Source organism: Musca autumnalis, unplaced genomic scaffold (genome assembly GCF_047663935.1).
Source record: "Musca autumnalis isolate F117 unplaced genomic scaffold, ASM4766393v1 scaffold_2, whole genome shotgun sequence".
Lineage (NCBI taxonomy): Eukaryota > Metazoa > Arthropoda > Insecta > Diptera > Muscidae > Musca > Musca autumnalis.
Genome location: NW_027411755.1, coordinates 46,898,495 through 46,970,583, shown reverse-complemented (window position 1 = coordinate 46,970,583; position 72,089 = coordinate 46,898,495). Strand labels below are relative to the sequence as shown.

General features: G+C 35.2%; 1 protein-coding gene across 1 annotated transcript; it reads left to right on the top strand.

The window, feature by feature from the left end:
• The first annotated feature begins 39,649 nt into the window (after positions 1-39,649).
• Positions 39,650-68,607, top strand: LOC141393971 (serine protease inhibitor 77Ba-like). The gene is made up of 6 exons (XM_073967648.1): positions 39,650-40,181; positions 58,178-58,562; positions 58,621-58,897; positions 58,962-59,157; positions 67,989-68,167; positions 68,245-68,607. The coding sequence occupies exons 1-6, from the start codon at positions 40,163-40,165 to the stop codon at positions 68,509-68,511; spliced, it is 1,323 nt and encodes a 440-aa protein (XP_073823749.1). The 5' UTR covers positions 39,650-40,162; the 3' UTR covers positions 68,512-68,607.
• The last annotated feature ends 3,482 nt before the right edge of the window (positions 68,608-72,089 follow it).

The following is a 72,089-nucleotide window of genomic DNA, read 5'->3' as shown; positions in this document are numbered from 1 at the left end:
TTCCCCGCTGATGATTTCAACTATGAGGACAATTTGTTTTATTTCACAACTAAGGAGAAGCGTTCAACTACGTTTCTATATATTTTTCCTTTTTAAAAGTGTGACTATTTACGAATTATTTCAATCAGTTTTTCTTTTATTAAAGTGTGTTATGTATTTCTTTGGAATTTTGTATGTACCTATGTGTTTGTTGTTCTTTTGCCTTTCAATAAAAACCCACAACATTTGTGTGTATACTATAGAGATAGCCAGTGAGTTCTTACTGAGAGCAAGTGAGCACACATTTTAAAGTGTTTTACATTGAATTTTACGCTCCCTTGCTTTCAGTAAGCGCCCACTGGTCCATGTGTTTGTTTTTTTTGTGCCTTTTGGGTTTGTATTTGTATATAAAATGTTTGCACCCAAACATAAAATTGTTTCCACCCAAACATAAAATTGTTTCCACCCAAGCATATCTTTGTTTGCACCCAAACATATATATCTTTGCACCCAAACATAAATATCTTTGCACCCAAACATATATATGTTTGCACCCAAACACTTGACCAAAATTTATGAAATTAAAAAATGTTGTGTAGCGTTACATAAAGCTATTTTAAAGGGCTTTTTGTTGATTTTATATGAAATATTGACACAAAGTATATAATTTCAATAGAGAGAGTTTACAATATTTTAGATATATGTAACTTTGAAATTTGGAACAGATTATAATAAATTAGCCTTTGGATGTTTAGAATTGAAATGAACCATATCAGAACACGTTCAGTATAGTCCCCATACAAAAATTTCGCCTGGTATTCTGAAGTTTTTAACCAAATTCTCCAACAGAATTGACGCAATAACTAAAAAATCTTTCAAATGAATATTACCCATGTAGGTTTACGTTTTAATGTATCCCAGAATTTTTAACCACAGTAGCTCTTATTTGGCATTTTCGATTCTATTTCAAAGATTTTCAGTATATCTTCTTCTTTAAAGTACATATCCATATATCACACATTAACTTGAGTCCCATTAAACAAGTTTTGTCTTATTTTTGCCTTATTAAGTTATCAATTGAACACATTTTTAACGCGAGGACTGATTCTGATAAGAAGATCTATCTAAAAACCCTAATAATGTTATTTGTATACCAATAACTAAATGAAATAAATAACTCCACAAAAAGAATAACCCGAATCCGCTAGTGCAGATTGGACTTGTACCGAACTATTGTAAGAAAATAATATTCTTTTTTGTCATAAAACACCAAAACTTTACTATTTTACCAGAAGTGATAGAGTCCATGCAAGACAAGTAAAAAATTCAGAAAATTACATTTATGGTCTGTTCCAGTACTGCAAGAATCTACACATTTTTATACCCTACACCACTATGTGGAAAGGGTATTATAAGTTTGTTTTGGTAAAAAGTCATGTAACACCGCGAAATATTCGTCGGAGACGTATACCAATCTTCATATCTCGGTGAAATAAAGCGATTTTGAGATGTGTGTCCGTCCGTCCGTGTGTCCGTCTGTCCATTATAAATTGTAATCAAACTCCAGGCCGCAATTATGGACCGATCTTCACTGAATTTGGTATGGAGGTCAGTTACACATCAGAATAGATCGCTATTTTAATTGGTGATGATCGTGAAATATTTAGCGGGTGAAATGGACCAAAAACATAATTTTTATCCGATTTTGTAGCTGCTCTGTAGGTCGCAGTAATAGTCCGATCGCCTCGAAATTTTAAATAAGGTAAGAGTATATGACAAAGAAGAAGCTTGCAATTTGAGATGGCGATCAGATAATATTTAGATGGTTAAATGGGCCAAAACTTTTGTGGGAAATTTTTGAATTTTTTTAATATACAGCTTATATCTTTATTCCTGGAAGAGATGTTCCGGGCAAGTAAGCTACACTTGGAAGATGATCTGTTGACCTTTCCATTGATGTCAATTATGTTGATTAACGTGCTCAGATAACAGAGATACAGCCTAATATATCCAGATATTTGCTTGTAATGTAATCAGAATCACGCTAGAGGTCACAATTATAGCTCAATAGACACGTAATTTTGCACGATGTAAGAGTTTAGGTCTAAGAACATACCTACAATTTTGAATGATGCTCTCATATTATCTAGTGGGTTAAATGGACCATTACTTTTTTATGAAAAATATAAAAATGTTATTTTTGGTCAATATTTTAATTCCTGGATGGCATATACCGGCAAGGTAGCCTACAAATGGAGAAATAACTACTGATATTTCCCCTGATGCAAACTGCAATAATGTGTCTGCTAGATAACGGGCCTCTTGCCTAATATATAATGGGTTTTGTGTAGAGAACCAGAATTTCCTCCCATACTACAAATTGTCTCTATCATGACAGAGAAATTTTCAGCTCAGTTGTCCAATTGGATTTTTATACAAATATTGCAGCATGGGGTCGCTTCGCCACCCTTTAGGATAAAGTGAATATATACAAAATGCGACCAAAAATGTACCTCTTCGAAATAATGGTTTTAGACCCCAAGTATGGTTGGACGAAATTAGTTTCAGACAATTTGGGGTCGTTTTAGCCCTGTCCGTTCATCTGTCTCTCTTACTGACAAATATCAGAGATATTGCAAATTGCATTGTATATATATGGGCAATATTATTGAAAATTTAACATCGTTGAAGCCAAGGTTTACCCGTTTATAACTCGCGAATAGTGGTTGTATATTGTACAATTTACATCCTTTTGGATAAAATGAAATGTTTTTAGACTTGGCAAAAAATATTGGCCTTCAAAGTTGATTGGCGTGGAATCTGTGGCTATATTTATGTTAAAAAATGGGTAAAAATGGGTTGAAGCCAACGTGTCTTTCTTTGTTTTCTCTCGATTTGTGATTAAACCACACTTTTCACGATTTTCCCGTTAAAGTAAAAGTAGAAGGCAACTAAATAAGGATCATCTCACTAATGTATAACTTCTCAAAATTTGATCTGCGTCTACCATTAAATGATGCTGACATTTTGAAGCCAGATTTTAAGTGTTTTTTGAAATTTTCTTATAATTTCGTTCCGCAAACAGGTTTTTCAAAAAATCATATATAGGAATGAAGAATTCACGATTCTGATTTATTTGATATATGTGTCGTGAATGTAGCCTACACAGCTTCAGAGAAATCTGTATCCAAATACGAAAATGTTGTGCGAACAAATTTCTAAAAATCATATTTTTCGGGCCTAATTTGTACAATTTGCATTCGATTTGCTCGAGCATGATTGCAAATTTTGGATTTTTACGTTGCGGATCTAATAAATCATTATTCGTTAAAATCCATCTACTAAAACGCGATATAGGAGAAATTCCAAGGTAGGAAAATCACCCAATATTGTTTTTGAAAATATCGCGCATTTTATCGCGTATTCTGTCGGCCGCTTGCACTGCTATGAAAAAACTAGTGCAGCATCTTCCTTTTTGCGGAAACAGAGATTTAAAAACTTCACTGATAAGGGAATTACATTCATTTTATCCCAAAAATAGTGTGTGATGCTACATCCACGGTTCTTGACTGATTGCCTTGAAATAGGTATATATCGATGCAGATTTTCATAGTGACACTAAAACCGGATGCGGAACGAAATTGTATGAACTTTGCGCAAATTAGCGATGTTTTATAGGTTTTTTAATGCTTAGATGCAGCCGATGCTACATCTAAACGTCCAAGTTATATTTCGAAAAATATATACAAATTAAAAGATATGGTCTTGCTGTACATGAAAATCACATGCGGACAAAACGATTTTGATAATTACGCGATTTACACATATTTTAATAATGCATATAAGTTAAGCGGTTTATTTGAACTCTATTTCCGTTTAAGAAATCTAATGATTTATTTCAACAACTCGATAACTTTCCTCAATTGGAAACCTTCTATGTGAATGTAGATAAAGCAAAATCCGCCCATTTTCTTGGGAGTTTCAAGAAAAATAAAAGAAGTACTCGTATAGAATTTTTCCAATATTTTCAACTATAGAATGCATGTGAAAACTATTATTCCAAACCAAAATTTGTTTTTTGTAACACAAATATGTGCTTATTTTGGCTATAATATCCTAACTACTATCCCGATGATTATAAGTTTGGTCTCATTTGATTCCCCGTGAAGTCTTTATTTAAAACTGTTAATTTTTTTGTAATTTTTTACATGTAAATGGACTTATATTTTCAAAAACTTCGGATTACATTTAAAAATTTGTAAATTTTTTGTAAATTCCGCGAATGCTGAGTAACATTTTACAAATATTGTGCAATCTACTAAATGACGTCACTTCGGGATAACTTTTTAGTGACAATTGTGCTCAATAAAATAATTATCGTTTTTATAATAATTTTTTCTTAAAAGCAGAAGTAAAACCGCGATAACATTTGTCCGCAACAACCAAAAATTTGCTCGCGAGCGGATTTGTACTGGGGAATTTTTTCTTAACCTATGTACCAAAAAATCGTTAATGTAGCGCGAAAAGAAAAAAATCAATTTTTTGGAAATGGAATATGAAATAATTGGCAGTTTTGCCCATATACATATATTAGGTGTATTTCAAAAAGGAACCTGATATTTAAAGACAATTTAAAGATGTAGCAGGTTCACAATTTTGGCATATTGTTTAGAAATGTATAATTTATATAATTGTTCCACAAATATCCCAGTAGTGACAAGTGAGGCTTATCTTATATCAATGGATTCATGTTATGTCATTGATATGTGACGTAGTTTTATCGCCGAATCCGAAAGGCGTGTTCTAAGTTGCCACTTGTAGAGACGTTTTTCCTGCCTGAAATACTATGCCACCGTTGAAATTTGATTTGGCCAAGCTTGGGAATCGAACGCGGACATTCAGCGTGAAAAGTGTTTGCACATAGCTAATTCCTAGAGGTTGTTGTGTAGGGTATCACATGGTCGGCCCCGTCCGACTATAGCCTTTGCTTACTTGTTAGTAGTAAAAATGTGTAGATTCTTGCAGGTTCTGGAAAAAACAGGAGTCGGGCGATACCAACTACGACTCATAGACTCCGAATTCTACTCGCAGCACTGTTTGAGACTACGAAATCCACATTAGGTCTCGGCAAAATTTTAGCTAAGTCCTTACAAAATAGGTTAAGCCGAAAAACTGCATCAACTGATATTCCAATGGTTGTTGTTCCGCCTTTTTTCAATCTTAATTGTACGATTAGATGTTTATGAACTCGATGACATTTAAAACTTTCCAAGGACTATGACTTCTGTCGGCACAGCGGAGGCAAACATATGAACATTCATATCTTTTGTTTTCTCGAAAACGAGTTAAAAAAGTATCAGTCGGGTTTGCCGACGTAGGTATACCCTCAGCCTGTGTGAGTTGAGACTTTAATCTATAGACAGATCGAATACGGGCTTCATAACCAAAATCTTTGTCCTAAAAATTGTGTAGTCTGGGAGTTTTAGAATTTCATGGCCTTTTTGGACGTATACACTTTCCGACAAAAATATCGAAACATTTGGGTATAAAACTTCACGATTGTGGGCGTTGCGAATAAATGCTTATGTTGAGCTCATAAAATTGACTTCAATACGCTCGTAAGAGCGCAAAAGTTTTGCACTTTTGTGGAAAAGATACCTGAAATAGTGGCCCATTTTGGAAGTGGACCTAATTTTGGGAGTAATTCCTTTTGATAATTATGGTGTCAAGCCGTCATTTTAGTTGGTCATGGTAAGATTTAGAGCTTTTGAACCGTTGTGTCAGGAAGCATGGACTTACCCACGAAAAATAGAATATCGCTGTAAACAAGACCGCAAGCAGTAGCGTTGGTCAAAATGTCCAATGGATTCTCGAACAGCCCTTATATTGTACTTATGTTGAATTTTTTTTTAGGAAGATATCCGAAGATGTTGTCGCATATATACCTTCTTGGTACTTGATATACATATGTACGTCCGGAAGTAATTTTAGGATGTTCTAAGTTTCGGTGAAATCGGATATTGACATTATGAGTGGGAGGTACCGGAAGAAGTGAACCGATATAATCCATATCCGTACCTAATCTATGTCTCGAAGAAATCGATTTGGACCTTTGAGAGTTATTGTGCGCACCATTTTAGCGAAACATTTAGTAGTCTTGTGGGATAACAGGAGTGGACCGATATGTCTTAAAGTTCGGTTGATCCGTTTGAGAGTTGTTATGCGCTCGAGCCAGACAGACGGCCGAACTGGGCTAAATCGACGCCAATTATTTAATGAGGTACATTTTTATCGTTAGCCTAAAGGCCGAAATTACAGCAAATTTTAATACAATTTAACCAATGTTTGAGCATTAATTTCGTTTCAACTACAACTTTGTTAATGATAGAAAAATATTCTGGTGGGTATGCTACTTATAGCAGATATTAGAACTTTATAAAGCACAATAATAAATTTTTCTCCATTAAATAAATAATAAATAAAAAATAATTTAAAAAAATTAAGTTTCAGTGTTTTATTTAGAAATGCACTTAAAACTAAAAAATAATTTGTCGCTTAGCCTCAATAAATATATTCTTTCTCATGATAGAATCTCTCAAATAAAACGCTTGCATTTAAATTATGAATGGTGGCAAAATTAAACGGCAAGCGTTTTATTTTAGAGACTCTATCATGAGAAAGAAAATATTTATTGAGGCTAAGCGACAAATTATTTTTTAGTTTTAAGTGCATTTCTAAATAAAACACTGAAACTTAATTTTTATACCCTATACCACAATGTGGAAAAGGGTATTATAAGTTTGTTTTGGTAAAAATTCATGTAACACCGCGAAATATTCGTCGGATACCCCCAATGTGGTATACCATTCTTCATATCTCGACGAGATAAAGCGATTTTGAGATGTGTGTCCGTCCGTCCGTCCGTCCGTCCGTCTGTCCATTATAAATTGTAAACACGCTCCAGGCCGCAATTATGGACCGATCGTCACGAAATTTTGTATGGAGGTCGGGTTCAGATCAGAATAGATCCCTATTCTTATTGGTGATGATCGTGAAATATTTAGCGGGTGAAATGGACCAAAAACATAATATTTATCCAATTTTGTAGCGGCTCTGTAGGTCTCAATAATAGTCCGATCAACGCGTAATTTTAAATAATGTTAGAGTATATCACAAAGGAGAAGCTTGCAATTTGAGATGGAGATCGGATAATATTTAGAGGGTTAAATGGACCAAAACTTTTGTGTGAAAATTGTGAAAAATTTTAATATACAGCTTATATCTTAATTCCTGGAAGTGACATTCCGGACAAGTGAGATATACTTGAAAGTGGAACGCTTGACCTTTCAATTGATGCCAATTATGTTGGTGTGCATGATCAGATAACAGAGTTTCAGCCTAATATATCCCGTTATTTGTTTGTAGTGTAATAATAAACTCGCTAGAAGTCGCAATTATACATCAATAGTCACGAAATTTTGCACCGGGTAAGAGCATAGGTCGAAAAAGATGCCTACAATTTTGAATGATGATCTGATATTCTTTAGCGGGTGAAATGGACCATTACTTTTGTATCAAAGATATAAAAATTTTATTTTTGGTCGATATTTTAATTCCTTGAGGACATATATATTTCGCAAAGTAGCCTACATATGGAAAAAAAAACTACTGACCTTTCCTCTGATGTAAATTGCAATAAAGTGTTTGCTAGATAACGGGCCTCCTGCCTAATATATAATGGGTTCTGTGTAGAGAACCACATTTTTATACCATGTTACATATTGTCTCTCCAATAGTTTATGTAACATCACGAAATATTCGTCCTAGACCCCTTATTTGGTATGCCAAAATTCATATCTCGACGAGATAAAGCGATTTAGCGATGTGAATCCGTCCATTAAAAATTGTAAACAAGCTTAAGGCCGTAATTGTGGAGCGATTGTAACAAATTTTTTAAGGAGATTGGGTTCGGGCCAGAATAGAAATGATTAGTTTTTGGAGATGATCGTGAAATGTTCAGGGGATGAAATGGACCAAAAACAAAATTTTAACCAATTTTGCAGCGGCTCTGTAGGTCAAAATAATAACCCGCAAAATTTTAAACAAAGTTTGAGTTTATGATGAAGAAGAAGCTTAGAAACCATCGTGAAAATCAGATAATACATAGCGGGTTAAATGGACTGAAACTTTTGTGTGAAATTGGTAAAAATTTCAATAACGTAGCGGTTAAACAACGGAAGTAGTAGTACTACATAAGTGGGTTTCATTACATTTTAGTTTGTGTGAACTAAATTTTCCTTTCCTGCTACAAAAATGTCTTTGTCATGCTAGATAACTTCTTGGTTTTGGTCATAAGTATTATACATTACATCTCTGATATTTGATAATTAAATTTTCACAATCATTGAAAAGAAGTTCCGTGGAGAGCGACTGTCCAGGGATAGTGGTATAGGGTATCCCATGGTCGGCTCCGTCCGACTATAGACTTTTCTTACTTGTTTTAAATTACACTGTGCAACAAAATGGAGCTCAAAGTCTGGGGGGTGGACAATTCCTATTGGTGATGAAAGCCCTTGGTGAGTATACACAGAACCCCGAAGGACAGATTCGCCGTGAGTCGAACTTTCGCGATATGGCGTGATGAATATTTTGCTGGAGACCCTAAAAGCCATCTGGAATCAGCGTAATATCTTTGTTCGCTGTTGTTTAAGCTTATAGTTAAGATGACATGTCGTCAGTCAAATCAAATGAAGATTTTTTTCGTAGAACATTTCGACCTTCTAACTCGCTTCCTTCAATGTCCTTTTCGTCCTTTATTTCAAGAACCGCAATAAAAGTGGCACAAGATGACATTTTTCAGCTTCGGAATATTCTACAAAAATGTCGCTAGGAAGATTTTAGGTACGGTTCCCAAAGACATAAAATCGATAAAATCACGTTTAAGCGGTCGTTTTTCACTTTTACCCGAATCTTGCTCAGACAGCCCTATATCTATTTATCTCAATATATTATTGTTAACCTATTGATGGCCTAGAATTCTCGGAGTCATTAAAACAGTTGTATCTTGTTTGGCTAAGCACGTTAATTTCATTATTTTTTGGAATAAATATCCGGATATCCGATTATGGAACCGGTTATTCTGATATTAAAACCTAATTTTTATCCGGTTTTTATGAACCGAATAACCGTATATGTATATCATTAGAAAGCTATTAAAATTGTCAAACAGATATGACTAATATGCATTAGACGTTTTAAGCGGTTATGGTGCTGGAACAAAAAAACCGTATTTTTGAACCGTTTCTTAACGTTTGTGAGGATACATTTCTGTGCGTGAAAAAAATTATGATCATGACCTGGGGGGTGGAAAATTCTTTTTGGAGGTGAAAGCCCTTGATGTGGGCATACAGAACCCTGAAGGGCAGATCCGCCGTGAGTCGAACCTTTGTGTTATGGCGGGTTGAATTCTGGGATGGTGACCCATTATTACAAGCGTAAAAAGTTACGTAACTGAATTCAAGTGGGTTTAGGTGCAGTATGTGCTAATCCAAATAGTTTTAAGACGATTTCTGTAGAACATTTAGTGTCTTACTCTTATCCTGCTTTGTTGTTTATGTCCTTTTTGTTGAAGAAGGTATAAAAATATACTTTAAAGAAAAGGAAAGATACAATCTCAGGGTTAAAATACTAAAAAAAACTTCAGCCGATTTGGCTAGGGCATGTCACGAAAATAATCTTACGCCGACATAGCACATACTGTCCCAGTAGCACCCTAAACCACTTGAATTCAGTTACGTAACGAATTCAAAAGATCGAAAATTGCAATGTTCAATACCCAAAGCATTTTCAACTGAACATTTTGAAAGTAGAGTAAGTTATGTTTTAATCAAGTTTAGCTTCACTTTATTCCTGACGTTAAATCGGGAGGTACCGTCATATCGAGTATATATCACACATAGATACATAGGATAAAAATAAAGATATTATACGCGTGGTTTTAATTCGAGGGCGTATATGTACGCGTATGTATAGCTGGCATAAAGCAAACAAAAGTCAAATGAAAAAATGTATAAGTAAATTACTTTTCATTTCCATGGAACAATCCATAGGCTCCCATTATTTTTTGGACATATCCGAATGATTATTTTTATTTGTTCCATGTGTCCATTTATACATTTCTTTTACCCACTGTATACTACAAATATATGCTTATAATCGGTTTCACTACATATTTTAATTTCTCCATCATCTTTAAACAAATAGGCTAAAAGCGTTGAAAACGAGCAAATATGTATTTAAGTACATTCTAAACATTTGCTGACGAATACTGGTACTAATTACATAAAACCACATTTTAGATTTTAACTGTAAGACCGCAAAAATGTTATATCAATTTTGTTGTACATCAATTAGTAAAAATATTTTCCCCCATTAGAAACTGTATGCATATACATATATGTATGTATGTTCATACATACATATATACATACATAAGAATAAAGGATTGATGATTGGTAAATTTTGGTCAGTATAATGAATAAAGCGCTGATGTTGCTGCATGCTGTCGATGGTGTAAATATATATACATATATCACTTGTGTTTGATCTAAATTATAAATGAAAATCAATAAATGTGTGTGTGGTCTGCTGGTTAGAAATGTGTCATAGAATAAAGTCAATAGACTATATTTTAAACAAAGCCAAAAATGGCCGTTTTTTAAGGTCGGAAACAATAAAGTTTAACAATAAATAACTATGAAATCTTCACATGACATTAAAATATCTCTACAAAAAATAAGGTCGAAATCATAATATTGGGGATTATAGTAATACTTCGGCCCCCTAAAGGACTTGCGGCGGGCGTAAAGCATGAAGTCAGTTGAATACACTATAAACTAACTAATACGAGCAATTCTTGTAAAAAAATGTGCATCAATTAATTATCCCTAAAGTTGATTTTACTTCTAATGTTCCTAATTACCTGACCAGGCTAATATTGGCCATTTTCAGAATTCGTTTTTTAAATTGGTATACCACGTTTTTATACCCTCCACCATAAAATGGAGGGTATAATTAAATTTGTAATTCCTTTGTAATACATAGAAATATTCGTCGGAGACCCTATAAAGTATATATATATATATATATATATATATATATATATATATATATATATATATATATATATATATATATATATATATATATATATTCTTGATCAGCATACAATTCTAAGTTGATATAGCCATCTCCGTCTGTCTGTCCGTCAGTCTGTTGAAATCAAGATATAGCTCGTAATTTTGAAGATTGAGCTTTGTAATTTGGTACAGAAGTTTCTATTACGCCTAGGATGTTCGGTATTGAACATGGCCTATGTCGGTCCACGTTTTGATATAGCCTCCATAAAACGGTACCTCCCGATTTACGGTATTTTGTAGGTTGTAGCCTCAATATCCCACCGAAATGGCTGAAATTTGGTACTTAGCCTCCATTGGGAGTTCAAAATTTCCACCTGAAATGTTTAGTTATAGGTCCACGCCTTCATATTGCCCCCAAAGAAGTGTACTTCCCGATTTTCGGTATTTTGAAGGTTGCGGCTTCAATATTCCATTGATATGGCTGAAATTTGGTATTTAGTCTTCATTGGGGGTATTCAACTTTCCCCCTAAATTTGTCGGTACAGTCCACGCCTTCATACTGCCCCACTGAACTGTACCTCCCGATTTTCGGTATTTTGAAGGTCCAATATTAACTTACTAACTTTACACCTGGGAAGTTTTTGCGGATTTTGAAACAACAATATTCATAGGTGAGAAAAATCCAAAAACAAAAAATATCGCTGGAGGGATTTTTAAATAAATAGCGATCAAAATTCACATTTTTAGGTTTATTTTAAGTTTTCGCAATTTTGCTTGGAAACCAAAATTGACTGTTATGATTTGTTCCTATGTTTTACCATTTTTGAGATATATAGATGTTCAGGTCACATGTTCAACTATTTTGTTAGGTTTTCACGATTTTCTTGAAAACGGTAACTCTTATCGAGATGGGACTAGAGAAAATCTTTTAGCTTGGGAAATTCTCTACAAGATTAGCTTTCGTAATTTTTTCCTAGGTTGTACCATTTCGAGATATATAAGTTTAAGTTGGGAAATTTCAGCCATGACGTTTTTTATACAGTCAATGCATTGTCCCAATTTGAACTTCTATATCTCAAAAACGGTAAAACTTGCGAAATTATAATAATGGTGAATCTTGTAGAAACTTTTCATAGCTACAATATTTTCTTTGATCCCATTTCGATAGGACTTGCAGTTTCCAAGCAAAATCGTTAAAACCAGGGTTTAAAAGCCAGCATCTAAAAACATTAGCATTAGCTGTACACTTCAACTGCTACACAATATTCACACACACGGCTAAATAAGCAAACGAACGCATATTTATTTTTGTACATAGGTCCATGTTTTGGTCAACATAGGTCCACGTTTGGTACATAGGTCCATGTTTTGGTACAGTATAAATAGAAGGGATCGCTTACTACTCAAACATAAATACATTAATTTAATAATATCATTGTAAAAAAATCTTTTAGATTATTAAAGGTATGGTACTACCCATGAGAAGCAATTGAGAACTGCACAAAATGTATTCAATGAATCGGAACTACTCACAATTTGCCGTCTTAATCTCTTCTTGAAGTCGTTGCCTGGCCAGACTTCGTTTTCCGCCTTTTAGCCCAGATTTATTCGCCTTTTCATGGGAATCATTGTTCGTTCTCATGAAATGACCTAGCCAACGCAATCGTTGTAAGTCAATACGTTTAACTAAATTGATGTCATTATATAGTAGGTGTAGCTCTTGGTTTCTTCGACGCCAATATTGATCTTCAACGCAGCAACATTTTTTCTCATATACACCAAATACTGCCTTATATGCTTGCATACATTTGGACGAGTATTATCAGTGTTTCGTATTTTTTAATCAGTATTTTCTAAACTGATTACTTAGTCCAAAGTACCTTTCATTCGCCAATATTATTATTTGTTTTATTTCAAAACCACGGTGCTCTTGAAACAATTTTAAATGGAAGGTGCTTACACCTTGGAAATTTTTGCGGATTCAGAAACTAAAATGTTCATACATGAGAACAATCAAAAAAAAAAAAAAAATCGCCGGAGCGCTTTTTAAATAAATCGCGAATTAAGTTGACATTTTTAGGGGTTGTTTAGGTTTTCGCGATTTTGCTTAGAAACCGCATTTCCTATCAAAATGGGACTAAAACAAATATTGTAGCTATGAAAATTCTCTACAAGATTGACCTTCATGATATTCTCGTCGGTTTTACCGTTTTTGAGATATAGATGTTCAAATTGGGACAATTCAAATTCAATTCAATTCTGTATCGCCCCCTTATAAAACAATATCATGACTGCAAATTCCCAACTTAAACTTATATATCTAAAAAAATGTTACAACTAAGGATAAGTTACTTAAGCCAGTCTTGTAGAGAATTTTCACAGCTTAAAGATTTTCTCAGGTCACATGTCGATACGACCTACCATATTCAAGCAAATTCGCGAAACCCTGACAAAAAAAACTAAAAATGTAAACTGAGCTTCCTTATCTCAAAAGTGGTACAAGCTGGGAACAAGTGATAAAATCAATCCTCTAGAGAATTTTGACAGCTACAACATTTTCTTCAGCTCCATTTCGATTGGACTTGCGGGTTTCAAGCAAAATCGTAAAAACCTAAAAAACACCTAAAAATGTGAATTTTGACCGCGATTTATTTAAAAATCCCTACAGCGATTTTTTCTTGTTTTTGGATTTTTCTCATCTATGAACACTGCTGATTCAGAATTCACAAAAACTTTCCCTGTGTAAGCGATTTTCATCAAAAGTTAGTTAAGGCGCACCCTACATGACATTGTTTTATAAGGGGGCGATACAGTCAGTGCATTGTCCCAAGTTGAACTTCTATATCTCAAAAATGGTTAAAACTACGAAAATAGCATAAAGGTCGATCTTGTAGAGAATTTTCATAGCTACAATATTTGTTTTAGTTCCATTTTGATAGGTAATGCGGTTTCTAAGCACAATCGCGAAAACCTAAACAACCCCTAAAAATGTCAACTTAAATCGCGATTTATTTAAAAAGCGCTCCGGCGATTTTTTGTTTTTTGATTGTTCTCATCTATGAACATTGTAGTTTCAGAATCCGCAAAAACTTCCGAGGTGTAAGCATCTTCCATTTAAAATTGTTTCAAGAGCACCGTGAAACTGATGTTGTTTGTTGTATTTTTGGTTAGTTGAGCCGAGGTCAAAAATTTTGTTACCAGTCCACTTTAGAAGAAATATATATTATTGTAATCAGGATAACGTTGTCTACCTACACTCTAAATTATTTGTTGAAAATTGCAATGAAAATCACTGTGACTTCCTGTTGATTTTTTAGTTATAGTGCAATTTATGGAAATGCGTAATTTCAAATACAAATTAGTGCAAAAACAGTAGTATCAACAGAATATGCTTGAAATTGAAATTGAACACACAAAGTGTTGCAAAAACTATAATTGCCACTGAAAGTGCTTGAAATTGAACACGAACGAAAAATTGTGAAAATATTTTTTTTTTTTAATAAATCACAATTAAAATAACTAGTAAATAAAATACATGTGCTTAAAAGCCGAAGATTTGTGCATTAGAGTGTAAACTATTTTTAGTGCAATAATTAATAATTTTAATTAAAGTTTAGAAGTCTGCAACCAGATTTTATATATGATTAAAAATATACAAGTAATATATATTTGCTTTTATTAGCATTTTAAATTACATAAATGAAATAAGTTCCTTTTTATATAAATAAAACTATTTGTTCTCTGTATTCAAAATGTAGTTTTGTTAAACACATTGATAAATTATTTGAGTACTTCTGCATATATTTTCAAAAAAGTGTGCAAAATTACAATAAATTGTGTTTAAAATCGCAACTCAAAATGTGTAAATTTTAAACACATTTTGCAACAACAACAAAGCTGTTGAAAATTACGAATTTTTGTGTCGCATATTGTTACCTATTACATTGTGCAGCCAAATGGAGCTCGAGGTCTGGGGGGTGAAAAATTCCTTTTGGGGGTGAAAGCCGTTGATGAGTATGTACAGAACCTCAAAGGGCAGATCCGCCGTGAGTCGAACTTTTGAGTTATGGGGTGATGAATTTTTCACGCCTATAAGGCATCAGAAATTAGCGTTATATCTTTGTTCGCTGTTGTTGTGGCTCCCTAGGGGGAGCCTGTAACCCCTATAGGGCGCGTCCCCAGGTGGCGGATAGGGGAATGCTTCCCAGATATGGGTGGTAGGACGGAAATCAAATACGTCCCGCGGACCAACAGGTAGCTGCGTCTGTCTTACAATAAGCGGCAGCAAACGGCGTTTGTACTCCATTGGAGCGGCTGAATATGTAGATGGAAAACTTTAAACCCTTCAGAAGGAAACGGGAAACCACTGAAGTAATTTTCCTTGAAAATCATACAAATGAATAACACATCGCAGAATGAATGGCCCTCAGTCTCCGGCGAAAGGAGGGTGCTAAGAATCCCCGGAGGTAAAACAAAACAAAAACTAAATATTGGAACATGGAATGTAAGAAGCCTATATGAAACTGGAAAACTCAACAATGCTGTATGTGAAATGAATAGATTAAACATGGACATACTTGGAGTCAGCGAAACTTGGTGGACAGACTCTGGTGATTTTAGATTTGAAAACACAAAAGTATACCACTCCGGAAACCTAAACGGTGTACATAGAAAAGGCGTGGGTATTATAATGAAGAATCATATAGCTAATTGCGAAGCTGGATATGTCCCAATGCCTGAAAGAACAATGTTGGTAAAAATAAATGGAAAACCAATAAACATGAATATAATTCAAGTCTATGCGCCCACATGTGATGGAAGTTCAGATGAAGTTGAACAATTTTACGACGAAATAGGAAAACTTTTGAAAATGACAAAACCCCACGAATTAACCATCATACAGGGTGATTTCAATGCCAAAGTTGGCAATGAACATGTAACTGGCGTCACAGGAAAGCATGGATTGGGGGAGAGAAACGAAAGGGGAAATAGACTTGTACAGTTCTGCCAAGAACACAACTTTGTAATATCAAATACACTATTTCAACTCCATCCAAGAAGATTATATACATGGAAATCCCCACGGGACCATATAAATAATGTGGTTCGTAATCAAATAGATTATATTCTGATTAACAGACGTTTTAGCTCCTGTATAACAAAATGCTCTACATATCCTGGAGCGGATATACCATCAGATCACAACCTTCTTATGGCAAATGTTCGGACAAAGCTGGCAACAATTAGACGTAAAAAGAATGTACCGAAACCCGATATCAATAAATTAAGCAATCCCATAATTAGACGAGCAGTTGCGGATACTATTAACTCCGACCTCAGAATAATCCAGCAAGATGGTATAGAAACGGTATGGAATGATGTTAAGGATATTATCAAAAATACTATGAGAAATACTTTAAAAAAGGATCCAGCCCCAAAATATGAAGAGTGGATGACTGATGAAATCAGAGAACTTCGATTAGAACGGAAAAAATTCAAAAACGTAAACTTTGAAAGATATTGGGAAGTCAATAAAGAAATAAGAATCGCAACGCGCATCGCTAAAAATGAACAAATCAAACGTAAATGTGAAGAAATTGAAGCCCTGCAAACACTCCACGACGACTTTAATTTGCACAAAAAGCTGAAAGAAACAGCCGGAATATACAGAAGAAAACCGCCAAATATACTATTTGACGATAACAACCAACCCGTTTTTGAAATCTCAAAACAAAAGCAAGTATGGAAGGAATACATATCAAAATTGTTTACAGATCAGAACAGATCAGACTATAATCGCAATGAAAATTCCCTTGAAAGCGAAAATCCTATTACCAAAGAAGAAGTCGTCTATGCAATAAAAACCCTGAAGGACAGAAAAGCTGTGGGACCAGACGAAATTCCCGCTGAATTGCTCAAATTAATAGATGAAAATAATATACAACTGTTTGTGAAACTCTTCAACGATATATACGACACAGGACAATATCCACGAGATTGGCTGAAATCTACATTTGTTCCCATACCAAAGAAAGCAAACGCCAGGAATTGCAACGATTATAGAATAATTAGTCTAATGAGTCACGCCTTAAAAATTTTTTTACGTATTATTCACAAAAGAATATACACTAAATGTGAAGCAGCAATGGGAGAAACCCAATTTGGATTTAAGGAGGGAATGGGAACCCGGGAAGCACTGCTTGGTGTTCAAGTGCTCATCCAGAAGTGTCGCGATGTCCAAAAAGACATATTTATTTGTTTCGTGGACTACGAAAAGGCATTTGACACAGTTCGACACGACAAACTGGTTGAAATTTTAACATCAATAGGTATTGAACCCAAAGAACTAAGATGCATAAAAAATCTTTACTGGAACCAGACAGCATCAGTAGTAGTATCCGGTGAAACATCCGATGAAATAACAATATCCAAAGGTGTTCGACAGGGGTGTATACTCTCACCATTATTATTTAATATATATGCGGAACAGATTTTTCGAGAGTGTGTAGAAGGAAAGAGGATTGGAATAAAAATACATGGGCAATTCATTAACAATATACGATACGCTGATGACACCATGATAGTAGCGAGCTCTTTAGGTGGCCTCCAAAATCTCCTTAATTCTCTCAACGAAACAAGTAATTCGTACGGATTACATATTAATCTCAATAAGACAAAATTTATGATCATTAGTAAAAGTAACAATGTTTACGACTCCTCACTAAAAATCAGTGAATCAGAAATAGAGAGAGTAAAATCGTATAAATACTTGGGAGTGCAATTAAATGAGCAATGGGAGTCTTCTAAAGAAATAAGATGTCGGATAGAAATGGCGAGAGAAGCGTTTCTTTAGGTGGCGAGAGAAGCGTTTCTCAAGTACAGAAAAGTACTAAACAGCCACGACATCAATATTGAACTTAAAAAACGGTTTATCAAATGCTATGTATGGTCAGTTCTATTATACGGTGCTGAAACATGGACTGTAAAATCAGCAGACGAGAAGAAACTGGAAGCTTTTGAAATGTGGACATACCGACGTGTGCTCAAAATTCCATGGACCGATCGAGTGTCAAATACCGAAGTCTTAAGAAGAATTAATGAACAACGACAGTTAATGAAAACCATCAAAACCCGAAAAATTTCTTATTTGGGACATTTGATGAGGAACAATAAATATAAGATACTGCAGATAATTCTCAAATCCCAAGTTGAAGGAAGACGTTGTAGTGGTCGAAGAGAACTGTCCTGGCTAAAAAATATTCAAGACTGGACCGGATACCGTGATGAACTCAGTCTTCTTACAGCAGCTAAAAACAGACAACTATCGCTTTCCACATAAAATAAATATTTCCAATAAGAATATAACAAAATGTATGATCGCTTAACATCCGAACAACGGATATGCAAATAAAGAAGAAGAAGAACGCATTGAAATAATCATTTACGTCTCCATAAAGTATGTATACATTCTTGATCGGTATAAAATTCTGAGTCGATCTAGACATTTCCGTCTGCCGTCTGTTGTAATCACTCTAGCGTCCACAAAAATTGAGCTAGAACGCTAGATTTTTGCACCCGAGTATCTATTTTCCATATGCAGGTCAGAATCGAAGATGGTCTATATCTGCCCAGTTTTGGTATAACTCCCATATAACGGTACCTCCCGATTTTCGGTATTTTTAAGGTTTTAGCTAACCGAAGTAGCTGTAATTGGACATTTAAGGTATATAGGGGTCGCAACACTACTCCACTAAAATATGTCAACATAATACCATATTTAGATATAGCCCTCATATAACGGTACCTCCCAATGTTCGGTATTATAATAGTTTTAGCTACAATTTTTAACCAAACTGCTGTAACTTGAAATGAAGGTTCTTAGGGATCACAACACTACTCTATTTAAAACTGTCAACATAGGTCCATGTTTAGGTATAGTCCCCATATAATGGAACCTCCCGATTTTGGGTATTTTGAGGGGTTAACTAAATTTTTAACCGAACTAGCTGTAATTTGACATTAAAGGTTCTTAGAGGTGACAACACTACTCCACCAAAAACTGTCAACAAAGGTTCATGTTTAGGTATAGCCCCCATATAACGCTACCTCCCGATTTTCGGTATTTTGGGGGTTTTATCTATAATTTTTAACCGAACGAGCTGTTATTTGACATTTATAGTTCTTAGGGGTCACGACACCACTCCCGATTTTCGGTATTTTGAGGGTTTCAATTCTTATACGAACGAGCTATAGTTTTACATTAAAGTTTCTTAGGGGTCACGAAAATTCTTCATGAAAAATCGTCATCATAGGTCCATGTTTATACCCTACACACAATGTGGAAAGGGTATTATAAGTTTGTTTTGGTAAAAATTCATGTAACACCGCGAAATATTCGTCGGAGACCCCCAATGTGGTATACCAATCTTCATATCTCGACGAGATAAAGCGATTTTGAGATGTGTGTCCGTCCGTCCGTCAGTCCGTCCGTCTGTCCATTATAAATTGTAAACACGCTCCAGGCCGCAATTATGGACCGATCGTCACGAAATTTTGTATGGAGGTCGGTGATGATCCAGAAATATTTAGCGGGTGAAATGGACCAAAAACCTAATATTTATTAAATTTTCTAGCGGCTCTGTAGGTTGCAATAATAGTCCGATCAACGCGAAATTTTATATAAGGTAAGAGTATATGACAGAAAAGAAGCTTGCAATTTGAGATGGCGATCAGATAATATTTAGAGGGTTAAATGGACCACAACTTTTGTGTGAAAATTTTTAATATACAACTTATATCTTTATTCCTGGAAGATACATTCCGGACAAGTAAGCTACCCTTGGAAATGGAACGCTTGACCTTTCAATTGATGCCAGTTGTGTTGGTGTGCATGATCAGATAACAGAGTTACATCCCTATATTTTCAGTTATTCGTATATAGTGTAATCATAAACTCGTTAGGGGTCGCAATTTTACCCCAATAGTCGCGAAATTTTTTACCGGGTAAGAGTTTAGGTCAAAGAAGATGCCTACAATTTTGAATGATAATCTGATATTATTTAGCGGGTGAAATGGACCATTACTTTTGTATTAAAAATATACAAATTTGATTTTTGGTCCATATACCGGCAAAGGGGCATATACCGGCAAAGTAGCCTACATATTGAATAATAACTACTGACCTTTCCCCTGATGCAAATTGCAATAATGTGTCTGCTAGATAACCGGCCTACTGCCTAATATATAAGGGGTTTTGTGTAGAGAACCACAATTTCCTCCCATGCTACAAATTGTCTCTATCATGACAGAGAAAGTTTCAGTTCAGTTGTCAAATTGGAGTTTTTATACAAATATTGCAACATGTGGTCGCCTCACCTGTTTTATACCCCAGGATTTAGGGTAAACAAAATACGACCAGAGATGTGTCCAGGGCTGCGGAGTCGGAGTCGGAGTCTGGAGTCGGAGTCTAGCAAATTTTGCTGGAGTCGGACTCGGAGTCTGGAGTCGTGAAAAAAAGCTCGACTCCGACTCCGGGCAAAATGTTTTTTTCTACATTTATCAAAAGAGTTTTTATTTTTTATGATAGAGAGATTAACTTTATTAACATTTTGATAAATCGCTTATTCATTTTATAGGAAATCTATGAGTAAACTTGTAAGCAAAGCATTTATTATATTTAGTAATGTTCCATGACAAAAGAATTATAATTGCATCTTGCAATATGAATCGATTTCTTAATATACCATCACATTTATGACAAAACTTATATACACTCTGGAATACTAGTTTTAGATCTCACATATTTATACTTCACAATATAATGTGGAAAAAGTATTAAAAGTTTATTTTGTCCACAATTAAGGGGTTATGGTCACTTATTGTGCACGAAAAATGAAATTTTTCATGAATTTTTACAATTAATCTACAAATTTTTTCCAAAAGATATTGTTTTCATCTGATTTATAATACCTTGAGCTACTTTCAGATTTTTTTTTGTTGAAAAATATTGCACAGTTTTCTGACAAATGGCCACCTACGAAACACTGTTTATACCCTACACCACTATGTGGTAAGGGGTATTATGTGTTAGTGCATTTGTATGTAACATACAAAAGGAAGCGAGATAGACCCATAGTTCCTTCTAGGGATATACATAGAATCACTTTCTGAGTCGATTTATGCATGTCCGTCCGTTCGCAACATACAGGTCGCAATTGTTGACCGATTTCGCTGAAAATTGTGGAATACCATTTTTTTAGCCGTCGGAAGATCAAGTTCGAAGATGGGCTATATCGGTCCAAGTTTTGGTATAGCCCCCATATAACGGTACCTCCCGATTTAAGGTATTTTAAGGATCTTAGCCGCATTTTTTGCCCAAACTAGCTGAAATTTTACATTTGAGGTTCTCAATGACCGCGAAATTGCTCCACTAAAAATTATCAAGATAGGTCCACGGTTCGGTATAGTCCCCTAGCTGAAATTTTACATATGTGGTTCCCAGTGGCCACGAAATTTCGCCACTTAAAATTGTTAAGATAGGTCCATGTTTTTTTGTAGCCCCCATATAACGGTACCTCCCTACTTTAGGTATTTTAACGATTTTCCCCAAATATGGCTCCAATTTGCCATTTGGAGTTTAATGAGTTCAAAAAATTTACTTTAATGTTTGTTTTGGGTTATTAAAAAACTTCTGGTGTAGGGTATTACATAGTCGGCCCCGCCCGACTTTGGTCTTTTCCTACTGGTTTTACTAAAGCAGTTTGCGGTGACCACTGAAGCTCGAAAACGAATAAACCGATCAGCATATTTTTTGTGGGATCATTAAGAACATAATAATCGTGTATTTAAGCGAAACGAATTAAAAAATATGCATTTAAAAAAAAGGGAACTGTAGAAGTCAAAATTTCGCTTTCGTAAAATCTGTAAGTAACAAATTACTGTTGTCATACCTATCTTCATATTTCGACAAAATAAAACGAAAAAGATATGGGACCCGTCCCACAGAGGGGAAATTTGTGTTAAAAGTTGATCAAAAGTCCTAGAAAGCTCATATATATATACTTCGATTGATATAATATTTTGCACAAAGCATATCTTCTGCACAAGGATTAATTCTATAGAAAATAATGAAAATCGGTCCAGATTTGGATGCAGCTTCCATATATATTCGCATCTGATATGAGATAAAAATGCACCAAAATCACTGAAATTTGACACAAGCAACCTGAACTAGCCTTAAAAAACATTGAGCCAATTTTCAAACAAATCAGTACAGATGTATATATAGTCCCATATACATATATTTCATTCCAAATTTTATTTTTTGAAATTTACTTAAATAAAATTTTTCTCAATTCACATGAGAAAAGCCGTGAATGTTTCTGAATAATGCAAACATATTTGATAGGTGTTGGTTTAGTTTGATAAATTAGAGCCCCGCGCAGCAAAATTTAGTGTGAGTAAACCTTTCAATTCCATATAAAAATATTTCATATGTTAGTTGAGAAAAATTAGATTTTTTCGGAATGGCGCAAATATGCGCAATTTTTTATGATTGAATCTGATATTTGAGGCTCAATCGGATAAAACATTAGAAGAAACTATGGTCGGAAAACGACGGGGAAATAGACTTTTTCACTATTGAAATTGTAGTAATCTTAAAAATGATCATAAACAATTTTCATAAAGAGGATATGTATTACCATTATTAAAGAGCAAAGATGTAAAATCAATCTGTAAATTTTAAATACTAATCTTGTTCGGAGACTGTACAAAAACAATAAATCTTGAAAAATATTAGTTTTCGCGAAAATAGTGTCATTTTAATGTTTACCTAATTTAGTTAGTTTTCGAAAATTTACTTTTTGTTTTCAGTAAGGCTGAGTTCAATCGACTGCTGCATTGGATTGGTTAATCTTACAAAGTCGAGGATGGTTATAGCAAATGTAGAAAAGAGTCTGGTTGCCGTTTATCAACATTTTTTCATAAAAAAAACGATTTTCATATTTTGAGTTTTGAGCAACTTTATGCCTATGTTTCCCCTCTGTGCGTCCGTACAAAAAAAATTTAATCAAACTCGTCAGTTCTACTTGTTTTTGTTTTAAATTGATAATCGGAGGGTATACTCGTACATATATTTCGGCAAAATCTACTGAAACTTTCTAAATTGAAAAATTTAGCAAATTTTATTAATTTTTAGTGGTATAGGAAATTACCCTCGGAGTCGACTCCGGAGTCGGAGTCGTGACAAAAAACTGGCCTGGAGTCGGAGTCGGAGTCGAAGGAAAAATGGCTCGACTCCGAAACCCTGGATGTGTCTCATCGAAATATTGGTTTTAGACCCCAAGTATGTTTGGAGTCTATTTAGCCCTGTCTGTTCATCTGTCTCTCTTAATGTCTAGCTGGCTGGTTCGCACGATAACTCTCGAACGGATCTACCGATTAGAACCAATTTTTATACCCTCCACCATAGTATGGAGGGTATATTAAGTTTGTTTTTCCGTTTGTAACGCATTGAAATACTCATTTGCGACCCTATAAAGTATATATATTCTTGATCAGGGTAAAATTCTAAGTCGATCTGAGCACGTCCGTCCGTCCGTCCGTCCGTCTGTGGTAATCACTCTAGCATCCACAAAAATGGAGATAGGACGCTGAAATTTTGGGAAAATGCATCTTTTGTTTGCAGGCAGGTCAAGTTCGATGATGGGCTATATCGGTCCACGTTTTGGTATAGCCCCCATATAACGGTACCCCCCGATTTACGGTATTTTGACGTTTTTAGCTACATTTTCAGACCGATTTAGCTCTAATTTGACATTTAGGATTCTTAAATATCAATAAACTTATATAACAAAACTTGTGGACATAGGTCCACGTTTTGGTATAGCACCAATATAACGGTGCCCCCGATTTACGGTATTTTGACGTTTTTAGCTACATTTTCAAATCGTTTAAGCTATAATTTGACATTTAGGATGCTTAAGTGTAAATAAACTTATATAACAAAAATTGTGGACATAGCTCCACGTTTTGGTATAGCCCCCATATAACGGTACCCCCCGATTTAAGGCATTTTGACGTTTTTAGTTACATTTACAGACCGATTTAGCTATAAATTGACATTTAGGGTTCTTAAATGTCAATAAACTTATATAACTAGTGAACATAGGTCCACATTTTGGAATAGCCCCCATATAACGTTACCGCCCGATTTCAGGTATTTTGACGTTTAAATTCACATTTCTAGACCGAATTAGCTATAATTTGATATTTAGGGTTCTTAGTGACCAAAAAACTTATATTCGAAATAATTATGAACGTAGGTCCATGTTGTGGTATAGCCACATATAACGGTACCTCGGTATAACGGATTTCGGTATCCCCATATAACGGATTTTCGGTATTTTGAGAATTTTACCTGCAAGTTTTAACCGAATTATCTGTAATTTGACATTTGAAATTTTTAGTGGTCACCACACCTCTCCACCAAAAATTATCAAGAAAGGTCGATGTATTGATAAAGCTCCCATATAAAAGTACCTCCCGATTTTCAGTAATTTGATGATTTTAACTACAATATTAAACCGAACTAGCAGTAATTTTACATTTGAAGTTCTTAGTGGTCACAACACCTCTCCATAAAAAATTGTCAACATAGGCCCAATATAAAGATACTTCCCGATTTTCCCGAACTAGCTGTTAATGACATTTGAAGTTCCCACGTTATGTACCGGTTTTGGGTATTTTGAGGATTCTAGCTAAAATTTTTAACCGAATTAGGAGTTATTTGACATTAAAGGCTCCCATCAAAAACTGTCAACATAGGTCCATGTTTTATTATAACCCTTATATAACGGTACCTCCCAATTTCTAGCCCACCAAAAATTGTCAACATACATAGTTAGATATAGGCACCATAAAAAGGGCCTACCGAATGAAACAGTTTATGTACAGTATCTGACATTTTAACGTACCCACTTAAAGTTGGGGACAGGAATGAAAACTAATTATTCCATTTTAGTTCAGAATATTTTATGGTGGAGGGTATGAAAAGTTCGGCCCGGCCAAACTTAACGCTTTTTTACTTGTTTATATTTCAAAACTGATGTTGTTTGTTGTATTTTTGATTGGTTGAGCTAAGGTTATTAGCTACATCAAATTGAAGTTACCAACTTCCACAGTTGATTCATTCCCTTTATTCCCTAGTTCACGTTAGAAGAAAACTATATATATCATTGTAATCGGGACAACGTTGACTACCTATGATACAAATTTTAAACCGATCCAATATGTGCCTCTAATCAACAATTCAATTTCAATTTCAACAAATTGTGTTAAAATATTACATTTTCGTATAGACAAGATCCATGTCGCGCGATCGTGATCAGGACAATAAAAACTACCTTAAAAAGAAACTTGTTCCGAAATGTGGAGAAGGGAAAACGAGGAATGCCGAACAATTGTGATGAGCCGAAGTCCGGCTAAAGCTCGTATACGACTTTGGAACAGGTATATTATCCTGAGTAAACGAAGAAGAAAATCAGGTACCAGGATAATAAGACACTAGGAGCCGATAGGTTACCCTCCAAGCTGTTTAGGTCACGGTGGTAAGGTGTAATTATTAGCTAGCTTTAATGTAAGTAGTGCTCAAACTTCTCTTCCCATGTCCCTTCTAGAAGTGCGTGGAAATATTGTACCTTAATAACCCCCGATGCTGCATGTATGTCGTACTATTGACTTCAACGATGACTGATTTCCTCTAACCTGATTCGCATAAACAGCATGAAGGTTTCTGTACTGAAGTTGTTAATTCTCATCGCATTATTATACCCTCCACCATAGTATGGAGAGTATATTATGTTTGTTTTTTTCCGTTTGTAACGCATTGAAATAATCATTTACGTCTCCATAAATTATGTATACATTCTTGATCGGTATAAAATTCTGAGTCGATCTACACATTTCCGTCTGCCGTCTGTTGTAATCACTCTAGCGTCCACAAAAATTGAGCTAGAACGCTAGATTTTTGCACCCGAGTATCTATTTTCCATATGCAGGCCAGAATCGAAGATGGTCTATATCGGCCCAGTTTTGGTATAACTCCCATATAACGGTACCTCCCGATTTTCGGTATTTTTAAGGTTTTAGCTACAATTTTTAACCGAAGTAGCTGCAATTGGACATTGAAGGTACATAGGGGTCGCAACACTACTCCACTAAAATATGTCAACATAATACCATATTTAGATATAGCCCTAATATAACGGTACCTCCCAATGTTCGGTATTATAATGGTTTTAGCTACAATTTTTAACCAAACTGCTGTAACTTGTAACTTAGGGATCACAACACTACTCTATTAAAAACTGTCAACATAGGTCCATGTTTAGGTATAGTCCCCATATAATGGAACCTCCCGATTTTGGGTATTTTGAGGGGTTAAATAAAATTTTAACCGAACTAGCTGTAATTTGACATTAAAGGTTCTTAGAGGTGACAACACTACTCCACCAAAAACTGTCAACAAAAGTCCATGTTTTGGTATAGCCCCCATATAACTCTACCTCCCGATTTTCAGTATTTTGGCGGTTTTTGCTATAATTTTTAACCGAACGAGCTGTTATTTGACATTTATAGTTCTTAGCGGTCACGACACCACTCCCGATTTTCGGTATTTTGAGGGCTTCAATTCTTATCCGAACGAGCTATAGTTTTACATTAAAGGTTCTTAGGGGTCACGAAAATTCTTCATGAAAAATCGTCATCATAGGTCCATGTTTATACTCTACACACAATGTGGAAAGTGTATTATAAGTTTGTTTTGGTAAAAATTCATGTAACACCGCGAAATATTCGTCGGAGACCCCCAATGTGGTATACCAATCTTCATATCTCGACGAGATAAAGCGATTTTGAGATGTGTGTCCGTCCGTCAGTCCGTCCGTCCGTCTGTCCATTATAAATTGAAAACACGCTCCAGGCCGCAATTATGGACCGATCGTCACGAAATTTTGTATGGAGGTCGGGTTCAGGCCAGAATAGATCCCTATTCTTGTTGGTGATGATCGAGAAATATTTAGCGGGTGAAATGGACCAAAAACCTAATATTTATTAAATTTTCTAGCGGCTCTGTAGGTTGCAATAATAGTCCGATCAACGCGAAATTTTATATAAGGTAAAAGTATATGACAGAGAAGAAGCTTGTAATTTGAGATGGCGATCAGATAATATTTAGAGGGTTAAATGGACCACAACTATTGTGTGAAAATTGTGAAAATTTTTAATATACAACTTATATCTTTATTCCTGGAAGATACATTCCGGACAAGTAAGCTAACCTTGGAAATGGAACGCTTGACCTTTCAATTGATGCCAGTTGTGTTGCTGTGCATGATCAGATAACAGAGTTACATCCCAATATTTTCAGTTATTCGTATATAGTGTAATCATAAACTCGTTAGAGGTCGCAATTTTACCCCAATAGTCACGAAATTTTGCACCGGGTAAGAGTTTAGGTCAAAGAAGATGCCTACAATTTTGAATGATAATCTGATATTATTTAGCGGGTGAAATGGACCATTACTTTTGTATGAAAAATATACAAATTTGATTTTTGGTCCATATTTTAATTCCTGGAGGACATATACCGGCAAAGTAGCCTACATATTGAATAATAACTACTGACCTTTCCCCTGATGCAAATTGCAATAATGTGTCTGCTAGATAACCGGCCTACTGCCTAATATATAAGGGGTTTTGTGTAGAGAACCACAATTTCCTCCCATGCTGCAAATTGTCTCTATCATGACAGAGAACGTTTCAGTTCAGTTGTCAAATTGGAGTTTTTATACAAATATTGCAACATGTGGTCGCCTCACCTATTTTATACCTCAGGATTTAGGGTAAAGGGGATATAAACAAAATACGACCAAAGATGTGTCTCATCGAAATATTGGTTTTAGACCCCAAGTATGTTTGGAGTCTATTTAGCACTGTCTGTTCATCTGTCTCTCTTAATGTCTAGCTGGCTGGTTCGCACGATAACTCTCGAACGGATCTACCGATTAGAACCAATTTTTTTACTTTGGGGTATTTTGTCACCGTTGACAATTTGATGGGAATCGAACCCGGACATTCAGCGTGCAAGGCGGTTGCACATACCTAATTCATACAGGTTGTGGTGTAGGGTATCACATGGTTTCTGTTGTTTGACCACCTATGAAAACCTACTTACATCGTTGTAAAGGTGATATTTTCTACTTTCATTAGCAGGTTTTACTTTTGATATACCCCATATAGAAGGGGAGATATTCGCTTTGAAATAAAATGTTGACTTTTCTCCAAATAAGTTTTTTATCCATTCCGACCCCTGAATATTATCCGACCATCACCAAAATTAATCAACCCCCTCCGGGACCTTCATCAACACCCAATTTGGTGACGATCGGCTTAAAACTGCGACCTGTAGCGTGATTACAAGGTTTAGATGGACAGACGGAAATACGGACGGACACACATAGCCAGATCGACTCAGCTCGTCGAGACACTCATTTTGGTATATATGTATGGGTCTACGACCATTATTTCGACACGTTACAAACTTTTTGGCCAAAACTAACTTATAATATCCTCCCCACATAGTGGTGTAGGGTATAAAAAGCTTCATGTAAAACTTCTACGGGCAACCATTTAAAAAAATCGTCATTACATACCTCCCAAAATAACTGATCCCAGGAAATAAACAAAACTTTCGTTAAAACTGTCTATTCGTTAAAAACAAACTTTGTTGATGCTGCTGTTTCTGTCCCCCTTTTCATTCCTGTTTTTGCTCATTGCTCACTTCTTCTGTTATTTTCAATTAAAACCTTTATCACTGGTATTTTGCTCTCTAACTATTCTGTTATACGACGCATTCAAACCATGAGTGAGTGGTATGACCATATTTGTTGAAAACATTGACTACAGTACAAAGTGGACAACGCTTCTCAAACAAAGCAAGTTTTGTGACCATTTCATTATTTCCTATTTACAAAGAAGTTGTCAAAAGACCAGCGTGTTATACATCGATGGATGGATGACAAGCAACCAGACCACCAACCAGGCCACCACCACCACCACCCTTAGCTCCAGTCCGCACACACAAGAACTGAATGCTAGTCATTAATGCTAGAGCCCTGAAAAGCAAAAAAAAAAATACACGAAAGATGCCTGTCAAATGTGTTCTAATACCCGAAAAACAAGCCTGAAATGTTCAACTAACATTCAATCATAATGGCGCCTATGAGTAGTAGTAGCATGTTTTTGGCCACCAATCGTCTAACTTGGCAGTCGTCGTCATTCATGCTGTTGTTGCCATAGTTGGTAAATTTGCATTGAAGGAAACCATTCGATTGATTCTCTCATTGAATGTTAGACAGATAGCCGGCCAGAGTATCATTGCATTTGTAAACCCCCTTATCTCTAACAGTGCTAAAATTGTAAAACAAATGAAATGACCAGATGGCGGACGGAACCGACAGCATAAAACCCCTATTTATATAACTAAAAATTCTATTATTTCCATTTAATGAAACATTCCATGATGATATGAAAGTTCCGTTTTAATACTGAATCCGGAATGATTCAGAAGATACATTCGAAGTAGTCTCCACACTAGTGTATCCCAAGAGATCGCAGACATTATTATCATAAGCAAAAAAACTTCTGTAGCGTACACCGCCGGTGCGTTTGGTATGACATCAATGCCATTGCAGAGCATGTAGCAAATTTTCCAGCAAATGCATTGAGACTTTTGTGGATAAGTCAGTGAAATTGTTTCAAAACAAACGTAGTTGTCACAGCAATGGAATATTTGATGACACAGCATGATGGGGAAAAAGCAGATGGAAGATTTTAAATTTGCTTTGCTTGACGAATCTCTCTTTTCGTTTGAAGCAAATTGTAATTTAGGAAACGTGAAACAAATGGAATTAGGCTTTAATCAATGTTTGGAAACTTGTGTTGGGATTTTCAGCTTTATTTACAAACAATGTTTTGCGAACTTTCCTAATGTATATTGAAGAAATGTCGTAACGCACACAGGGGCTATAAGGCAACTATGATATCACAGATATTGTAACGTGGTTTTTTCGTCGGCTGGGGTAAGTCCAGTCGAGTCCAGGGTCTCCATAAGGACCCACTAAACCTTACGAAATAAAAGACTAGTTTTATCCCTTCTAGGGGTTCAATCGGACATTTATTGATCTAAATACTAGTATGTTCTACTTCAATGAAATGCGATATTATTACTTTGGCCCTTTTTCGGAGGGGAGGATGCTGATAGGACAGATGCTGACGATGTATAGGTGATCGGGAACTTTATCAACTCTATGTGTTGGTGTTCCGCAACTGGGCAAAAGCTGTTCGGGGACGACGATGGTTGATGAAGCTCGGTGATGTTCGGGAACGGAAATGGTTGACGAAGATCGGTGACGACGATTCGGCAACTCGGCTAAAGTTGTTCGGCAGCGACGACGGTTGACGACGATTCGGTGATGTTCGGTAACTCGTCCGAAGCTGTTCGAGAACGGCGACGGGTGACGACGCTCGGTGATGACGTTTCGGGGGTGTTCGAGAACGCCGATCGGTGATGACGATGCTGGCTGATAACGATAGTTGTCGACGATCGGAAGCGACGATCCTGGTTGCTGATTTCATTTCAGTAGTAATCGGGAACGTGTTGATTGATGTCGGACGGGTTGACGACGATCTTCTGTTCTGTTCGGAACGACTACTACGAACTCATACAGACTGCTGCGTATATCTAGGACAAAGAACTAAAGTCTCTGTGTGGGACGGGAAACGGAAGTCTCCGTGTGGGACGGGAAACCAAAGTCTCCGTGTGGGACAGAAAACCGAAATCTCTGTGTGGAACAGAAAACCGAAGTCTCCGTGTGCGACGGGAAACCGAAGTCTCCGTGTGGGACGGGAAACCGAAGTCTCCGTGTGGGACGGGAAACCGAAGCCTCCGTGTGGGACAGAAAACGGAAGTCTCTGTGTGGAACAGTAAACAGAATTCACTGTGTGCAATTTATTAATGGGACAGCCAAAATTTCCAAAATTTGCCAACGCAACAAGCCACCCAGGAATGCCTTGGTGAATAGCAAGCCCCCAGCAGTAGCAAGCTGACTTCAACGGCGAAAACTGGAATACTAAAGTATAAACTGGAATGAAGTGATTGCGAATTATTGTGTATTGAGTACAGCAAGCAAATGACTTCAATGCATGACTGGCGTAGATGGAGGTGCTGTTGAGTGCATATCGACTCATTGCTACTATGGTGGTAAGGGAAGACCGTAGGTGTTGTTGTATGTATGTGATACTTGTCACGTTACAATATCACAAAACGTCTACAGTTATTCTGTAGGGCTCAGAGGTCTTCCATAGTAATATTGAATTGACTCAGGAAATCTTTTACCAGGGGCTGTCACCTCAAAAAATATAGGTTTGTGTTGGTGTATTTTTCTCACCACGTATGCAATATCCCGCAATTTGGATATAGGTCAGATGTAATGAATGTAGGGAAAGTATGTGGCACTACGAAGTGGTAGAGTATTCAAATCTGCCATAGTGCCGTCCTGAAATCTGCAACGGGGTCCTGATGGCAGCAGTGAACCATCATTATGAGGTTGTTGGTTGTCCATCAGCACAACAAGATTTTGTCAATACGGTACCTGCTTGGGTGTTACCGCCATGAGCATGCCTGTCACAATCTTGTGGATACGCTTCCCCTATCCAGTCACGCCAGGAAAGATCTTCATGATCAAGAGAGAGATAGTGATGTCCAAAAGTAAAAACGTCAACCTCTACACCAACCAGCCTGATGCAGTTGCACAAGCATTTCAAAAGTACATATATGGTAAATGCCGTACACGAAGATCACCTCCAAAACAGAAGAATGCCAGCTACCAAGGCGAATTCATTGGTTTCCTATAGTAACATTTAAGTTCTCAGAGGTCTCTATAGGAATATTGAGACCTAAGAAGTCTTATGTAGGAAGGTTGACGGCCCAAGAGGTCTTCAATAGAATGATTTAAGACCTCTGAATTCCTCTGTAGTACTATAGAAGTTCTCAGAGATTTTTTAAAGTAAGATTGAAGAACTCAGAAGTCTTCTATAGTATTTCTGGAGACATCTTCTATAGTGATATTGAAATTCTCAGTATATTGAAGACATTAGAGGTCTTCTACGGTATCACTGAAGACCTCAGGGGTCTTCCATAGTATAATTTAAGATTTCGGAAGTCTTCTATAGTATAATTGAAAACCTCTGAGGTCTACAGTTATATTATTGAAGACCTCAGAGGTCTTCTATAGAATTATTGATGACCTCAGAGGTCTTCTATAGTATTATTGAAGACCTCAGGATATACATACCCAGCAAAAAGTTTGCCTCCAAAGAGGCAGTTAAATCATATGTACAAGTGATTTGGAAGTGCATCAAATTATGCATTTTCATTCATGATTTTTACTAGAGCGTGACTACTGAAAGATGCACTCCATTGGACTGCATTTTAACTGACCCTTTGGCACTGCATTTTAACTGACCCTCTGGCACTTCATTATAACTAACCCTTTGGCATCGCATTTTAACTAACAATTTGGGGGTAGAATGGGATGCAGTCCAAAGCACGTATTTTGATACATTACTAAACATCCCAGAACAAATAAAATGCATTTATTATTTGTGTAAAACAAAAATATTAAGAACTTTTTTTTTTAATTAATTAAGAACTTTATTACATTAACACAAATTATGAAAATTGTCCATTGAATTCAACCATGCGGGTGCTCCTCCGCTCTCCATTTAATCCAAGTTGAACTGTTCTTGCTTCATCTGCTAAATGGGTTTGATATTGTCTTCCCATCACCAGTTAAGATTTCGACATGTACTCCAACAGCACTCCATTGGGAAATTTTCTTACCGAAAAAATTTTGGCAAATTAAATATTTTTTATTTTATATTAAAACAATTTTAAATTTTAAATTAAAATATTAAAACAACGACTATGGGATTAAGCCTGACTATTTTGAAAAACAAAACAATTTTGGGAATGTTAACACGCTTATCTCTTTTTGGAAAATGTATGCAGCTGTCTGTAGAGATGTATAAACTGATTTATGTACTTGTAGGGATCTCTAACAACTGCTAATAAAATGTAGCGAACGGAGTGCCTTTTTCACGACTCCGTTTGGACTGCATCCGGATGCTGTTAAATCGTGAGGAATTGGAGTGACTTTTTCACGACTCCGTTGAACTGCATCCGCATGTTGTCAAAATGTGACAAGTGGTTGTGATTCTTTGGATTGCATCCAAATGCAGTTAAAATGTGAGGAATGGAGTGCCTTTTTCACGACTCCGTTTGAACTGCATCAAAACATGCCGTGAAAGAACTAGTCCACATTGCACTGCTTCCAATTTATTTTGCTGGGTACTTTATTATTACTGAAGATCTGTGTTCTATATTACTAGAGACCTCAGCGGTCTTCTATAATATTGCTGAAGACCTCAGAAGTCTTCTATAGTATTGTAACTTCTATAGTTTAGAAATAGAAAGCAAAATACAAATTTTCAAAATTTAAAACACATTGCCCCGGACCTTCTGTACCTATTTTACTACCCATACGTACGTTTCAGGTAATGCGGAGACCCGTTTGCCTTGCTGGCTGGAGCACACGATACATCTCAAATATATAAACCGACTCGTTTTGGACCTCCTAATAGTTTGTCTAAACTTAAATAAAATTCGTAGGTGGACCATATCGATACGCTCCCCCGGAAACGTCCCCACAAAATGTCTACATTTTTTGCTCACATGGTGAACAGCGTAACTCTCGAAGACGTAGCCTATTTAGTACATCCATACATTGCAGATAATAGTATTTGTGCCAGAAACAGATCAGGTTTGAATATGGACTATATCGGCCCAATCCTACGGGTAACGCCCAAAAAAAAAAATAATTTCAAAAAAAAAGTGCAGTTTAAGATTAGCTCTTGTATCGTTTTGAATTATTTTGCAACAATTTTTTTCAAAAAGTACAATCTTGCTTATAAAATGGCCCGAACGCTGTTTACGATGTGTATTGGCTGGTGCGTATGACAACTTTCGAATCGTATACTGCGTTCTGCGAATCTTAGATAAAGCTCGAAGATGGACATCGGTTCATTCCTACGGGTACCGCTTCCCCTAAAGTTCAGCTGTATCGTTGAAATGCAGCTAATGTCTTTTTATACCCTTCGCCCGTAGGCTAACAAGGATTAAATACGAGATTCATCAAAATATTGTTTCATATCCAACATATGTTTAAATGAAATCAGTTTCAAACAATTTGGAGTCGATTTAGCGCTGTAATGTTTTCGTGGACAAGTCCGCTTGCACTCTAATCCAAATTATATGAATGACCAAATATCCGCATTTATTTGGAACGTCCACAATCGCCATAGGTCTATAAAATGCCACACAATTCTGAAATCACCATGAGTACATGATTTTTAGGGAAATGGGTTTTAACTGAGCGTATATCTCCTTCTCTGTTGACTGAGGATATATAGGATCTCCAAATTAAATGAAACCTTGTCCAAATTAAATGAAACCTTTTCCAAATTAAATGAAACCTTTTCCAAATCAAATGGAACCTTTATTTTTATAGATTAAAATCAAATTAGCTTTTAACAGGTTTCCATTTAAATATTTGTATTATGTAATAAAATTAAAGCATAATTCATTGGTTTTTTGCTTTCTTATATTAAAAAATTTAATTATTATTGGCCATCAATGAAGTTTAAACAAAAATAATCTGAAAGAGAGGATTAAGGTTTAAAAAATGATAGTAAGAACCAGGGCCTAATGAAGTAATTCACGACTGGCTGCCTGTGGAATTCTCAGTATCATGTCCATTACTTGATAGGAACAGATCTGTTTAGAGATGGCATTTGTTGGGTATTTATGTGGGTATTTACACATTATCGTGGATTTCGGTTGTGAAAACTTTTCAAAATTTACAGTTTTATACTACCTAAAAATGAGCATTTGACCAAGTATTTACCCATATGTTGGCGTACCAATTGACATAGGCTGTCAATATTTTTCGCAAATATTTTTATATCACAAAAAATTTTGGTATTGAAAATGGCGTTTTTGATTCCATGTTTTGATAAAGAACCATATTACAGTAGGTATTATTTATCTATTAGCCATACTGTATAATCATATGGGGCGAAATTTGGCACAGTAAGTTCTCAATGTGTATATAATATTCGTGCAAAAATTTATCAACGGTACCACCAAGAGTGTGAACGATCTTAGCTTCATTTTCACACTATTTATCTGAAATCTGGTATTTAGTGAACACAAAATATCCTTACCAAAAATTGTCAACCTTGGTCCATGTTCTGGGGTTATAACCATACCTCCCGATTTCTAGTATTTTTAAGATCTTAGCCGCATTTTCAATTTGAAATTTTTACCGCCATATCCACCAAGATAGAACCGGATAGTACGACATTCTCAAAAAAATAAAAAAAATGTTGTGCCAGAGACAGTTGACGTAATTAAGCGACGTATACAACAGCTCAACCAACAGGCCTGTTCCAGTTATGTAATGGATATGATACTAGGATTGTACAGGCAGGAAATCGTGAACAACCCAGTGCGAAAATTGGGAACATATTACATTGAAAATCTATATATATATAAAATTGAAATTTGTTTGTCTGTTTGTTTGTTTGTTTGTGCCTTATAGACTCGAAAACCGCTGAACAGATCTTACTGAAATATTTAGGGTACATTGCTACATGGCCTGGAATGAAAATAGGCTATATCATTTTTTGAAATTTCGCGTTGATCTGGATATATAGCATCAAAACCGGAGGTACCTCCAAAAAATTTAGATTTTGTATGCAAATATCTTTAGAACTGTTACAGATACAATCTCCAAATTTTGTATGCGTGACGGAGTTTGATGTAGAAATAAATTTACCAAATTATATTCATTTCGGTTCAGATTTGGATATAGCTCCCACATACATATATTTTCAGCCGATTACCTTATTTTATGTACCAAACATGCTATTTATGTCCAATTTCGATGAAATTTGAAATGTATGACGGAACTTGGTCTGGAAATAAACGTGCCAATTTATATCAAAATCGGTTCAGATTTGGATATAGCTCCCATACACATATATTTTCGGCCGATTTCCTTATTTTATGCACCAAACACGCTATATATGTCCAATTTCGCTGAAATTTGGAGGGTCTGACGGAATTTGTTCTAGAAATAAACGTGCTAAATTATATAGATATCGGTTCAGATTTGAATATAGCTCCCATATATATTTTTTGCCGATTTGCTGTATTTTATGCACCAAGCACGCTATATATGCCCAATTTCGCTGAAATTTTAAATGTGTAACGAAATTTGGTCTAGACATAAATGTGCCGAATTTTATCGAAATCGGTTCAGATTTGGATATAGCTCCCATATATATTTTCGGCCGATTTTCCGCATTTGATGCACCAAACACGCTATATACGTCCAATTTCGCTGAAATTTGGAATGTGTAACGGAATTTGGTCTAGGCATAAATGTGCCGAATTATATCGAAAACGGTTCAGATTTGGATATAGCTCCAATATATGTTTTCGGCCGATTTTCCACATTTTATGCACTAAACACGCTGTAAATGTTCAATATTGCTGAAATTTGGAGGGTCTGACGGAATTTGTTCCAGAAATAAATGTGCTAACTTATATAGAGATCGGTTCAGATTTGATTATAGCTCCCATATATATTTTCGGCCGATTTTCTGTAGTTTATGCACCAAGCACGCTATATATGTCCAATTTCGCTGAAATGTGGAATGTGTTACAGAACTTGGCCTAGAAATAAATGTGCCAAATTATATCGAAATCGGTTCAGATTTGGATATAGCTCCTGTATATATTTTCGGCCGATTTCCTTATTTTATGCACCAAACACGCTATATATGTCTAATTTCGCTAAAATTTAGAATGTGTTACAGAACTTATATATATTTTCTATATATATTTTCTGCCGATTTCATGTATTTGAGGCACCAAACTCGCTATTTATATCCAATTTCAATAAAATTTGGAACATGTGACTGAACTTGATCTAGAAATGCATGTGCCAAATTATATCGCAATCGGTTCAGATTTGGATGTAGCTCCCATATATGTATATAGCTCCAATATATGTTTTCGGCCGATTTTCCGCATTTGATGCACCAAACACACTATATATGTCCAATTTCGCTGAAATTTGGAATGTGTAACGGATTTTGGTCTAGAAATAAATGTGCCGAATTATATCAAAATCGGTTCAGATTTGGATATAGCTTCAATATATATTTTCGGCCGATTTTCCACATTTGATGCACCAAACACGCTATATACATACGTCCAATTTCGCTGAAATTTGGAGGGTCTGTCGGAATTTGTTCTAGAAATAAATGTGCTAAATTATATCGAGATCGGATTTGAATATAGCTCCCATATATATTTTCGGTCGATTTTCTGTATTTTATGCACCAAACACGCTATATATGTCCAATTTGGAATGTGTTACAGAACTTGGTCTAGAAATAAATGTGCCAAATTATATCGAAATCGGTTCAGATTTGGATATAGCTCCTTTATATATTTTCGGCCGATTTCCTGTATTTTATGCACCAAACTCGCTTTATATGTCCAATTTCGCTGAAATTTGGAATACGTAACGGGATTTGGTCTAGACATAAATGTGCCAAATTATATCGAAATCGGTTCAGATTTTTATATTGCTTCTACATATATTTTCGGCCGATTTTCTGTATTTGATGCATCAAACACGCTATATGTGTCCAATGTCGCTGAAATTTGGGATGTCTGACGGAATTTGTTCCAAAAATAAATGTGCCAAATTATATCGAGACCGGTTCAGATTTGGACACGCTATATATGTCCAATTTCACTGCACAAAACACGCTATGTATGTTCAATTTCAATGAAATTTGGAATGTGAGACGTGATTTGGTCTAAAAATAAATTTGACAAATTATATCGAGATCGGTTCACATAGTAATATAGCTCCCTTATATATTTTCGGTCGATTTCATGTGTTTGCTACGTATGTCCAATTTCAATGAAATTTTGAAGACTTAGAAGTCAGTAGAAGTCATCATTATTTACACAAGTACTTATTGTTGGGAAGGAATTGACCAAGGCTACATCTATTAAGCATCATATCTTTGAGAGACTTCTTAAGATTTATGTTTTATTATGACATATCTAAATCATTAGGAATACTTATATGCGGAAAGCCTTTCAGAGGAGTTTTACCTTCTGAAACATACAAAAATACCATAGCAACCCTGAAGAGGTATATAATGCCTTCATATCTCCTATATTTATTCGTTAAAATATTAAAAACGTTAATGCAATTATGCATTCCGTTATATTTTTTCGTAGTCGGGGCAGCAAAGCGCACCGGGTTCAGCTAGTTTATTATATATTCCAAAAAGGAACCTGATATTCAAAGACAATTTGAAGATGTAGCAGGAGGGGCTAATCAATGTGAATTTTCCAATTTTCGAATATTTTTTAGAAATGCATAATTTATATATTTTTCCACAAACATCCCAGTAAAGACAAGGGAGGCTTCTCTTATATCAATGGATTAAGTTTTTGATATGTGACCTAGTTTTTATCGCCGAGTACGAACGGAAATATCGCCAACATTACTAAGTGGTATTTTGTCACCGTAGAAAATTTTATGGGAATCGAAACCGGACATTCAGCGTGTCCGGTCGTGGTGTAGTATATCACATGGTCGGCCCTGTCCGACTATAGCCTTTGCTTACTTGTTTTTACTTCATTCTGTGATCTTACTTAATGGGTTAAACAGGCTTGAGAATACATTTCAAAACAAAAAAACACATAAATACGTCTCTCTCCCGCACAATTTCGAAATTCATTGATAACAATATGTGCAAGTCACAAAACTAGTTTTTTTTTATAAAAGCTCTTCCCCATAAACATTCTCACACATTTTCGAACTCTCCTTGGATTTGTGAACGAACACAAACAAAAACATATCTGAACGATGATTTTGACGTCATGAGAATATTACGCTCTTACCAAAATAAGCAAACAATAAGCCTCACCGCGCTAGCAAGCAAACAAACATTTCAGGGCTGCTCACAACTGTATTTAAGAGAAATCCATATTTTAGTTTTTTTGGAGTTTTCATTAGATATTTAAAAATTTTTAAACATAATTGTAATTAAAAAGCTATCTGAAATGAATTAATTCAAAGATGACAACAAACTTTGATGTTTTGCTGAAATAACAGCACTAAAGAGCATCTGGTATTTACGGTAGCGTAAAGGCGCGAGCATCAATGAAACATTTACTTGAGATCCAGTTTTAAAAACAGCTGTTAATAACAGCGGCAGCAGCAGCTTAGTCGCTGATGCATAGAATTAAACGTGAGATCCAATTCGAACTTGAAATCAGTTGTTGAACGACTTTTGGTGAGCGTGGTTATCAACGGCGGCATTGGCATTGAATAGAGAGGGGAGTGTGAATGTGTGTTGCGAGTCCGAGTGGGTACGACAATAACATCAGTGGCATCATATTGCCACACTGAGTGAGAACAAAACCAAACAACAAAACCGAGCAACAACTAATTACAAAACAACAAAAACCACATAAATTAAATAAAAAAGTTATTGTTGTTTCCTTAAACCCAAAAATAAACTTGTTTCGCAACGAAATCAGTTTTTTCAGTTCCTTATCAGTAGCTGGGGAATGTTTTTAATCAGCTCAAAAATAAGAAGAACCAAAATAAACATCTAAAGACGGGCACTTTTTTAAGTGAATTTAATTTGTATTTTATTGATCGGTAATTGTGTTCACGTAAATATCATTTCCATATCGAATCTACATCTACAATAATAAACAGTCATCTTTGTTACGGAATTACTCAGCCTTACTCATCACAATGAAGTTTTCTACAGCAGGTGAGTAAACGATGTGAATGTTAAAGCTACAGCTGAAGTGTGCTACAACAGATTAACCGGCATATTGACAGAGAAATGTTGTTGGGGATGTGTAATATAAACATTTTTGATGTTTATATGGATTTGAAGTGCCATAAATTGTATTAATTCTGTTATTCTTTCGAACTACTAAATAGAAATCTTAATGATATTTTTGCGTGGCAATCAAAAATCTTATACTAAAATCTATTATTAATTATATGGTTCTTTACAGACCGCATAGTGTTATTATTATCATTAACTATAAACGCAAAAATAAACAGACTTAAAAATACGAAATTTATAAAACCGCAAAAACAAGTCCAAACTAACCTTGGATATACAAATTTGGTTTCTTTTTTATCAAATCGTTTCTTGGAAATATGTTTTTATTATAAGCGTGTTAAATAAAACATACGAATTTTTTTTATTTAACATGTCATAAAAAATCGTAATTGACTTATTCGTCTTATCAGTTATTAAAAATGTACCACTCAATCTTTTGAAGAAAAGTAGCAAACATTGAACCCTTAACCAACCCTGCGGTTTTCATAGAAAACTAAATATGTAAACAAGTAAGAACGGCGTTAAGTTCGGCCGGGCCGAACTTGTTATACCCTCCACCACAAGTTGTATTGAAGTAAAATAGAATAATTAGTTTCCTTTCGTGTATGAAGAAGACTTAATACTAAATTTCAGCAATTTCGGTAAAACAATGTGAGACACCATTCTATGGGGGCTATTTCAAAGCGTCGATCTATACCGACAAATTTCTGACGGAAAGTTTTTAGGCTCAAAGAAGACTAAATACCAAATTTCCTATATTTCGGTAAGAGAATGTGGCTAAAACTTAAAAAATACCGAAAATCAAGAAGTAAGCTTCTATGGGGATATAGGAAGACGTGGACCTATACTGATAATACTCTTTTATATACTCTATTTTATAACTCTTGGAAGACGAATTAACGAATTTCAGCCATTTCGGTTGGATATTGACGTCACAATCTTCTGTATTACGAAAATCGGGAGGTACCGTTCTATGGGGGCTATATCGAAACGTGGACCTATACCGACTAATTTTAGTCCAAAAATGGGGCAATATGAAAGCGTGGACCTGTACAGACATATTTGTGGCAACAGTTTTATATCACATTGAAGACTAAATACCAAATTTCAGCCATTTTGTTGGAATATTGAAGACACAACCTTCAAAATACGAAAAATCGGGAGGTACCTTTCCATGGGGGCTATATGAAGGCATGGACCGATACCTACAAAGTTCTGGGAGAAAGTTTTATACCACCAACGTAGACTAAGTACCAAATTTCAGCCATTTCGGTGTGATAATGAAGCTAAAACCTTCAAAATACCGAAAATCGGGAGGTACCGTTATATGGGGGCTATATGAAGGCATGGACCGATGCCGACAAAGTTCCGGGAGAAAGTTTTATACCACCAACGTAGACTAAGTACCAAATTTCAACGTTTCTTTCTTATGTTAATATCTCAACTTTAAGTAGGAGTATTCCAAAAGGAAGCCTGTCGAATAAATATCACCTTTACATTGATGCAAAGTAGGTTGGCGTAGGTGGTCAAACATCGGAGATATCGCATCCCATGATGCATCCCATTTTTTCACGTCGCAATTTTGGTCTGATCGTCATGAAATTTGTTTGTTAATGGGTGTCCCAGAGAGGAAGAAGTCTATTGAGTTTTGTGATGGTTCAGGGGTCGGAATGGGCAAAATACTAATGTGGAGCAAAATTCAACGTTTCATTCTTATGCGAATATTTTCTCTGCTAGTTGGCGTATTTCAAAAGGAAAACCTGTTAATGGAAGAAGAAAATGTCACCTTTACAACAATGCAAGATAGGTTGGTGTACATCCCAATTTTCTATTTTTCTACCCTGCACCACTATTTCAAGATTTTATTCTATGTAAAAATCTCCGCTTCTAGTAAGGGTATTCCAAAGCAAAGCCTGTCAATAGAAGAAGAAACGTTCACCTTTACAAAGATTCAGAGTTTTTGTGTACATGTCGAAAATTTGATCGAATCGTCACGAAATTTTTAGGACTGATGGGGGTCCCCGAGAGGAAGAAGTCTATTGATTTTGGTGATGGTCAGATAATATTCAGGCGTCTGAATGGGCAAATATGAAATATCTCCGCCCTTTTAGTTGGGGTATTCCAAACGCAAAGACTGTCAATGGTCTTTGGTATAAAAGCTCCTTAAAATGTTTACTGGTGAAAAGCTTATGCACAGGGGTAGTGGTGTAGGATATCACATAGTGTGCCCGTCCCGTCTCACTTGTTTTATATTTGAATACTGACGACAATCTACTTTGAGTTAGTTTACACTAGCCATCAATGTCACAATATAATTGTTCCACAAACATCCCATAAGGGACAAGGGAGACTTCTCTCATATCAAGGAGTGCACCCCGATTCATATTAGCTCAATGATATGGGACCTACAGTTTATCGCCGAGTCTAAGACACCACTTTTTGTAGAGAAGTTTTACATGGCTAAAATACTCAGGAAATGTCGCCAACATTACTGAGGGGTATTTTGCCACCGTTGAAAAGTGTTTAGATGTTGCCTGGCCGGGGAATCGAAACCACGACCTTCTGTGTGCAAGGCGGGTGTGCATACCATTGCACCACGGTGGCCATCAATGTCATATGTGCTGAAATTTTCCATCCTTTTACAGTCGTATTTTTTGCAATATTGGGGATTTTTCGTACGCCATTCACTTTTTGCGCCCACACCAGTAAAAATGCAGTGAAATTACGTCTCCACGTTTTCTGTGTGGGCAGATATGAAATGTTTTTATTTAATTTTATTTTATTTATTTAAATGTTTATTATAATAACAAATCATATCAAAATTATAATTACGAAGCACTAGCAACAAAGGCTATCGGCTTTCCATTTCAGTACATATGGCATTGAAGGCTAGTGTAAGATACCTCTTAATACTAATTGAAAACTTTTCAGAATAGAAGATGAACAGAAGCAGATTACCTCTGCTCTGCCATTAAAATAAATACATCAAAATAATAAAATTCGGATAGCTTGGCGCATTTTTTAATAACTCTGATATTTTACTATCAATGCCAACATATTTGGTATTACTTCAAAGCAAAGATGGTTTCACTATAAAGCGCTCCACTTAGAATAAATCCAACAGTAGCAGAGATATCCACAGTGGAAATAAAATTGCACAAATTGGAAATTGGGTAACTATATTAGAATCAATTTAAAGCACAGAATGTCTTGATTATTATAGGTCACTTTTGATGAAATGCACCCAAAAAATGGTACGCCAATCTACTCAAAATCATTTTAAAGGTGATCTTTTCTTCCTTCATTGATAGGCTTTGCTTTTGGTATTGGTACAATTTGGATTCGATTGAACGGATAGAGATGGAATTCTGAAATGTGGAATTAAGATTACTGTTGACGGGTAGGATTGAGATACGGGGACAGTTTTGTAAATTGGTACTTGTATGTGTACGAAAAGTACTAAATTGTACTAATTTGGTACAATTTGATTTTAGGTGAACGGATAGATCTGGGATCCGAAAATTTAGGATTGAGACATATTTTTTTTAATTTCGTACTTACGTGTACCCAAAGTTCTAAATTCGGTACAATTTGCTAGAAACTTGAAATTTGGAAATAAGATTACTGTTGAAGAGTACGATTGAGATATGGGGGTGTGTTGTAAATTCATGCTTATGTGTACGAATAGAACTAAATGGTACTAAATTTGGTACAATTTGGATTTGGGTCAATCGATAGAGCTGCAAACCTGAAATATGGAATTGTGATTACTGCTGAAGTATAGGATTGAGGTAGCTTTCGAAATTCGTACTTATGTGTACGAAAAGTAGTAAACGGTCTACATTTGGTACAATTTGGATTTGGGTGAAGGGATAGAGCTGAAAACCTGAAATTTGGAATTAAGATTACTGTTGAAGTGTGGGATTGAAATATGGGGGTAGTTTTGGAAATTCGTACTTATGTGTACGAAAAGTACTAAATGGTACTAAACTTGCGTTTGGGTGAACGGATGCAGCTGGAAACTTCAGCTGGAAATTTCATCTTTAAACTAAACTAAAAAAATTAGATTTGGGTGAACGGATAGACTTGGAAACCTGAAATTAAGATTACTGTTGGTGTGTATGAAGTTGTTGAAATTCATGCTTATGGGTTTGGATTTGGGTGTACGGATAGAGCTGGAATTTTCAAATTTGGAATTAAGAATACTTTTGGACTGTAGGGGAAGCTTTTACGGAAAGTACTAAATTTGGCACAACTTAGAATCTTGAAGTTTTGAATTAATATTACTGTTGGGGTGTAGGATTGAGGTAGTTTTGGAAATTCGTAGTTATGTGGTACGGAAAGTACTAAATTTGGTACAATATAGATTTGGGTGAACGGATAGAGCTGGAATCCTGACATGTGGAGTTGGGATTACTGTTGGATTGTAGTGTTGAGGAAGTTTCGGAAATTCATACTTATGGGTACGAAAAGTACTAAACGGTACTTATGTTGGTAAAATTTTAATTTGGGTGAACGGATAGAGCTGCAATTCTGAAATGTGGTGTGCAGGATTGAGGAAGTTGTTGAAATTCGTACTTATGGAAATGGTACTAAATTTAGTCAAATTTGGATTTGGGTGTACGGATAGAGCTGGAATGTTCAAATTTGGAGTTAAGATTACTTTTGGACTGTAGGGGAAGTTTTTACGGCAGGTACTAAATGTGGCACAACTTGGATTTGGGTGAACGAATAGAGCTGGAATCTTGAAGTTTTGAATTAATATTACTGTTGGAGTGTAGGATTGAGGTAGTTTTGGAAATTCGTAGTTATGGGTACGGAAAGTACTAAATTTGGTACAATTTGGATTTGAGTAAACGGATAGAGCTGGAATTCTGAAGTTTTGAATTAAGATTACTGTTGGGGTATAGGATTGAGGTAGTTTTGGAAATTCGTACTTATGGGTAATGAAAGTACTACATGGAACTAAATTCGGTCCAATATAGATTTGGGTGAACGGATAGAGCTGGAATCCTGACATGTGGAGTTGGGATTACTGTTGGAGTGTAGTGTTGAGGAAGTTTCGGATATTCATACTTATGGGTACGAAAAGTACTAAACGGTACTTATGTTGGTACAATTTGGATTTGGGTGAACGGATAGAGCAGCAATCCTGAAATGTGGAATTAATTTTATTGTTGAAGTGTAGGATTGTGGAAGTTTTGAAAATTCGTACGTATGGGTAGGGAGAGTACTAAATTTGGTACAATTTGGATTTTAGTGGTAGAGCTGGAATTTTGAAATTGTGAATTAAGGTTACTGTTTGAGTGTAGTATTGAGGAAGTATTGGAAATACGTACTTATGGATATGGAAAGTACTAAATTTGGTACAATTTGGAGTGTACTAAATGGCACCAAATTTGGCGCAATTTACATTCAGGTGAACGGATAGTGCAGGAATCCTGGAATTTGGAATTAAGTTTACTGTAGGCCTGTAAGGAGTGGGAGTCTACGAGTCGGAGTCGAGCAATTTTGCTGGAGTCGGAGCCTGCTTCGAAAAAAAAATAACTCGACTCGGACTCCGGGCAACATTTTTTCCACGTTATGGAAATATAACATTAAATTCGGGACAACAATTTTTTTTTTCATTAGGAATTTAGAAGAAAACTATAGGGTCAGCTTATTTTTATCTTAGTTTTTTTTCAATAATAAGTATATATATATATATAATTGTTCCACAAACATCCCATACGGGACAAGGGAGACTTCTCTCATATCAATGAGTGCACCCCGATTCATATTAGCTCAATGATATGGGACCTACAGTTTATCGCCGAGTCCGAACGGCGCGTCCTAAGACACCACTTGTAGAGAAGTTTTACATGGCTGAAATACTCAGAAAATGTCGCCAACATTACTGAGGGGTACTTTGCCAACGTTGAAAATTTTGATGTTTGCCTGGCCGGGGAATCGAACCCACGACCTTCAGCGTGCAAGGCGGGTGTGCATACCATTGCACCACGTTGGCAATAATAAGTATAATATAAATAATTTTCCTTAAAGAATTATATTTGGTCATGTACAAATGCTGAATTTTTGTATTCTATGTAATGCTAAATTTGGTCTGAAAGACTTACTGGCATTGTAATGTATGAATAATAAATGAAATGAAAGCTTATGCAAACGGTATATTATAATAAGTTTAATGATAATCGAATTAAGATTAGACTTATAATCTCTTCTGTCAGAAGTCTACTTTTATGAGAAGTCATCCTTGTCTATTAAAGACATTGTTGTCTCTATGGGACATTTTACTGGGTAACTCAAAATGGAAGTCAAGGTCTGGGGTTGTAAAATTCATTTTCGGAATGAAAGCCCCTATTGATTATGGTAAGAACTCCAAAGGATTGACCTCCAACAATCATTGAGAAAATAGCTTTATATCTCTGTTTGGAGATATTGTTTCATCATTTTGAGATAAAGGAAAATTTGTGTTGACAAGTTTAAAAAAAAATAAGAAAAAATAGTAATCATTCGAATCCCACTACCAAATTAGTCTTAAAATTTGTGTGATTAATCGTAGTTTAATACAAAAAAAATTTCAAGAAAATCGAAGAGTACAATCATTGATAAAAATTGATTTTAAATTTTAAATAGCGAAAATTCCATCCAAAATCACTTTGCAAAAATTTTTTATATTTTTTTATTAGATTGCTGATAAAACAGCAAAAACTACAAAAAAAGATGTTTTCTATTTGGACCATTATTAAACAAGTTATGAGTATTTCTTGCACCGTTAGTCAAAAAATGCTTAAACTATACTAAAATGTTTTGCTGGTGAGCAGCAATCCCACAGCAAAAAGTAAGGGAAATCAGAAACCTCATCTTGAAAAATTGTCCGGTTTCACTCAGAAACCCCCATATAAAGAAAAAATAAGAGATTGGCCTATATAGGCCAAAATTTAGGAAAAAATTAAAAATATTGTGCACATTTTATTGATTTTTAGTGGTATAGGAATTTACTCTCGGAGTCGACCCGGAGTCGGAGTCGTGAAAAAAAAACTGGCCTGGAGTCGGAGTCGGAGTCGAGCCGAAAATACCTCGACTCCGAAATCCTGGGTGAGATGCAGCTGATTTGTTTGAAAATCGAACCAAAGTGATACGAACAGTACTTAAATAAAAATAAAAAGTCGTATTAGTATAACAAGTAACAAACTTTTCCTTTCCTATTTTTTGTCATTCCCGTGCGCCAATGTGTTTATTAAGAAAAAAATGCTTCAAATCGGCTTTTTTGTTTATATGTAATCTGTCAATGTAACGACAATTAGCGTTAGTTTTAAAGATAATCGACAGAAGTGAAAATGTAGTCAGTTGTTTGAGAATTGTTGAAGTTTTTAGTGTTTTTTGTGCAGTTTCCCGAAAATTTGTCATTCCCGTGCTGAGTATTTTTTCCGTTATTTATAATATAATTTCCAAATTTATGATAATGTTGTATTCATTTCTTAAGACTTCATAGAATTATATTATATTTCATAACAAATTTTGAAGATTTCCACATTTAAATCTAAGAATAATCACGTTTCCATCATTACCGTGACACTGATTACCGTGCTTATTTTCTAACTACTACAGTAAAAGCCGAAAAATATTTATTTAAACCCATTTTCGCACTTTGCCGTTTTCGACCCCAAAAACAAGTCTTTTCGCAATATTAACCCGTATACAGACTATCAGTTGATTCTTTGCATTTTGTTTCTAATTTTGTACACGATTTGGACCTAATGGATAGGAAATGATTTTGGAATTAAGAAGAAAATGGATTTTTCTTTCCTCTCCATCTATATAAAACGTTTAATTTGATACTTTTGATTCATGATATTTTTCTTTTTTTTTTTTGAAAATGCATATTTCTGTTTTTAACATATTTTTCTATCTTTCTATCTTCTATCTTTATGCATATCATAATTTATTTTATCAATAAATTCTCTCATTTATTGTGGATGGGACATACATATATATTCGTCGTTCAGTCAATAGTTGTTCGGTCACAGAAATTTGAATTGGGAAATCAAGAAATTTATTCGTATTTGAGGGTCAAATAGAGAAACGCACATGTGACCGAATATGTATGGGGCTATAATAAAACCGGTCCTTTTTCGGGCCTACAATACATTTAACCAACATTTTATACACCTACAAAAATTCCTACGGACGGTAGAGTGATTTCCGTAGACAGGTGGACATGACCATATCGATGTAGAATCGCTAATAAAAATATACTTTTATATCTAATACTTATATACTTTTTTGATCTAAAATTATTAAGCTTTAATTTGGGTCTAAACTGTGCGCATAGTAATAATTCTTCCAGATATAGATTACGTCCGGTCCAGTATTTTCGGTGCTTACCACACAACTTTTTGCAAAAAAACAGGTTTTTTTTGCGTCAGCTTGTTCTGGCGGCCCCTATTACGATAGTACAGAGCCAATAGACCCAAAGCCCGAAAAACAAACTACAATGATTGATAACAACGACAACTTTCGAATTGAGTATCCGATTTGACCGAAACTTTTCACATTGTAACATTTCTTTCAAACTAACATAAAGTCCTATGACGGTCTATATGGGACAAAAACTCCGGTTACATCCATCACAAACTTTCAAAATTTTTCACTCATGTGCAGTTGAAGGACTGCTCGACGATCGTTTAGAAGGGTTTACCGAAGGTACTATATGTAGTGCGATTTACAGCAATATAATATGTTCCGTGGGCAAGTCCTTTCTTTCAAACATAACGGTTTAAAAGGCAATTCCTTGCTTCCAAACATAACGGCCCAAAAGCTCTTAACCTCCACAATAAGATCCAGTTCCAAAATGGATTGCTTCCCGGGTCGTGTTGAAATTTAATTAGGGAGTAGTTAAAATGATGAAACTCCAACATTATAATTTTTTGTCAGGGGAAACCAATACTTGTGCTTAGAAATGACCCAATATGTAGTACCGATCCTTCATACACCTTTCGAATTAAAATTTTGCAGCTTTGTGGTCTTTGTTACAAGGCTATAACAAATTTAATGGCGAGAATATTCCAAAAATCTTGACTCTACCTTGGTGTAGACAAGGGACGCGCTTCTTTGCAAAGACAGTATAGTAAGGGCGCCCACTGAGTTGGTTTTGCATTTGTGTCTCTCTCTCACTTACAGTGTAAGTGAATGAAAACCAACAATAAACATCATGTGGTTGTTGTTTTCTTCACTCATACATACACATATACTAAAACATTGATGGAAATTCTTGGGCGACACTGGTGTAGACTGTATTAATTGGGTCACCCAGTGGTCCACTGTTTATGATACTTACTCTACAAGACCCTAAAAATTTTCGATAGAAACTTGGCTGAAGGTTTTAAGCTGTCGCCAAAGTGGAGTGATTCTTTTTTACTTCTTAAATTAAATGACGGCCCGCGGCGGGGATTTCCAGTTAGCACTTTCGCGGTTTACGGCCGGGAACTTTACCCCTTGGAAAAATATAAAAACCGGCTACAAAACATTGTGAACATCAACAGATGATAAGACAAACACCCATTAACCCAAATTTGAGTCTGCAAAGACAGCGATTTAGGACTTTAGATTTTTTATAGATACAAATCAATTTTGTGCGTGTTATGTCCGATATTTTTTGTGAGGGGACATAAGTCTTAAATGGGGGCTATGTCCGACCACCGACAAATTTTACGGTACAATACACCTCTCGCCAAAATAACCTTACACCTAAACTGTGATGAACATCCATTGTTAGATCAAGTTCAATACTCGACAAGGTTAAGGGGCATAAATGCTTGGAATCTGTCACCAATGTGTCAAGGTTTTAAAAGCTTTTGAATAAACACACCCATCATATCTTTGTTGTGTGTATTAACATTAATTACCAAAACTATCATTGAAAGATGGACAACAAAAACGTCATTGTTTAAAAGAAATTCAATGTGTACAATCAATTAACAGATAACCTGCATTGATTTTGGTTTCTTTTTTATTGAAATTATAAACCTTTATGAACCCAATATTGTTGTTACCAAGAAATTGACGTCAGTTTATTTAAAAAAAAATCCCACCAGATTATATTATGACAAATTAAGAGCGGAGATTCCCTACTTTGTTTACGTAATTTGGTATATCAATTCGTGGAATTTATTTAAAATTGAAAATATTTGTAATTATTATAAATTTGTTTGCTTTCATTAGATCTGAGACAAATATTATTTATTTTTATATTTAAATATTAATTATTTTTAGTTTGAATGTGGGTCCCCATAATATAATTGTTAAAATTAAAGTTGTTCTTCCATGATGTTACAGTTTGTTAATTTCAATATTATTGGCATCACAGATGCCACTTTTTATAAAATTAAAATTTTTATAAATAAAATAAAGATCTCATATCTCGTGTTTATATTTATAATTTTCAATAAAATATAAATGTTCCTTAATCTCACAATTTATAAACAAATCAGTTTTGCTTGTTACCATCGTAATAAATTTGTAACTATAAAAAAACCCAGTATCAATTTTATACACAATCCATACAGCATTCTGCATTCTTGAAAATGTGCCTGACAGACAATCCAGTTTTTGGGAAAATCCCAATGCTGTATACGCTTACAATAAAAAGAGAAACAATCGCAACAACAGCATGAACATTATATTTAGAACATTGTGATGCTCATCGCTTACTTTTGACTTGTAAACAAAAAAGGCAAAACTGGTAGTCGATTAAAGCAAAGCATTTAAAATGATGAAGTCGACTAAAATTGAACCGTACAGATAAGGTTATACATACGGAAGAAATTTTAACGTTAGTATTTTTAGTCTGCTAATTATGTGAAATATAAAAAATATATGAATTAAATTCAAAATATAAAGTATAAAATATGAACTATAAAATATATAAAATGTAAAATATATGATATAAAATATAAAATAAAAATCATAAAATATAAAATTTAAAATAAAAAATATAAAATTTAAAAAAAAAAATATAAATCATAAAATATAACATATCTTCTATATATATAAACAAGTAAGCAAAGGCTATAGTCGGACAGGGCCGACCATACGATACCCTACACCACTACCCTGCGAGTTAGCTTTCAGCAAATCAAAGTTTCTTTTGGACAAATACGCTCATTTTAAGAAATAAATTTTTGGAGACTGCAACCTTATCACATTAAGCTTAAATGACAAAATGATAATTGTTCCACAAACATGACAGAAGGGAAAGGGCGTGCACCACGATTCATATTACAGCAATAGTATGGGGCCTACTGTTTATCGCCGAGTCCGAAAGGCATGTCTTAAAACACCACCTGTAGAGAAGTTGTACATGGTTGAAATACTCAGAAAATGTCGCCAACTTTACTGAGGGGTATTTTGCCATCGTTGGAAATTTGATGGTTCCTGGCCGGGAATCGAACGCCCGACCTTCGGCGTGCAAGGCGGGTGTGCAAATAATTGTATCATGGTGGCACTAATAAGTAATTTTAGAACGGACATTTAGTCCGGACCTAATTTTTTGCATATTTTGACATATTTGCTAAACCATATGTAATACTTTGTGGCCTAAATATCCCATCGAATTGGCTGAAAGTTTGTATTAAGTATTCGTTCATCACAATTTTCGACATGAAATCGGTATAGGTCCAGGTCTTCATATAGCTCCCATAGAACCGTACCTCCCGACACCCGGTATTTTGAAGGTTGTGGCGTCAATATCAAACTGAAATGGCTCACATTTTGTATTCAGTCTTCGTTAGAGGTAAAAAAAACTTTCCACCTGAAATGTGTCGATATATGTCCACGTCTTCATATAGCCCCCATAACCAGAACCTACCGATTTTCTGTGCTTTGAAGGTTAATGTCTCAATATCCCTCCGAATTGGCTAAAATTTGATATTAAGTCTTCATTGGGGGTATTAAACTTCCCATCTGAAATTTGTCGGTATAGGTCTAGGCGTTCATATAGCTCCCATACAACGAAAGCTCCCCATTTTCGACATTTTGAAGATTGTGGCTCTGGTTACAGATTTCTCTATTTTATTGACTTGTCTGAAGTGAATTTCAAATAGAAAAATGTACACATAAACATTTTAGAAGAAATTATTGAAATATATGTACCATACCAAAATATGTGAAATACAGAAATTTTCCATATGCAAAAATAATATTTGCATATGCATAATTTAATTAGAAGCCAAAAATATGCAAATTTTACAAAAATAAGTGTTGCATAAAAGTCCGCTGTCTACATATCATTGAGGTGATATTAATCGGGGTGCTCTCATTGATATGAGAGAAGGCTCCCTTGGATGTTTGTGGAACAATTATATACTGTACATTTTAAGAAATATTCTTAAATTTAAAAATTGGCGTTGTTTAGCAATTTCTGCTACATCTTTAAATTTTGGACAATTGGACAGGTAATACGATAGGAAGAACTGGGAATTTGTCAGTCATGATAGAGAAAATTTGTAGCATGGGAGGAAGATGTGGTTCTCTTCACAAAACTCATTATATCTTAGGTAGTAGGTCCGTTACCAAGCACACATATTATTGCAATTTTGATCAGAGGAAAGATCGGTAGTTAATTTTTCATATATAGGCGACTTTGCCGGTATATGGCCTCCAGGGATTCAAATATGGACCAAAAATAAAATGTTTTTATTTAGCATACAAAAGTAATGGTCCATTGCACCCGCTAAATAATATCAGATCATCATCCAAATTTGTAGGCATCTTCTTCGACCTAAACCCTTACCTCGTGCAAAATTTCGTGACTATTGATCTATAATTGCGACCTCTAGTATGCTTTTGATTACATTACAAGCAAAACACTCGATATATTAGGCTGTAACTCTGTTATCTGACCACATAAATCAACATAATTGGCATTAATTGAAAGGGCAAGAGTTGTCCTTCCAAATATTATTTATGTGGGCGGAATGTGTGGTCCAGGAATAAAGATATTACCGGTATATCAAACATTTTCACAATTTTCACACAAAAGTTGTGGTCCATTTAACCCTCTTTACATCATACGATCACCATCTCAAATTGCAAGCTTCTTCTTTGTCATATAATCTTACATTATTTAAAATGTCAAAGCGATCGGACTATAATTGCGACATACAGAGCCGCTACAAAATCGGATAAAAATTTTGTTTTTGGTCCATTTCACCCGCTTAGTATTTCTCGATCATCACCAATAAGAATAGGGATCTATTCTGATCTGAACCCGACCTCCATACAAAATTTTGTGACGATCGGTCCATAATTGCGGCCTGGAGCGTGTTTACAATTTATAATGGACAGACGGACGGACGGACGGACGGACAGACACACATCTCAAAATCGCTTTATCTCGTCGAGATATGAAGATTGGTATACCACATTGGGGGTCTCCAACGAATGTTTCGCGGTGTTACATGAATTTTTACCAAAACAAACTTATAATACCCTTTTCCACATTGTGGTATAGGGTATAAATAGAAATTTGTTTGTACGTTTGTTTGTTTGTGCCTTATAGACTCACAAACCGCTGAACCGATCTTCCTGAAATTTTTAGGGTATATTGCTACATCGCCTGGAATGAAAATAGGCTATATAATTTTTTTTTTTAAATTCTGCGTTGATCTGGAGATATACAGGCATGTCACAGATTCCGATCGGAATGGTTTCAATTCCGTAACTTCATTTCGATCGTTTTTCATTTAGCTTCTTCAGATTCCGATCGATTTTGTAAAATCGGAAAACTTCATTATTTAGTTTAAATATGAAATTAAATGTAAATTTGTTAACAAAACAATATTTTTATTATTTCTAAGTGTTTTATACCCTAGACAGACGGCAGAGTTAATTTGCATTAAAAATGTCCTAATTTGAATTAATTTTTCACCCTGACAGACGATAGTATCTGCATTTATGAAACAGCTGTTTGTTTTGTTTCTTTGTACCCAGCAGACCATTTCATAAAGCTTTACAAAAGTTCGCCAAAATATGCGAAACAAATACACTTTCTACCTTTGATCTTTTCACCACGATGAAGCAAAAATAAATTTAATTTATTCGCGATATTTTTGAGTCTTTTTAATATTATAAAAATATTGCAAAACTTTAAAAAACATTTGAGGAAGATATAATTTTCGATAGAATGGGTATGGTGGGTAATGGCATTTTTTGTGAAAATAAAAATTTGAAAAAGAGATTTGTTAAAAGGCGTGAAAAACGATTAGCTGCTATTCTACTCGCGAAAGACCACTACTTATTTTGAAGAAACGCGAAAATTGCTGATTTGCTTTCCCTTTTTATTTTCTTAAACATGGAAATTTGACAAAAGACAATTGATTTTCAACAGCATTGCCATATTGAAATTGCTTAATTCAGTTTAAATTTCCTTTGATTTTGTGCATTAAGAAAGGGGATAATGTTCAAATTAATTTGAATTAAGGCTGTTAATGCAAATTAAGACTGCCGTCTGTCTAGGCTATTAGGGTGTTTTAATGTGGCAAATTAAAAAAAAAAATAAAATACAATTCCGTTTGCAAAATCAAACGAAAAATTCTTCGCTTTTCGTTTTCTGAAGAAGCTAAATACGGAATTAATTCCACTTTCGATCGGAATTCGTTTCTGTGACATGCCTGATAGCATCAAAACTGGAAGTACCTCTTAAAAAATTAGATTTTGTATGCAAATATCTTTAGAACTGTTGCAGATACAATCTCCAAATTTGGTATATGTGAAGGAATTTGATGTAGAAATAAATTTACCAAATGATTTTGAAATCGGTTCAGATTTGGATTTAGATCCCATATATATTTTCGGCCGATTTCCTGTATTTTATGCACCAAACACGCTATGTATGTCCAATTTCGCTGAAATTTGGAATGTGTGACGGAATTTGTTCTAGACATAAATGTGCCAAATTATATCGGAATCGGTGCAGATTTGATGCAACAAATACGCTATATATGTCCAACTTCGCTGAATTTTGGAATGTGTGACGGAATTTGGTCTAGACATAAATGTGCCAAATTATATCGAAATCGGTTCAGATATGAATATAGCTCCCATACATATTTTCGACCGATTTCCTGCATTTTGTGCACCAAACACGCTATATATGTCAAATTACGCTGAAATTTGGAATGTGTGACGGAATTTGTTCTAGACATAAATGTGCCAAATTATATCGGAATCGGTGCAGATTTGATGCAACAAATACGCTATATATGTCCAACTTCGCTGAATTTTGGAATGTGTGACGGAATTTGGTCTAGACATAAATGTGCCAAATTATATCGAAATCGGTTCCGATTTGAATATAGCTCCCATATATATTTTCTTCCTATTTCCTGTATTTGATGTACCAAACACGCTATATATGTCCAATTTCGCTGAAATTTGGAAAGTGTGACGGAATTTGTTCTAGAAATAAATGGGGAAAAATTATATCGAACTCGGTTCGGATTTGAATATAGCTCCGGTATATATTTCCGGCTAATTTCCTGTATTTTATGCACCAAACACGCTATGTATGTTCAATTTCAATGAAATTTGGAATGTGAGGTGGGATTTGGTCCAAAAATATATGTGCCAAATTATATCGAGATCGGTTCGTATCAGAATATATCTCCCAATATATTTCGGTTGATTTCATGTTTATGTTACGTATGTCCAATTTCGATGAAATTTTGAAGAGACTTAGAAGTCATCATTATATACACAAGTACTTATAGTTGGAAAGGAATTGAACTAAATATCATATCTTTGAGAGACTTCTGGAACAAATAATTCCCATGTATAGAATAAATTAAAACTGTTTTATTTTCAAAATAGTCTGACTTATTCCCATTGTTGTTGTTTTATTATTTTAAAACAACTAATTTATTAGTGGAAAAAATACAACTATTCTCAAACTTAAGGTTCTCAAACCTCTCAGGTAGATCTAAATCCAATCTGTAGAAAGACAAATTAATAGGTTAAGAGTATATAACCTACGTAGGAATACTTATAGTCGAAAAGGCTTAAGGAGGAGTGTTACCTCCAGAAAAATTCAAAATTTCCGTAGTAGCTCCATAACAGCCCTGAATAGTTAGCGAACGCCTTCATATCTCATCTATTTATACGTATAAATATTAAACAATTTTATATAATTATAGCATTCCATTATATTTTATATTAGTCGGGGTAGCAAAGCGCACCGGCTTCAGCTAGTAAAATAAAAAATTAAAAGTATAAAATATACAATATACAATATAAAATACGCATCAAATATAAAATACTAGCAAATGACCACAACGAAATTTAGTACCACTTATAACTTTTAATACACATAAGTACGAATTTCCGAAACTACCTCACACGTAATTCCATATTTCAGGATTTCAGCTCCATTCGATCACAAAAATACAAAATGTACAAAATTCAGTACCACTTATTAAACATAAGTACGCTGCAAAAGTAATCTTAATTCCAAATTTCATTATTCGAGCACTATCCTTTCACCCAAGTTGAAATTGTACCCAAATTTAGTACCATTATTTACTTTTGATACACAAAACATGAGTTACCAAAACTACAGCCATATCTCTATCCTACACTTCAAGCGTAATTTTAGGTCTTAATTTCATGATTCCAGCGCTATTCGTTCACCCAACTTCAAAATGTACCAAATTTATTACCATGTACCATCTAGTTTACAAAGGTACAATTTCAAAACTACCTCCATATTTCAATCCTTCGCTCCAATATTAATCTTAATTCCCAATTTCAGCTATCCGTTCACGCAAATTCAAATTGTACCAAATTTAGTACCATTTAGTACCTTCCGTACACATAAGTAATACATAAGTAATACATACGAAACTACCTCAATCCTATACTCCAACAGTAATCTTAACTAAATTTCATGTTTCCAGCGCTATCCGTTCACCCGAATCCAAGTTGTACTAAATTTAGTACAATTTAGTACTTTTCCTACACATAAGTACGAATTTTCAAAACCCTTTCCTTATATCAGCATCACCTACCAACCTTGATTCCCATACCAAATGTCAAGGTTTTAGCTATATCCATTCAAAATATACAATTGGTACCAAATTTAGTAACTTTCAGTACTTTTCGTACACTTATAGGTCGAATTTCCAAAAACCCTTTGGAACATCTTTTAAGATCTCCATCAGTGACCCTCATTTCAAATTTCAGCTCTTCCCGTTTGCCTAATATAAAGGTACCCTATATAGTACCTTCTAGTACTTTTCGTTCCCTTTTAGTTCGAATTTCCAAAAACCCAGCCTACACACCAACATCAACCCACAGTAAAATCTTAACTTTCTAGCTTCAGCGGTTTCGTCTAGGCGATCATATGTCAGTCACTCACTCACTCACTGAGCTCTTTTATATACAGATAAAATATAAAACATAAAATATAACATTTATATTAATATTAATATAAAACATAAAATATAAAATACCTATTAAATATAAAATATTGAAAATCAGGAATTGGCCTAAAAATACTAATATAACCTGATCTTCTTCATGTTCATAATTACTTATGGAATATGTATCCATAACATGTGTTTGATACTACTGCTGCCATTGGCAGACGTCAAGCAAATGGAAGAACGTGCAATGCATATCAATTTTAAACAGGTTTTTCAATTGGCGGGAAAACTGCATTGCTTGGACAATGGGTGCAGTAGTAGACATCAGGTTGTGTGTTGTGGGATTTTCCCAAAAACTGATTAAAAGGAAAATGAAAAATGACGATGACGCCTGTATTATCAATTCTTAGAATCTTTATTTAGACATTGTTGCCATGTATGTGAATGATAAATAACAATCTACTTATTTACTATTTCTCCACCTCCCACTAGCCTTAACAATCACCTGCATTCTATTGCAAATATGCTTAATATCACAGTGTCAACATTTTGGTCCACCCGTATTGGCATCAAATATAGTACCAAATTTCCCATCACGTAGTAGTATGCAAGCGGATAAGCTGCGGGAAAGTCAACTTCGTATTGCCGAGGGTACAGAGCGTTTTGCCATGGAACTGTGGAAACAAATGTCTGATGCACATTTAGCGGCACCTGGAAAAAGTTATATGATTTCACCATTTGCCGTCTGGTCATTGCTGTTACTTTTGGCAGAGGGCTCGAACGGTAATACACTCAAACAATTTCAGGACACCTTACATTTAGATCCAGATCATAGGGCCATACGTGCGGCCTATAAACAAATTTCTCAGCAACTGAAGTAAGTAAAATCAACGTAAAACCTTACACGATTTTTTTAATTCTTTTATACTTTCCAGGGTAAACACCTCCACCATAGAGGTAGCCTCATTCCAAGCCCTATTTACGGACATTAATAAACCCGTTAATCGTGATTATGAAAATCTCGTGACACGTACCTATGAATCAGCCTTAATACCGGTAAACTTTAGTGATGTCAATCGTACCTTTACCCAAATCAATGATGACATTAACCGAGCCACCCGAGGTTTGTTGCCGCACAGTGTCCAACCGCAAGATTTTAAAGATGCCGCTTTGTTAATGATTTCTGCTTTGTATTTTAAGGGTAAATGGAAGGTAAGGGTGAATGATATAATTTCGAAAAAGTTATTGTCATTAATGTATTTTGTTTTTATTGCAGTTCCCCTTTGATCCTGCCCAAACAATTTCTGCACCATTCCACTCCGAAAATGGCACGGTTCTTGGTAATGTTAAAATGATGACACAAATTGGTTCTTTTACTTTTGTCAGCATGAAATCATTGGAAAGTTATGTCCTGGAATTACCCTATGGCAAGGAAGATCGTCTTTCGATGTTGGTGATTTTACCAAAGAGATGTAAGTAAATAATACCTACTTACTGTAGATCATACAATATTTTCCATACATTTAATTGAACGGTGGTAATTAAAGTGGGTAAAACCTTTTGATGGAAAATAAAAGGTATAAAAATCGATCAGAGTTGAGAGAGAAATGAGTCGTATGCAATAAGAAGGTCTTATCAGATCATAATTGGACAACATATGTGAAAAAGTAACCATAAAAGAAAGAACCTGGAAAAGTTCAACAGGATTTTAAAATATAGACTCCAAAAATCCATTCTAGAGAATTCCTTGGATAAAGATGATCCAGATAGCCATGCCACCGTGGTGCAATGGTATGCAAACCCGCCTTGCACACATAAGGTCTTGGGTTCGATTCCCCGGCCAGGCAACATCAAAACACTTTCAACGGTGGCAAAATACCCCTCAGTAATGTTGGCGACATTTCCTGAGTATTTCAGCCATGTAAAACTTCTCTACAAAAGTGGTGTCTTAGACACGCCGTTCGGACTCGGCGATAAACTGTAGGTCCCACATCATTGAGCTAATATGAATCGGGGTGCACTCATTGATATGAGAGAAGTCTCCATTGTCCCTTATGAGATGTTTGTGGAACAATTATTATTATTAGATAGCCATGCAAGGAAATGCTTAAGGAGTGCAAACAAGTTATTGGTTGCCTTCTATCATGTTGCGGTGCCGGAATACCCATAGTATGGGTATTATAACTTAGTTTTTTTCCCATGCTGATAAATACCTCATAATTATGGAACTAGATACGCTTTCTAATTTCCATTAGGCTTGGCTCTAATATTTCTTTTACCATTTTAAAGAGGAACGTTTCACCTTTTACACTGATGTATTTGGCTTTGATGTAGCTCAAATCAAAGATATGGTGTTGTGAAGATAAGTCTAAAGTCTCCGTCCATCCCACAGTGGTCCCACTTGTATGGGAAGGTGCGACAAAAATATTTATAATCGTCGGATCAATCTGATTTTTTTTAGTATATGCTAAAAATAATTAAAAAATACTTTAGCCAAAAATTCCTCAATATGGGTCCAGTTTTTCCTATAGCCCCCATGTAGCGGTACCAACCGATTTCAGGTATTTTGAAGCTTTTATCAATATTTTCGGCCCTAATTGGCTGTACTTTGGTATTTGGGGTTTCCAATGGTCAAAAACCTTCTGTGCCAAAAATTGTGGTCTTAGGTCCAGGTTTCGGCATAGCTATCATATTACGATACCTCCAGATTTCAGGTATTTTTAGGATTTTATCAACATTTTCGCCCCGAATTGGTTGTAATTTGCCATTTGGAGTTCTCAATGATCATAAACCTTCTGCGCCAAAAATTGTGGTCTTAGGTCCAGGTTTCGGTATAGCCCTCATATTACGGTACCTCCCGATTTCAGGTATTTTGAAGATTGTATCAGCATTTTCGGCCCGAATTGGTTGTAATTTGCCATTTGGAGTTCTTAATGATCGAAAACCTTCTGCGCCAAAAAATGTGGTAATTAGCTCCAGGTTTCGGTATAGTCTTCATATTACGGTACCTCCCAGTTATTTTGAGGTTTTTATCTACATTTCGGTTCGAATTGGTTGTAATTTGCTATTTGGAGTGGTCTTAGTGGTAAAAAAACGTCTCCGACTGGTTTCCTGGACGGGAAAGGAAACAAATTATTCCATTTGAGGACAGAATATTTCATGGTAGGGGATATAATAAGGTTTGGTGCGACCGAACTTAATATTTTTACTTGTTTTTCATATTATATGTAGCATCATACATATATCAAAAATATACAAATGTACAAAAATACACTCATAAGTAGATCCCAAAACAAAAATGTCTAAATCGTTAAAGAAAAAAAAACCAAAACAAACAATTAAAACACAAAACAAAGAAGAAACTAAGAATACAGTAATACGGCGTATTCACGGAAACGACCAGAGGCATCGTCAGTATTTTTAATGTCACACACGGAAATGCAAATATATGCAGTTGGAACCAAATTTTTTGTAAACTTGACACTATTTCGAACATACTTCAAAAATTTGGAGAGTGGCGAAGGATGGCGAAGTTAGTAAAACTCAATTTCAATTTTTAGGACTTGGAAAAAACTCAACAAAAAAGTATTATAAAAAATGTGATTTCCAGCACATTTTATGCGAATAATGTTTACACAATTTTATGTAAAAGTAATTAGAATACCTTGTACTACAACTTCCATTTCGAAAAAAAAAATAATTTTATCCTTTCAATTTTGAGTTACTTTTCTTGTAAGAAGTCACAACATTGCTGATGTTTTTAAAGTTTTTAAGAGATCATACGTAAATGTCAACTTATTCTGTTTTGTGTTGTTAAATACCGTTATAAATTACAAAAACAGTACTGGAATTTTAAGAGAAATCTGCTAATATCGATTTTTCGATTTTTGTCGCAGGTTGGGACCAGTGTGCATCCATCCGTCTGGTGTCGACAAAAAACTTAAATTCACTCTAGAGCTTGTAATTTTAATGATAACATTCTGAAATATAGTTGGTACTCTTACCACCAGCGGTTGATACTGAATTTGGTTAAGATGAAAACATTCTTAGGTACGAAAGTTGACTAAAAATTTTTGTATAAATTTCGGGAATTTTTTCCTCCATGTGGTATTGCATTTGTCTTCGCCAGTTTTTTAGAGATGGTAGCCATCTTTTTAAAATGAGGAGAATAACTCACTTTTACAAAGATACTTCATACATTGATTTAGCTCAACAAGTCTTGGAGAAATGACTAAATGAAGATAGGTTTCAGGTTCCGATTCAGACAATTTGGTGTCGATTTAGCCTTGTGCATCCGTCTGACTGGCTAGTGCACACAATAGCTCTCGAACGGATTAACCGATTTGGTTCAAACATTGCACTTCTTAATATTTTCTGAAAAACATGAGAACAAATATGGATCATATTCTCTAAAGTACCTATGCAAACAATTTTGGAATTTTCTCTAAAATTCAATCTTCGTAATATTTCTTGCAGACATTGAGCCGGTTCGAATATGGATCTAAGGTCCACTTTATCAGGTACCTCTTACACAAAATTACAAAAATGTTCGAAAAAGTGAATATTTAGACCAGCTTTCGGATAATCTAGAAATTTTTACGGCAGGAAGTCCTCGCGGCATTTTAAAAGGGGGGGAAGATTTTTTTGGCGCTAGTTTATTCTTTTTCAGATAAAGGCCTAAAAGCTCTAAAAAAACAGTGCCGGCACCAATTAAAACGACTGATGAGCACTGTATCGCGCGAATTGAATTTTTGCTTGCACATAGTACAATTCTTTCCAATCGTACGAGTACATCAAGATCCATGAAGGTCTATATGGTACAACGTATTCCTGTACCTTCTTCACCATAGTTTAAAATGATCGCTTCTGTGCAGCTTTATGACTGTTCAAAAATCGTTCTTAAATTGTTGCCATGGGTCCTTCCTGTAGTCGTATTTTTTTAGCGATATAAGGTTTTTCTTGGGCAACTCCATGCTTCCTCACATAATGGTCCCGAAGTTTTAAGAAATCCTACTATGACCAACTAAAATGCCTGGTTGGTACAATAAATAAAGGGTGATCCAACTAGAGGTTCCTAAATTTTTTTAAACAAAAACACAGAAAATTCTTATTGAATGGGAAATGGTTATTATCAGTTAAAAGAACATTCTTTGGCATTTATTTTTTTAAGTTTATGTCTATCAAATGTTGGTCGCGTCTACGTCTTAGACGGTCTGTCCGTAGAGTTCAATTTTCACTGAATCATTCGAACATTTTGACTGGTAACTGGCGAATGACAAGCGTGATGTTTTACCCCAAGGACTCAATCGAAGCAGGGTTGTCCGCATACACTTTAGACTTTACATATCCCCACAGGAAAAAGTCTAATGGTGTGATATCACACGATCTTGGTGGCCAATCGACCGTAACAAAACTTGGAATTAATCGATACATTGAATGATGTCATGTAGGGAAGTAGCGTGGTGTTGAAACCAAAATGTCGCCGAGATCGCGAGCTTCATTTTCAGGCATCAAATAGTCGGATATCATGGTCGAAATTGACACTTACGTCCTCGCCGACATAATTTTTGAAGAAACCACATGCAACCGTTGTTGTTACTGGATGATGTTACACCTCTTGAATCCATTCAGGTTGCTCTTAAACCAAATGAGACTACTTTCCTTTTTTGCATATCCATTAATCCCGAATGAACATCATACCTGAACAAAATGTGGCTCGAAACACCCTCCTCAAAGAACGTGAATTTTCGTAATAAAATTGAACGATTTGCAAACATTTTCAGTCGTAAGTCTTTCCACGATAAAATGCCAAACAATACTAAACAAAAATAATGTGACAGCATGACACGACTCACACGTGATCAGTCAAAAAGGCTATTGAAAAAAGTACCTCTAGCTGGATCACCCCGTTATTATCATTTAGACAGGTAATGGTCCAAAAGTACTAAAACAATGCCGGCACCAACTAAAATGACTGAGCAGCACTAACGAATCTAGTAGTCGAGTTTGCGAAAACTTTGCAGATCGTAAAATTTCGGGTAACATCTCCAGGTACCTTTCTCACAAAATTCAAAAGTTCGCTTATGTGCCGTTTCTCTTTGTGGTCATGTTTATAGTCATATAAAGTTTTTGGTGTTCGAGTTCGAAGATGAACTAAAACGGTTCACGTTTTGGTATAGCACCCACTTAATGGTACCGTCCGGTTTCAGGTATTTTATCGTTTATAGGAACTTTTTCTGACCCAATTAGCTATAATTTGGCATTTAGGGTTCGAAGTGGTCAAAAGCATCTCCACCAAAAATTTTATATAACCGTACCACCCGATTTTAGGTATTTGGAAGTAATTACACTGGTCAACACAGCTTTTGTTTTATCCGACTTTTTTTTTGTTTTTCTAACTCAAATTGTCGACCTATTTTTAAATTCGGAAGCAGTTTTTGTCTATCAGCTCTTGTTTTTTGAGATATAGCTCTTTAATTTTGTTGACATGCGTTATCTACTTTTTTTGCCTTAAACTGCTGTAATTTGACATTTAAAGTTCCCACAGGTCAACAAACTTCAAAAAAAGTTTTGGCGTAGCGCCAAAAAAGGTACCTCCCGACTTTTAGTACTTTGCAGATTTTAGCCACATTATCTCACCGAAATGACTGAAATTTGGTCTGTGGGGCTACAAAACTTTCGCCCAGAAATTTGTCAGTATAGGGCACATTTTGATATAGACCCCATAGAGCGCTACCTCCTGATTTGCGGTACTTTGAAGGTTTTAGTCAGAATGGAGGAAATTTGGCCTTCAAAATTTTTCCCAGAAATATGATTCTATGGGTCCATGTTTTGATATAGCCCCCCATTGAACGGGACCTCCAAATTTTCGGTATTTTGAAGGTTTCAGTCATTTTATCTCACCGAAATGGCTGAAATTTGGTATTTATGATATTTAGTCATTATTTGTAATACAAAAATAGTAGTAATTTGCAGTATAACGTTCCAGTGTCAGAAAATTTATCTACGAAAAGTTAGCATCAAATGTCCACATTTTTGTATTACCCTCATATCACGGTACCTCACGATTTTAGCTACTTTGAGCTCTAATTTCCAATTTAAGGTTAAATTGGCACCAAATGTCCACTTTGTTATTTGCAACTTAAGACTTCTAGTGGTTAAAAAACATATCCACAAAAATTTTAGGATTAAGTAAGTTCACGGTGCTCTTGAAGCAAAATTTAAATGGAAGGTGCTTGCACCTGGGAAATTGCGCGATTCAAGTTGACATTTTTAGGGGTTGTTTAGGTTTTTGCGATTTTGCTTGGAAACCGCAAGTCCTATCAAAATAGGAATAAAGAAAATGTTATAGATATGACAATTTTCTACAAGATTGATCTTTATGGTATTCTCGTCGGTTTTACCGTTTTTGAGATATAGAAGTTCAAATTGGGACATTATAAATTCAATTCCATGCTGAATAAAACAATGTAATGACTGCAAATTCCCAACTTAAAATGGTACAACCTAGGAAAAGTTACATAAGCCAGTCTTGTAGAGAATTTCCACAGCTTTTCTCAGGTCCCATATCGATAAGACTTGCCGCATTCAAGCGAAATTCTAACAAAAAAAAACCTAAAAATGTAACCTGAGCTTCTTTATCTCAACAATTGGAACAAATCATAAAGGTCATTCCTCTAGATAATTTTCACAGCTACAACATTTTCTTTAGCACCATTTCGATAGGACTTGCGGTTTCCAAGCAAAATCGTGAAAACCTAAAAAAACAACTAAAAATGTAAATTTTTACCGGTATTTATTTAAAAATCCCTACAGGGATTTTTTCTTGTTTTTGGATTTTTCTCATCTATGAACATTGCTGTTTCAGAATTCACAAAAACTTTCTTTAATGACATTGTTCTATAAGGGGCGCGATACAGTCAGTGCATTGTCCCAATTTGAACTTCTATATCTCAATAATGGTAAAACCGACGAAAATACCACAAAGGTAAATCATGTAGAGAATTTTGATAGCAACAACATTTTTGTTAGTCCCATTCTGATAGGACTTGCGGTTTCCAAGAAAAATCGTGAAAACATAAACAACCCCTAAAAATGTCAACTTGAATCGCGATTTATTTAATTTTTTGATTTTTCTCATCTATGAACATTGTAGTTTCAGAATCTGCAAAAACTTCCCAGGTGCAAGCACCTTCCATTTAAATTTGTTTCAAAAAGAAACGTTTATATAAATCTTAGTTACATTTTTGTAGTAGACTGTATCCTTAATTTTTGGGCGGTTCGGTATCTGTGGACCGGAATCGGAGAAAAAAAGTATAAAAATCGAATATTTTCAAAAGTTTTTGGCTATTTTCACATTTAAAACCCGGTTATAAATATTTCTTATGTTCCAGAAAGTTGTTTGCTGATATCTTTGCTACCATATTGTGGTCCATTGTTTTCTTGAATTTTTAACGGATTAGTATCTATGGAGCAGGAACCGAGAAAAGAGGATAAAAATCGCATTTGATTTTCTATTTTGACCATTAAGAACCGTTTCTACAGAGTTTGTATGTTCCAGAAAGTTGTTTACTAAGATCTAAGGTACATTTTTCTAGTTGGCTTTTTGCTTAAATTTTGATCGGGTTGATATCTGTAGACTAAAATCCGAAAAAAATTAATAGGGAAATTTGACCTTGACGATTTTGACAAATTTCTGGGAGAAAGTTTTATGCCCCCAACGAAGACTAAGTATCAAATTTCAACAATTGCGTTGTGATAATGAGACTAAAATCATCAAAATACCGAAAATCGGGTGGTACAGTTCTATGAGGGCTATATGAGAGCGTCAACCTATACCGACAAATTGCATATGGAACGTTTAAAACCCCAACTTAAGACCAAGTAGCAAGTTCCAGCCATTTCGTTGGAATATTGAGGCTACAACCTTCAAAATACCGGAAATAGGGAGGTACCGTTCTATGGGGGCTATACTAAGGCGTGAACCGTACCGACAAGTTTCTGAGAAAACGTTGTGTAACACAAACGAAGAATGAATACCAAATTTAAGCCATTTCAGCCAACCTTCAAAATACCGAAAATCGGGAGGTACCGTTCTGTGGGGCTATATGAAAGTGTGGACCTAGACCTGGCGGAAAGTTTTATACCCAAAACAAAGATCATTTCATTTCGGTGTGACAATGAGGCTAAAACCTTCAAAATTCTGAAATTCAGGTGGTACCGTTCTATGGCGGCTATATCAAAACGGGGACATATATTATAGCCCATTTGCAATACCTTATGCAAACTTTATAATAAATTACCAAATTCTATCTTAAAAAATGCGAGCTGTATCTTGATTTCAACAGACGGACGAACGGACAGGCTGGCATGGTTATATTGACTTAGAATTTTACCTTGATCAAGAATATATACTTTATAGGGTCTCCGATGAATATTTCGATGTGTTACAAACGGAATGATAAATTAAATTATACCTCTATATTATGGTGGAGGGTATAAAATAGGTGTGGTCAACGATTTTCGTAGCCAGATGATGCTGTAAAAGCGTTCAAAAATTATGTTTTGGTGGTGTATAAATAGGAGTGGGAAAAGGAATTCAACAATTGCTTCGAGCGCATGAAAAAGCGTATAAATTATGCTGGAGACTACTTAAGAAAACAATAAAACTATTCTTGATGGTAAATATTCGCGGTTTGATTGTTAGGCCAGATAGCTATCGTTAAGCCCTCGTATGAAAAAACACCCCAAATTAACGTATTTGAAAATTTATACACACATCTTCCATATAAAATGACTGTAACGTCGTATTTCAGATTTTTAATGGATAGAAAACATTGATATCTTATGCAAATTAAATCTTTTTTAAAGATTGTTATATTCTTCAGTTAGCTTATTTCACTTCTCCTAGGAATAAGAGTTGACGTCATGGCATTTTACATTTTTCTTTAATATAACTCGTGGTGGTTTGGCCCGGCCGTTCTTACTTTTTATTTTTAACCATTGACGGGAAACACTGTTCATGTGTTGTTAGCTGATATTTTCCATTATTATTTAAATTTCCCTATTGAGTAATGTCCCATATAGAATATATATTCTGATGTCGGGCATCTAAAAAAACTGAGTCTTGACCAAGGAAGGGGTATATCTTTCCCAAAAAAAAAAAAAAAAAAAAAGAAAAAAAAAAAAATAGTTACCTATTTTCACACATACGATTCTGATTTATCGCATTTAAATTGATATATGATTCAAACTTATTTCTCCAAAAAAAATTAACGAAAATATTCTCCATTTTTATTTCCAGCTGTTAGTTTAAATACTGTCATTGGAAACTTGCGTACAAATGGCGTAAAACCCATTATAGAAGAGCTAAATAAAGTCGCTGCCTTGAATGCAGCTGAGGAAATCGAAGATCAAGTTGAAGTATTTCTACCCAGATTTAGTACTACAAGCCACTTTTCATTAAGGCCAATTCTTACACAGGTAAAACAAAATTGTTTATTTTGATAAATGTTTTAATTTAAATACTTGTTTTTAAATCTAATTTACCTTTTTTACAGATGGGTATTGTTGATGCCTTTGAACCAGGTCTAGCAAATTTGGAAAATATGGCCAAAAATATCTATGTCGGTAGTATATTCCAATCGACTCGCATTATTGTCAACGAAGAGGGTACTGAGGCAGCAGCAGTGACCACTGCAGTTTTGGTTAACAAAGCATCACCAACAAAATTCTACTTGGATCGTCCATTTGCCTATTTGATTGTGGAAAAGACTTCAGGATTGTTGCTGTTTGCCGGCGAAGTAAAATCCGATCAATTTAATTAGTTGTAAAGGAAATATTTTGATGATTTTTTTGCATTTAGGTTAAGATAAATTTAAGAAATAATAACTTTGAAGATTTCAAATCTTTGAGAAATAAAATATATTTGATGCGAAGTCGGGGGTGAAAGAAAAATGGCCACATATGAGAGGGAATGACTTAAAATGATAATTTTATTTTTGAATAAAAAATCAACCTTGCAATGTTTTCACTATGGGAATAGATAAGAATTATTGTTGTTGCCTTAGATACACTCATTAAGATCAAATATCCGCATATCTTTTCATTGACACCCCCTTTCATTCAGGCCATTCATCCTTCTTACAGATATTCTTCTCGAAAACTATTTCCACCGCTTTTTTATGTCACATTTTAAATGTACTCATAAAATGTCCTACTCGTACTTTACTACTGGCATAAACTCTCTTCTTTGCAAAACTACCAATCTTAAGGATTTAATAGTTGCACGGAGTTACAGTTATTCCAGTCATATACATCACCGTATATCTATCTTCAGTTTTGCAATGCAAGAATTTCTAACAAATATCCACAAGAGTTATTGTTCCTGTGGCTAAATCACGTAATCCATAAAATAAATGTGCCCATATCCACTGTATGTACAATGTTCCACGATGCACGAAGTGTCGTCTACCATGTTCTAGTTGAGCCTCTTAATACCCATTGATGGTACAGATGTTGTATGAACTGTAAACTGCATTATGGATGTTATCACGAGTTACCATTGCGAACAATTTTATATGACATAACTAAAACTGGTTCAAGTTAAAATGCAGTTGTATAAACTTTGTTTGTGTTCCCAGCGTTCAATTGGAAAAAAACAATGTCCTTCAAAATGTGTAATGTTGAAAAATAAAATGTATGAGGTCAGAATGTGAGACGATAGCTTAGCCTTATTAAAAATAATTCCAAACGAGTTGTACCCTTATGACGGCAATACCGAAATAAAATCATCACGACAATTTGGTGGGGAATGACTCAATCCTTCAGAATTACTCTAAACAAACCAGAAGGATCTACTATATAAAATGGAGAATTTGAATTAATATTATTTCTTTGTTATGGAACCTTCACCCAATCACACGGATTAAGCGACACGCACCATTTTTAGGGAAATTTTACATTCACTACAATACTGAGAACAAGTAAGAAAGACGTTAACTTGTAACACGAGTTGTATTGAAGTAAAATGGAACAATAAGTTTATTTTTTTATGAAGAAGATATTTCGTTAATATAATGTGGCTAAAACCTTTAAAATACCGAAAATGGGGAGGTACGCTTCTATCAGGGATATAGGAAGACGTGGACCTATACTGATAATTCCCTTTTGGAATATTTTATAACCCCATGGAAGATTCAATTACAAAATTCAGTCTTTCGGTGGGATATTAACGTCGCAACCTTAAGAACTACGAAAATCGGGAGGTGCCGTTCTATGGTACACACCGAAGAATTTCAGTCGGAAAGGTTTCTAACTCCAACGTAGACTAAATACCAAATTTCCTCCATTTCGGTGGGTTGTTTCGGCCACAACCTTCATGAAGGCGTGTACCAACAAATTTCTGGGGGAAAGTTTTATACCACCAACGAAGACTAAAAATCAAATTTCAGCCATTTCGGTTAAATATTGAGGCCACTACCTTCACTACAGACAGATTTAGGGGGAAAGTTGAATACCCCAACGAAGACCAAACACCAAATTTTAGCCATTTCGGTGAGTTTTTGTGGCAACAACCTTCAAATTACCGCAATCGGAGGTACTGTTCTATGGGTGCTATATGAAGGCATGGACCTATACCGTCAAATTTAGAGAAGAAACTTGAAAACCCCCAACGAAGACTACATACCAAATTTCAGTCATTTCGGTGGGTTATTGTGGCAACAACCTTCAAAATACTGAAAATCGGGAGGTACCGTTCTATGGGGACTATATGAAGACGTGGACCTATACCGACAAATTTCATATGGAAAGTTTTGTACCCCAAATGAAGACTAAATACCAAATTTCAGCCATTTCTGTGGACTATTGTGGCCACAACCTTTAAAATACCGAAAATGGGGAGGTGCCGTTCTATGGGGTCTATATCAACACGTGGACCGATATAGCCCATTTGCAATACCAAAAATCCTAGGAGTAATAGAAGGTTCTGTACCAAATTACAAAGCTCTATCATAAAAATTGCGAGCTGTATCTTGATTCCAACAGGCGGACGGACGGACGGACTTGCTTATATCGACTTAGAATTTTACAGTGATCAAGAATATATATACTTTATAGAGTCTCCGATGAATATTTCGATGTGTTACAAATGGAATGACAAATTTAATTATAGTCTCCATATTATGGTGGAGAGTATAAAAAGAGGTTTCTATGGGCAGATCAAGTTTGAAGATGGGCTGTATCGTCTCTAGTTATGGTATAGCCCTAACGGTTCCTCCCGATTTTCGGTATTTTGAAGGTTTTATGTACACTTTTTGATTGAACTACCCGAATTGGGCATTTGAGGTTTCCTGTAGTCCCGAAACTTCTCCACCAAAAATGGTCAAAATAGGTTCATGTTTTGGTATAGCCCCCCTAATAACGGTACCTCAATATATAAGGTATACGTGGAGCCCTAGCTTATTAATTGTTATTAATTTTCTGTGTGTATGGAAAAAGAACTACTGACCTTTCCCCCTGATGCAAATGGCAATAACATGTCTGCCTACTGCCTAATACATATATAATGGGTTTTGGGGCTATATCCAAATCTGAACCTATTTTTACTAAAATTGGTGAAACTACTCAGGAGCCTAAGAAAATAACACATACTAAAATTGAACAAGTTGAAGCAAAATCGGGAAAAAAATATATATGGGGGCTATATAAAATCTGAACCGATATATCTCAGAAGGTTGCAGGGATGGGCAGAATGTTTTTACACATCTTGATTTGGAAGAGATGTCCAATTAACGGAAAACAGGAGCCAAGGTGGCAGTAGGTGGCAATCAAAAGATCGGCTCTACTAAATATTAAGAATTCTGAATTTTTTTATCATATTTAAATTTTGATTTCTTTATAACGGTACATTGCCCATGTGTAGTTAATGTCAACTTTTTGTACTAAAATGTTATATCTATAGCCCACTTATCAAATCCCAATCCAAAACTTTTAGTATTATCAAAAAATTTTTCAGAAAATGTTATTTTAAATGATTATCGCCTTAGATTACCTAGGAAATATTTTTCATATTTAAAGAGCTATAACTTCATTATGGATGCACATATCGACAAAATTCTTTCAGGTTCTTTCTATTGGATGTGTTTACTGTAAGAAAAAAACATAAACATATATAAAAGTTAACATCACATTTTTTGATTTTTGTCCACGCGGCAACACTGTGCGGCGTGTCCTAAGACACCACCTTTAGAAAAGTGTTACATGGCTAAAACACTCAGAAAATGTCGCCAACATTACTCAGGGTATTTTGCCACCGTTGAAAATTTGATTTGGCTTGACCTGGATCTGTTGCACACAGTGTTGCCGAATTTGACGATTTATCGTCATTTTGACGATTTTTTGG

Bases quoted from the DNA above. Each gene is read 5' to 3' on its own strand.
- LOC141393971 (XM_073967648.1), top strand. The intron at 58,898-58,961 runs GTAAGGGTGAAT...TTTTTATTGCAG, and splicing joins ATTTTAAGGGTAAATGGAAG to TTCCCCTTTGATCCTGCCCA. The intron at 59,158-67,988 runs GTAAGTAAATAA...TTTTATTTCCAG, and splicing joins GGTGATTTTACCAAAGAGAT to CTGTTAGTTTAAATACTGTC.